The 72089-nt window shown below is 37.6% G+C and overlaps 2 protein-coding genes across 3 annotated transcripts; both read right to left on the bottom strand.

Moving 5' to 3' along the window:
* Positions 1 to 23459: 23459 nt before the first annotated feature.
* TMEM268 (transmembrane protein 268) lies at positions 23460 to 58405 on the bottom strand. Of its 2 annotated transcripts, none has more exons than XM_031954180.1 (9): positions 57648 to 58405; positions 44278 to 44488; positions 39857 to 39954; positions 34271 to 34378; positions 32117 to 32266; positions 29738 to 29848; positions 28583 to 28663; positions 26931 to 27125; positions 23460 to 25076 (listed from the first exon to the last, which is right to left on the bottom strand). In XM_031954180.1, the coding sequence occupies exons 2-9, from the start codon at positions 44384 to 44386 to the stop codon at positions 24894 to 24896; spliced, it is 1035 nt and encodes a 344-aa protein (XP_031810040.1). In that variant the 5' UTR covers positions 44387 to 44488; positions 57648 to 58405; the 3' UTR covers positions 23460 to 24893. The 2 variants fall into 2 exon arrangements, with proteins under 2 accessions (XP_031810040.1, XP_012409108.2); XM_012553654.3 differs by lacking the exon at positions 57648 to 58405 and adding an exon at positions 57386 to 57631.
* Positions 58406 to 62927: 4522 nt separating this feature from the next.
* Positions 62928 to 71853, bottom strand: ATP6V1G1 (ATPase H+ transporting V1 subunit G1). Its single transcript, XM_003757067.4, has 3 exons — positions 71662 to 71853; positions 68312 to 68412; positions 62928 to 66950 (listed from the first exon to the last, which is right to left on the bottom strand). The coding sequence occupies exons 1-3, from the start codon at positions 71741 to 71743 to the stop codon at positions 66777 to 66779; spliced, it is 357 nt and encodes a 118-aa protein (XP_003757115.1). The 5' UTR covers positions 71744 to 71853; the 3' UTR covers positions 62928 to 66776.
* Positions 71854 to 72089: the final 236 nt, after the last annotated feature.

The raw sequence follows: 72089 nt of genomic DNA, 5'->3' as shown, positions 1-72089 counted from the left end.
CCTGCATGGAGATGATTAATTGAACCCCAGGAAAAAGAGATCACTGAGAGTGTAGGTCTAGGTACAGTCCTACCACTGATTGATTGATTGGGTAATCAGCCTACTCCTGAGGCAACGATCAGACTTATTTACTAGGTTATAGATGTGTTTCAAGCCCTAGCTTAACTCAGTGAAATAATTATTACTACTAGTAGTGTTAAAAGAAATAGGGATGTTTAACCTGCAGAAGACAAGACTATAATGTGAATTAGATAACAATTAATAGGATTAATGAGAAAGAGAAAAATAGCCATAGGGTGAAAACTCCCCTCCCCCCAAATCATTATTACAAAATGATTGATGAGAGGGGGATTTGGGTGGGTGGGAGAGGAATGCAGCCAGGCATATTTCACCTTAAGATACAGAACCTTTTAACAGATTTGTCCAATAACAGATTTTGCTTTTTGAGTACTAAGTTTTCCATCATTGGAGGATCTTAAGGTCCCTCTCATCTCTTTAACATTCCATGATTCTTTCTAGTTGAACTTTGGTTTTCCTGGCTCATTAGTTGTAGTGAATAACTTATAAGGGGTCTTTTCTCCTCTTTGAATCTACTTCTATCTAGAGGCCAGAAAAAGTAGTGCAATAGAGACTACCCCTCCCAGTTCTTCCAGAACTCTTCAGAATTTCTCCTTAAAGGTTTTTCTACTTGTGATAAGGCTAAAAAGACATAAATAGATAGATAGGTAGTTAGATAGATAGATAGATAGATAGATAAATGAATGAATGAATGAATCTCAGATGAGAAATCTATCCCTTTCTGTTATTCCTGTCCATGTTTATTTTCACTATCCCTTTCTCTCCACCCATGCTATCCTTCTTTTGATTAAGGTCAGCACATTTTGCTGCTCTTAAGAGTAATGAATAAAGTCTTGGATTTGGAATGAAAATGCAACAAAATAATAATCTCAACCATTTTTTAAAAATTTGGGTGAATATGAAAGACAGGGAGTACTGAAGCTTCAAGTCATCTTCTCATAAAATATGAGGGACCATAAGAATGATAAAATGCAGCTTCCTCACTCTTAAGGAAAGTGAGGCCCCCCAAAATTCAAGAAATTTGCCCCAAGTTAATCAGTAGATTAGTAGTAGAGGTAGTACTTGCAACTAGATCTTCTGGACAAGGCTTATGCAAGATTTACCAGAAGGCAGTATTGATAATTTACAACTTTTTGAACAGTCTTTGTAGTTAAGTGCCTAAATACTCTAATTGTGTTTTGTTGTGGTTGTTATTATTTAAACCAGATCTGATATCTCGCTGATATGGAGATCTTCCAAACAGAAAACTCTCTCTATTAAGGTAAATAAGATCCTTATCTGCAACTTAGAGTATTAAAAATTGCTTGGGGCACTAAAAAGATAAAAGACAATTAAGCAGGAGCATCAAATCCATATGTACCAGAGACTCTAGGATCAGACTTCAATCCACTGTATCACCCAGCCTCTCTGGAAGCAGACCCACAAAACACAAAGCACAGTCCCACAGTCCCTGTCCTTTTTAAAACATTTACTTCTGAGGGTTACAACATGTTCAAAGTAGTTGGGGGCTACTTGATACATGCCAAGGATGTCATTGAGAGCTGCTCATCATAGGAGCAGAGATTTAAAGTTGGAAGGAACTTAGAAAACATCTGGAGTAAGCCCTTCATTTTCTAAATGGGAAAAGTGAGATATAGAAGGTTAAGCAATGGTCCAACCATCTAAAGGTCGGGAGTAGTAGAAGCAAGATTGCAACCTAACTCCCCAGACTTTTTTTTTTTTTTTGATAGTACAACTATGCAAAGATCTGTACAGGTTTTGAATATGAATTTTCAGTTTCTTAAGAAATAAAATTAAACTGAACCAATCAGCAACTAATGAAAAGTGTCAACATTGAAAAATGAGATCTATGAGACAACTCTAATTTAGTAGTTGAGTTAAAGCATTAGAATTCAGCCTCCCTGCCAAAAGAAAGAAAATGAGAGAGAGAGAGAGAGAGAGAGAGAGAGAGAGAGAGAGAGAGAGAGAGAGAGAGAGAGAGAGAGGACAAAGAAAGAGAAAGAAAGGAGTAGTGTATTTTAAAAAGTAAAAATATTTGTATTTATTTTATTTTTAATTTATGGAATAAAACAAGCATAATACATTAAAAAAGATAAAACTGCAAATCTAGTATGTACAAATTGCTATTCCTTTTAAATAGACAGCAAATTCATCATGTAAATTTCTTTTTTTCTTTCTTTTAAACCCTAACACGAGCCATCCCCCCAGCCACCATTACACACAAATGGGTGTGCAGATTTTATAAAGCATTTTATAGCAATTATCAGTTATAGGTTTGTAGAATGGCCTGTCAACTGAGGGCAAAGACAGTGTTAAAAGGGATTAGTTGCAAACATGGAATGAAGATGGGTACTGAATGCCATCAGGTGAAATCTGGTTGCCAGGCCAAGATGGTAGAGGCAAAATATTTAACCAATCAATCAAATAAGCATTAAACACCTGCCACATGATGGCATAGCTATGTGCTGGTCCTACAAAGACAAAAATGAAACAGTTCTTGTTCTCTGAATCCTGTAGATAGCAAAACTAGCAATAAAGAGAAGTTATAAAGGATCATGTTTCAGGATAACTAGGAAGGAGAAAGAAGAAGAGGAGGTGGGAAAAGGAGGAGAGAAGAAGGAGGAAGAGAAGAAGGAGAAAGAGAAGGAGAAGGAAGATGGGAGAAAGAAGAACTGAGAAGGAAGACGGGAGAAAGAAGAACAGAGAAGGAAAAAGGGAGAAAGAGAAGAAGAAAGTTGCTGCTAATGGAGTGTGCTGCCTCTTGAGGTAGTAAACTCCCATCTCTTTGTAGTTGTTCAGAGTCTGGACAAGCACCTATCATGGATATTGGAAAGAGGATTTTTGCTGTTATCCAAATAGTATCAGCTTCCAATCCATGGGTGGTTAGAGCCAAACAGAGAAAGCTAGGGACAGGAATCCAACAAAATTTAATTTCAAAGTGAAGGAAACAGCTTGCAAGCAAGAACGTGCCAGATCCCTGCCTCTAGCAAGGGGGAATTCACTTTAGTATGGCCAAATCTCAATACTTACACCAATGGCTCTGCAGTGAGCCTGACAATGAGAGGGAACAGCAATAATGTGACAAGTTTAATTCATAGCAGTGCTATGACCAGAACATGGATGCTTGTCCAAGTTCAGACAAGGCCTGGTACTGATCAAAGCAATACAGTAATTATATGATTTTGCCAAAGGGTGAGATCATCTAGAGGGCGAGTGCAAAGGATTGTTCTGCCAGACTCAAGGCACAGCTTATTTGCTGGGCTTTAACTCTGGAAAACCAGATGTCTCCTAATTCTTGACACTGCCTTGGAGTGGGTTAAATTAGATGAGATGGCTTCTAAGAATCCTTTTATCTCTTAAGAGTCTATGGTTTTATTTTTCTATGTAACTCCATCTCATACCACACACAATAAATACATATAGACACAAATTCTATTCCCAAATACTTTATTTCATAGTAAGCAAATGTGTTTTTGAAGGATGATCTATGAATTCTATGGAAAAGATCCTTAACCTAAACTGTATTTCATGAGTATATATACCGAAACATGATAACTTTCCTTTGCTTCTAGGATTATGGTCAGCTAGGAAATGAATCAGCAATCGGAAAAAAGACCTAAAACCTACCAATTCTGAAAGAACTGCCCTTCATCCTCAGACTCAGATAGTGACAAAGTTAAATCTCTGACTTCTTCTAATGGGTAAAAAAAAAAAAATGTTTGAAGTAAAACAGAATAGATTTACCTTAAGTCCAGAAAGTTAGGGTGGATAAAAAATGAGAGATAGTCTATCTTATATGTTGGAATATGCACTAGACTGGCCAGGAGAGTCCCAGATTTTCATTTTAAGACTCTTGTATAAGATGTAGGAATCTTCTAGACTTTTCCTAGGCTGTTCCTCAGGTTGTAGAAGCACTAGCTATCTAATTGAACATTGAATAGAATTTTACTTGAACATTTCTAGATGTAGGGAACTCATTTCTTCAAAAGATAACTCATTCATTTGTTAAATAACTAATCATTAGGAAATTTTTGCTTAAATTCTACCCTTGGGCTGTATCCAAAAAGAACAGATTTATTTCCTCTCCCAAATGGTCCTTCAGATGTTTGAACATGGTCCTCATATCTCCTCCAGATTAAATGGCATCATAAGATTTAGAATTTGAAGAGACCTTCAAATAAAAACTGTAATCCCTGAGAGTCACATATTGACTTTTAAAACCTCAAACTCACATTATAAATATTACATTATATTTTTATTTATTTTGTTAAACATTTCCCAGTTACATTTTAATCTGGTTGGAACAAACTCAGTAGTTGTGCAGGCCTGAAGTTTATGACAGTGAGTTTGACTCTTCTAATCTATTCCAATTCTCTCATTGTTTTTTTATTTATTTTTAAAATCATTTTGTTGTCCATATATAAATATCACCATCATTCCCTATCTACCTCTACGTCCCACTGATTGAGCTTTCTTTTGTGAAAGAGAAATATAAGCAAAAACAACTCTATAGAATTCATGTCTGACAATAATCCACATAAACAAAAGCTATTTGGAATTCTCAATAATTTTTTAAGAGTCTAAATGGGCTCCTGAGACAAAAATGTTTGAGGAACTTTTGTCCTAGCTAAATCCAAGCTACCTTCTCTCCAAACTAAGCAAAGAAACTGAACTGAAAAATTAAAATATGCAGTAGTTTTTCATAATCTTCCACCTCTCTCTTGTAAAGAGATTTGTGTCCATATAGGTCTCTCACTGCTTTTTCCATTACTTAGGGTTCAACTTCATTTTGGTGATGCTTTTTTCATTTACATTATTATTTTCATTGCATATACATTGTTCTTTGGGTTCTATTTATTTCTCTGCCTCAGTTCATACAAATCTTTCCATATTTCTCTAAATCCTTTATAGTATTCATTTTTTTACTACACAATAGTATTCCATTATGTTCATATCCCATAATTTTTTTCAACTATTTTCCCAATCCTCTCATATTAGAGATGAGGAAACTAAGGTTCAGAGAGGGAAACAATGGCTACACAGGTAATAAGTAGCCAAATAAAGATTTGAACCTAACTGCACTAATTCCAAATACAATGTTCTTTCCCTATATCCCTCACTAAAAGCTCATATTTTCATGGCATTTGCTAGTTCATAAATTATTTTCCTCATAATAACCCATGAGATAATACTACAAATATTATTAGTACCATATTATGGATAGATAAACTAAAGTTCAAAGAAGTGAAGGGATTTACTTAGGGTTTAAAAACTAGTTAGTGTTGAATCAAGATTTCACTCTGGATCCTCATGCTCCTGGTCCAATCATTAGTCTTTCTACCATACTGTGCACTAAGGAAAAGCAAGCCAAACATAGCCTCATCATGATATAGATTAGCCCAAATTGAAATAAATCAAATCAATTTGGTAGGGCTAGTCAATGCAATTATTGTTTTCCATGCACTAAAATATCATAATTCAATTAAATTCTTTTACTTACTTTTTTTTTTTTGCAAATCTAATGTCTAGTTTAATAGAAGACAACTGAATTACCATAACTGTTTTCATAATTCAATCTATTCCAATACATTGTATTGGTTCAAGCATTTGAAGAAAATCTAAGCTCTCACAAATATATAGTTGAAATAAAGAAAATGATTTTAATACAAAAATAACATCTTAGTATTTTGATGCACATAGTTTTGACCTTGCATTTCCCTGTTTAGGGACCTATAGAAACCTGAGGATTGTACTTTGAGAACTGCTGGACTAGGAAGCTCAACTCATGTGCCTTGGGCTCCCTCTAAAGCAGCAATGAGTTATCTTTTGACTTGGCGGGGGGGCAACAGATCCCACAGAGATGCTCTTTATCTACCCAATTTCCAAATTCAAACTGTGGTTCAAAATTTATCAATATCATTTCTACCTATTGAAGTTCAATGTTCAGCAGATCTTAAGAACTGGTGTGCCTTTTATTTCTTAATAAATCCAAAACAATAAATTTGTCCCTTTAAATAGAAGGCATCCTCAGTATCTTACAAATGATACCTCGAAGACATGGTTTTGAGCCTACTTCCCACTCTAGGCATTATTCTCAGGATACATTCTAGCTATTCCATGAGACTTAGTGTGATACCCAGAATTGGATACAGTATTCTCAGTGTGGTTGGACCATATATATATATTTGGGTAGAGAAGATGCATACACAGGAAATCATTATTAATGCAGGTAACAAAAAGGGGGGAGGGAGATAATTAAAACAATACAAAGATAGCTCTTCACAATCTACAGAGTTTTCCTCCCTATACAATGTGGGGTAGACAGTGTAAATGTTATTATACCCATTTTTCAGATGAGCAAACTGATGCTCAAAAATAGGCTGTCACCTACCAAGGTCACAAAGCCAAGTATTAAAGCCTGAACTCAATACCCAGATCTTTTAGTCAAGCTTTCTTTCCATTAGACTACACTATTTCTCAAGAAAACCAGAGAAGAGAGAGGTCACTGTGGGCAAAAGAAAATAACAATCGATTTTTATTTAGACCTTTTTCTAGGGAGCCAAGTATTATCCCTTCTCATTAGGAAGGAAATTACTTCCTTCCTAAGTATCAGGGCCAAGATTGCAAAGCAAATTCTTTGGAGCTTAAGCAAGACACTGAGGCTCTCTAGATCTCTATGTCCCCACATGTGAAAAGGAAAGCCTATCTCTAAGGTCCCTTCCAGCTCTATCATTCTATTTTAGAGCCTTCTCCTCCCTCTTAAGTAGGTAATGTCAGAAGTGATCTCCATCTCTCTCACTGAAGTTAGGGGCATTGCTTCTTTTACTACACTATGATGCCTCCTAGTGGATAGTAGGAGATTTGACCTGGGACTTAAAGGACAAAAGGAAGAAAGGGAGGGAGGAAGGAAGGGGAAAGAAGAAGAAGGAAGGAAGGAAGGAAGGAAGGAAGGAAGGAAGGAAGGAAGGAAGGAAGGAAGGAAGGAAGGAAGGAAGGAAGGAAGGAAGGAAGGAAGGAAGGAAGGAAAGGAAGGAAGGAAGAAGGAAGGAAGGAAGGAAGGAAGGAGGAAAGGGAAGGGAAGGGAAGGAAAGGGGAGGGAAGGAAGGAAAGGGCAGGGAAAAAGGGAGGGAAGGAAGGGAGGGAGGGAAAGAGGGAAGGGAGGGAGGGAAAGAGGGAAGGGAGGAGGGAGGGAAAGGAGGGAGGGATGGAAACAAGCAAAGGGAAGGGAGGGAGGGATACAAGAATAGTATAAGCAAATATTGAAACAGGGAATTTTTGTTGGGGGGTAATGAAAAGTCGAGATGTAGTGAAAAGGTGTCCCGAGGGAATAAAAGCAAAAAAGTTTGGAATAGTAGGCAGAGACCTTAACTATTAAACCAAGGAGTTTGGGTTTTATCCTATAGGAAGAATGAAATCATGTGTGTGTGTGTGTGTGTGTGTGTGTGTGTGTGTGTATGCACGCCTGTCTATCTCTGTCTCTGTCTTTCTATTTTACTATGTGTCTCTGGATCTATACTTACATGTCTCTCAGTATCTTTCTGTGTCTGCCTTTCTCTCTCTCCCTCCCTTTCTCTCTCTCTCCCTGTCTCTCTCCATCTCTCTCTCTCTCTCTGTCTCTCTGTCTCTCTCTTCCCCCTCCCCCAGCCATGTGAGTTTCTCTCTGTGATGTGTCTCTGTCTCCCTGTCTCTATTTCTCTCTGTCTCTCTGTCTCTCTGTCTCTCTGTCTCTCTCTCTCTCTCTCTCTCTGTCTCTTTCTCTCTTCCTCCTCCCCCAGCCATGTGAGTTTCTCTCTGTGATGTGTCTCTGTCTCCCTGTCTCTATTTCTCTCTGTCTCTCTCTGTGTCTTTTTCTTTCTTTGTCTCTATTCCTCTATCCTTTTGAACTTCTCTGTGTGTCTTTGTCTCTATGTGTATGAGTCTCTGATTATCTCTGTCTCTATTTGTCTCTGTGTCTCTTTACCTCTTTGTCTTTCCCTTTCTCTTTGTGTCTTTGTCTCTGTATTTCTCTATCTCTCTTCCTTTTTTCTCCCCTCCTTTTTTCTCCTTTCTGTCTTTGTCCCCCCACCCCCACCCCACCTTTGTTATTCCCGTCTCTATCTAACCAGCCACAATTTGGCATCCAAATTTATCTTCTTGTGCTGCAGGGATGAAGGAAGCGGAGCTGACACCAGAAACCCTCCGGGAGCAACCAAAGCATCCTCAAGGAGTAGGTGAAAAAGCAAGAAAGTATAGGCATTGCACCTCACACCCTGTGCCAGCTTGGATAAGTCCCTGATCCCCTCTGGACCACTGTTTCCCCACCTGTAAAATGAAGGGGCTCTATTGTATGATCTCTCAAGTCTCTTCTAAATCTATCATTGGATAGAGTTCTTGTCTATCTATCTTCTGGCTCTGTCTACTCCTTCCTTGACCTCGAACTTCTGTCTTCTTCCTTCCTGCTTCCCATTCTGTCTAGAACAACACAATCTGTTTTGGAAGTTTTTCTGTTCATGCTGCACTGATGAAGACCCTAAGAAGTCTGTCAGCAGTCCTCCCCCAGAAATGAAACCACCAAAATCAGGTAGGTGGAAAAAGCAAGCAGTGCTATGCTATCTTGGAACAAGCCGCTAAATCTTGCTGGATTCCTATTTCCCTACTTCTTAAAGGGCTCGAATGAATTTTTTGCTATTGTTTAATTGTTTCAGTCAAGTTTTACTCTTTGTATAGCATTTTCTTGGCAGAGATAATTGACTTCTTCAATTCTCCAATTCATTATACAGATGAGGAAACTGAGGCAAAGTGGATTGAGTGAATTGTTCAGGGTCACCCAATCTGAGTCTGAGTCTAGATTTGAACCCAGGAACATGAGTCATCCTGATTCCAAGTCTGGTGCTTTATCAACCACTCTACCTGGCTGCTCTGAACTGAATTAAGTAGTTTCTAATTAGATGATCTATAATTTAGGTGCTACTAGAGAGTGCTAGACTTGGAGTTAGGAAGATTTGGGTGCAAATACTGCATTGGATAATTTTTAGCTATGTAACCTTGAGAACTTAACACTTAAACTCTCCCTTGTCCTCAGTCTCCTTATCTGTAAAATAGAGGAAGTAATAGCATCAGTCTCACAGGGTTGTAAAGTCATGCTCAAACCATATGTAAAGTGCTTCACAAATCTTAAAATACTATATAAAACCTATCATCATGATTTTTATTATCTCTAGATGAGGGTTTATTTTAAGCGATCTCTAAATTTTCTCTAGTTTTTACAATCTATGATTTACCAACTCATTGTGTGACTTTGAGAAGGTCATTGCTTTTTTTCTGGGACTGAGCTTCCCCATCTACAAAATTAAAAGCTGAACTGAATGACCTCTAGAGGCTCTTCTAGCTTCTATGATACTTTTGGAAGTAAGTCCTTCAAATATCAAGGGGGGCCTCTTCTCTGTTTTCTGAAAGTTTTTTTCTCCTCCTATTTTTAGAGCCTCAGATAAAGCTCTGTATCAATTACATTAATAATTACTGAAAGTTTATTTCTACTTAGGTTTTAAGGTTTATAAAAATCCTTCCCTGAAAGAACCCTGTGCAGATAAGCTTATCATCATGCCCATTTTACAGATGAGAAAATTATAGTTTAAGAGAAGATAGAGATATGATGGAGAGGAGAAAGCACCAGATTCAGGAATCAGCAGATGTGTGTTCATATTCTGGTTCTGCAACAAACCACCTGTGTGACCTTGAAAGGAGAAGGGTCAAGGCCTAAGTTTCCTCTCTATAGGATCATGGATCTAGAGAGCTGGAAGAGGCCTTAGGAGTTTTCTGATTTAATTCCCCCATGAGGCGAAGGTAAATGCAAATTAGAGATGAAGAAACTCAAGCCAAAAGAGAGTTTAAGGGATCTTCTCAACATCATACTTAAAGTGGAACTCGGATCTGCATCCTTTCCACTGGATACTGCTGTTGAAATTTCTAAGATCTTTTCTGATTCCCCTATTTGATGAAACTAGAGACTAGGGGAGATTCTGTGGGATTTCTGCCATCGCACAAATATTAAGTTCTCAATCATAGACCAAAGACTGCAAAGGAGCTCAGAGAACATTCAGGCCTACTCCTCTCCTACCAATTCCATTTTGCAGATGAGGAATTTGAGAGCCCCAAAAGTTCAATTCTCACCTGGCCCAGGGTCACAAAGGCAATTAGCATCAAATGTGAGTTCTCTGACATCAGAGCCAGTGTTCTTTCAACTTTATCATACCACTCTCATGGTGTCACAATTAGATCCCAAATCCTGTTCTCTTAACTTCTAAGTCCAATAATTTTCTCAAGTTCTCTGTTTCTCAAGACCAGGTTCATGCAGAAGAATTCACTTAAATGGGATACTCCCCATTCCTTCCTGATAATTGTTTTTGGGTTTTTTATTTACTTTTTTATTTATTTGTTATTTGTTTGTTTATTTGTTTTAGACAGGACCTTTGTTTTCACTAAGGGCAGTTAGGTGATACATTGGGATAGAGTGCTAGGCTGGAGTCAGGAAGACTCATCTTCCTGAGTTCAAATATAACCTCACACTTACTAACTCGGTGACCCTAGGCAAGTCACTTAACTCTGCTTCCATTTCCTCATCTGTAAAATGAACTAGAAAGGGAATGTCAAACCACTTTATTATCTTTGCCAAGAAAACCCTAAATGGGTCACAAAGAGTCAGACATGGCTGAAATGACTGAATAACAACAATTTATTTCACTGGTACTCCCAGTATGGATACTCCTGCCTATGAAGACCAGCTCCACAACTAGCCTCAGAGATATGGCTAGGCTATTAGGAATTTCAACGATCTGACTAGGATCACACAATCAATATACTTCAGAGTATATATTGTCCTTAAACCTGGTCTTTTTAACTGTCAAAGCCAATCTATACACACTAGACCCCACTAACTCTTATTTGTTATGTCATGTATACCTTATAATCCCATTTACTTTTCTATAAGATTCAAATTCGACCCTCTCTTCTTATCCCACTCTGAATGGCAGGCAATGCAGTTTAGTAGAAAAGGGACCCTCCCTGGCCTCTGCCTATACACCTTTATTTCATTGTTAATCAAGCAGGTAAAAATCTCTTGTGCAGCATCTTCTATGTGCCAGCTTCTATGCTAAATATGGGGGATTCAAAAAAAGGCAAAAGATAGGCCATTCCCTCAAGAAGCTCACAATCTAATGGGGGAGACAAGCAAACAAATAGGTACAAACAAACTCTATAGAGGATAAAATTATGGGTAGTATAGCACAAGGATGTGATTCCAAACTGCAATCAATTGCCTTCACCCCAACCAATTCTCCCCCCATTGCCCCAGACAAGGAGTAAAGGGCCCAATTGAACTATTGCCTCTCACTTCCTAATTTCCCTGTTTCTCTTTATATGAAATATCCTATAGGGCAGGGATACTTGGATGGGGAAAAATACATTTTTATTTCAACATAATTGTTTTTTGCAATCCTATTTATTTTATATATTTAAAAACATTTTTTCTGAGAAAAAAAAATCTATAAGCTTTGTCAGGCTGCCAAAGAAGGCCATCTTACACACACACACACACACACACACACACACACACACACTGAGAAATCCTAGCCTAGAAGAGACAACTGACATGGTTTCATTTCTCTCTTTGTTAACTCTACCTATCTGGCAGGTAGCAACTTAACAGATGCTTGTCAATGGCTCAGCTGGTCTTAGACATCACCTTCCCATCAGTCACCACAGATCATAACCTCAGATTCGCACTCAAATGGTCCATCTCCCTCACCTGTGATATACAATTCTGCCAAGTCTGGTCAATTTATTTCTACCACAACTCTTACATCTTTCTCCTCCCCAATCACATAGCTACTAACCTAATTCACACCTTTCTCTTAGACTAAAGCAATAGATTATTTTTTTTAGGTAATCGAGGTTAAATGACTTGCCCAAGATCCTACAGCTGGTGTCTGAGGCCAAATTTAAACTCAGATCCTCCTGATTCCAGTATTCACTAGCTGCCTCTTAAAACAATAGCTTTCTAATTGATCTCCTTGCAGCCAATCTCTCCCCTCTTCATCTTCCACCTAGCTGTCAAGTTGATATCCTTAAAACATAAATCTGACTGTGTTATGCTCCTGTTCAAGAAGTCAAGGTTCCCCATGGCCTCTAGAATAAAATTTATAGATTCCTCAGTTTGCTATTTAAATCTCTTCACTAGCTAGCTCCAACAATTTTTTCCAAATGTATTTCAGATCTGTTCTCATCACCACACATCCAAGGTTACAACCAAACTTATCTACTTAGTGGAGATCACATACAGGACAATCCATATCCCATTTCCTCTCTCCATGCCTTTGTAAAAGCTGTCCTCCATGTTTGGAATGCTTTCAGTTCTTGCCTTCACCTCTTGCAATCCTTAATTCTAATCAAGTCTCACCTCCTAAATAAAAGTGATCCTCCTGAGTGTTAGACTTCCCCCACACCATCACTTTGTACATAGAGTCTGAAAGTGCACTAAGACTTTTGGGATGCCCGGTATTTTGTATTTTTTGTGTGTATTTTCCCTTTCATACCTATATACCACTACCAGTAGATATGTAAGTTCTTTGAGGGCAAAAACTGTTTTCGGATTCTTCTTTGTACTTTAAGCATCTAGTTTAGTATAGTACTACAGTACACATTTGGTGTTTAATAAATGCTTTTGAATCCAACTTGATGTGCCCCTTCTCTGTGGCAAGTTTAGCTTTGCTCCTTCTGGCCCCACAATGAAAAAAAAAATGTTTCCTACTTCCTGTGTCCTACTTCCCTGTGGCCCTTCTAAACTAATAAGTCTGTGAAAGTCCCCTGACAAGATATCAGTGGGAACTTGAACCAAATGATTCTGCCAGGAAAAAGTGTGTTCAATTCAGTCATCTACCCTTCAAAGTCTGTGGAGGATTGAGATGCTTCCATGGAAAATAAAGAGTTAGTGAACTGCTGCCCAGCCAGCTTGAATTATTTAGTTGCTGGAACGTGGGTGAGTATTACATGGAAACTAAAGCCAGGTCTCTCCAGGTAACTTCAGCTCCATAGCCTAGACTCAGCTCTGCTTAATTCTCAGATCATTTCTCCATTGTGTCCTTATTCACTCTTGGTCTTGGGAGCCCAGAGCCTTAATTCTAACTATAGCTGTATTTATAACACACTTTAAGATTTCCAAATTGTTTTACAAATATTACCTTATTTGATACTACCAGCAGCCCTGGGAGATAGATAGTATTATTATTATTATTCCTATTTTATAGTTGAGAAAACTAAAACTAAGGTTAAGTGACTTGCACAGCTCTTAAGTGTATGAAACTAGATTTGAACTCTGGTCTTTCTACTTGCAGCTCAAATGCTCTTAATCATCACATCACCTAATACCCTGTTTTTAGAGCAGAGGGGAATTCTAATATATAATGGTAGAAGTGCAGAATTCCCATTTAGATCCTGCTTTATGGTTCATAAGGCCTTCGTGAAACAATGACTTAGTATTATTACTTCCTTTTTACCAGTGATGAAAATGACTCCCAGAGAGATTAAACTATCTGAACTATATCATTGTTCAAGAACACAATTGCAGGAGTTTCCTGTTAGCCTCTATAATTTCCTTCCTTCCTCAGTTCATGAGCACCAGTAAGTAGGATAGGGGATAGGAACTGAATCTGTGATTTCATCTATGTTAGAAACTCTCAGATGAGGAAATTCCCTCTACCAGTTCACATCTGCACTTTCTCATCTAAGAGAGCTGTCTGGAGCTCAAAAGAATTTAAGTGATTTGCCCAGGATCACACAGCCAATAAGAGAAGCAAGGCTTGAAGTCAGTGCTTGATTTCAAAGCTAGCTCTGTAGCCATTGTTGCACCATCCTTCTGGCACTTTTAGTAGTAGAGGGTCAAAAAGCTTGATCCAACTCAAAACCCCGTGAGCAAGTATATCACCATATTAATAACATGGAACATGAATGAATATTAAGAATGAGAATCCCGAGGTGACAAGTTGAGACATCTAAGTGGTACAATGCATAGGGCACTGGGTCTGGAAGCAGGAAAACCTAAGTTCAAATCCAGCCCCAGCTACTTACTAACTTTGTAGCTTTGGACAAGTCATTTATTTCTTCCTGCCTTAGTTTACTCATTTGTAAAATGGGGATAATGACAGCACATTTCACAGAGTTGTGAGGATCAAGTGAGATGTTTGCAAGGTAGCTAGTATAACTTCTAGCATATAGTAAACATTTCCCAAATGCTTATTCCCTTCCTCATCAAAGTTTATTCAGTGTAATGTGTTTAATAGAAAAAGGATAGAGATAATATATTTCAGAAAGGTTGTTATAAAAATGGTTTCCTAATTTTTTTATGTTTAATCATCTAAAGGATTATGGTTCAGTGCAGGTAGCTGGAAAATTCATTTCTTTTAGAACTGTTTGAGATGCTCTGGAATATATATATGCGTGTGTGAATAGATTATTTATTTAAATCTTGTATATATATTTTTTTTTCCTCTGAGCCTATGATTTCACAGTAATTTCAGTTAGTTTTGACATACAAAGCATGGCAGAAACTTGTTTTATTACCCTCCTGATTCCCATTCTACATTCAACTTAAAAATGCATATAATTAGTTTCTTGTGCTCATGAGGCTTGTGGCCAAATGGCAGAGATGGGATGTGGAACCAGGGAACGAAAATAGATGGAGGAAGAGAGAAGGAAAGATATAAATGGAAAGGTGTTAATAGAGGGTAACTATGTCAATCACATCCACTATAGGAGCTAAGGTGATTTCTCTCAAACCCTCAATCCAAACTAAAATCTCTTTTCCTTGATAGTCTCCTAAATACAATGAGTTTTCCTTTGTATACAATGGAAATGATTTAATTCTAAACAGTGTTTTACATACAAAGCACTGTGAAAAATCTAAAATATTTGTGCGAGATATCACTAGTGACATTATATTAATGGTTATTACTACTATTATTTTTGAGTCATAAAGTAAAATTTATAAATAAATTAGAGGCAGTGTTATAACAGAGAGCCAGTCTCAGAGTCAGGAAGATCTGGTCAAGTTTCAATATAGCATAAATGCTTTTCAGATGACTGATTACTTACATATCCAGGACTTGGGGGCCTTAACGTTTCCATGTTCCTAAAGAAATTCTGTGACTTGAAGCTCCAGAGATATTGTCAATGTATATTAAAAACAGGGTTCCTTACCTGAAATTCCATTATCAATTAAATCACAGGTTTAGGGCAGTGTCTCAAAAGTCTTAATATAAACTCAAGAATGAACTAATATTTTTGGGACACCCTTGCATGTATATGTGTATGTAGTTATTATTGGCAGGCAATAATGATGGGTATTCCAATAATAATTTTAAAGTTTATGGCACTTTTTATTAGACAAAATACTTTGTAAACATTTTTCTCACTCAACCTTCCCAGCATTATGATATAGTGGAAAGGAATCAGATGATGTGGATTCAAATGTGGTCATTGCCACTTCCAATCAGTAAGGCCAGCAAATAAAATGAACTTTCAAGTTAGAAGATCTAGGTCCATAGTGGCCCTGTAATGTTTACTACAGGACAACTTCAGGCAAATCAATTAAGTTCCCCATCATGACCTCCAAAATCCCTTCCAACTCAAATCTATGAGCTCAGTCATTTAACCTCCTTGGGCTTCAATTTTCTCAACTATAAATAGTAAGGTGAACTAGTTGGCCTCTAAATTCCAACTCTAGATTTATGATTCTATGAATAATACTGCTAAATAAATACTGTAGATATTATCTCCTTTTTACAGAGAAGGAAACGAGGTTTGGTGAACTTAGGTAAATTATCCCTGATCACATAAGTGATCAAAACAGAATTTAAATCTTCCTAGTCCCCATTCTATATTTTGTCAACTTCATTTATATGGATTGTAACCCCAAGATTATAAATGCTAGCAAACTGTTAAGCACCACTAGGCAGTTAATTTATATATATATAAAGACAAGGGGAAAAGAACCCTAAAGGGAAAAGGGGAAGGAAAATCAACTTTCCAATAATTTTTGTTTTAATCTGTTTTGGTCCAGATGCCTAAATTCATGAGAATTGGAAACTACCAACATGGGAAATCCCTCAAACAATGCAGCTCAACAACCATTCTGTAATTTAATCTCAGAGAACTACATAGAGAAATTAAATAATTTGTCCATGCTCACAGAGCTAGTATGTGTGAACTCAAGTGTTCCTGAATCCCAAATCAGTCTTCATTTGCTAAATTATTGCTACTTCTATATAATCATCCTTCTTATATGAGTTTTCAAGATGTTGTTTGATGCTGGACTGTATTTCAAAAGTATACAATTGATCAACAAGCATTTATTAAGCATTTATGTGCAAAGCACTGGACTAAGCCCTAGGGACACAAAGAAAAGCACAAACAGCCCCAATCCTTAGTTTAAATAAAAAGATTATTTTTAATAAAAAAAAATTTATGTAAAGATATCTATATATGTATATATATGATATTTACAAAATAGGTAGAAGATAAACAATTGGAAAGGCTTTAGAAAGTTGAATCTTGAAGGAAGCCTTGGGATTCCAAGAGAGCGAAGGAAGAAGGGAATGTTTTAGACATGGCAGACAACCAATACAAAAGCAGAAATGAGAGACATCAGAAACAGAGGGAAGCAGGCCGTGTAGCTAAGTCATGACATGCATGATGGGAGAGGTAGAAAGGGACACTTTGTGTAGAGTTTAAAATATTATATGGAGAACTTTATATTATATCCCAGAAGTAAAAGGAAACCAGTGGAGTTTATTGAATAGGGAAGTAACATATGTGGTTAGATCCATACTTTAGGAAAATTATTTTAGCAACCATGTGGTGGGTGCGTGAAAGTAGGGTGAAACTAGTCAAGGACAATTATGAAGTGACTTCAATAATCCAGATGGGAAGTGATAAAGGCCTGAACTGGCATGATGATTGTGAGAGGAAAGAAGGTGAAATAAATAAGAGACGTTGTGAAAGGAGAAATGATATTTGGTAATGAGGTAGATGTGTGGGGTGAATGAAAGAAGTCAAGGATGACGCTGTCATTGCAAACCTGGCCAATACCTTCAACTGTAATAGGGAAGTTCAGAAGAGAGAAAAACTTGGGAATAAGAGAAGGAATCTGTTTTTGGAAGTGATGAGTATGACATATTTAAAAATCCTCCACTGAATTCAGGTCTGTTAACTGGATACATAAAGGTCAGGCATAGAAGTTAGGAAGCACATGCATAGAAATCAGGGACAGCACACTATGGCTTTAACTCAGAATTCTATCATTTATTTGCTATGTGACCCTAGACAGATCAATTTCTCTCTCTCTGGTGATTTCTTCCTATGCAAAAAGAATTTGGACTAGATGATCTCAAATGATTTTTTCAATGCTGACAATCTATGATTCTATGATTTATTATCACTATTTTTTTTAATCACTTTTCCTCCCTGGGACTATACTTCCATATATAAAACAAAGGGGCTGAAGTACATAGTTTCTAGGATCACTTCCAGATTAAACATTTCAATCTGGGGACCCTTTGGAGACAATCTTTCCTCCAAATGGTGACTGTCACAGGAAGAGGGGGAGGAACGATTTTAAGCACTGCAGCAGGTTGGTTGAGGTAGGAGTGGTATTTTGTGGTCTGAGGGAAGAAGGTTTAGGACACTCCTTTAATCCCATCACAAAGAAAATGACTAATTAATCACTTGGTATAGTTTCCTCATCTATAAAATGAGGAGAATGAACTAAGTGATCTCAACAAATATGCATTCCAATAAAGTCTCAACTTTTATAGGATCATCCCTAAATGTTGATAGCAGAAGCAGGCAATTCAGTTAATCTAAGAGATTAATTTTCTTTGGTGACCAATTAGAGAATTCCATGTGAAGGAGCATTTCTTTTCTCTAAGTAATCCCAGAAGTAGAGCATTGACAGCACCAGAACAGTGATAGCCACAACCTCTTCTGATGGATTACAAAGCAGAAAAACCTAAATATAATAGCACTATACAGATCTAATTTGTTTCTCATAACAACCCTAGCAGATAGGTGTTATTGTTATGCCCAATATAGAGATGAGAAAACTGAAGCTGAGAAATGTTTGGTGACTTGCCCAAGATCAAAGATAGCAAGGGTCCAAGGGACTTGAACTAAGATCTTGACTCCCAAATTCCTCTCTTGCCATCAAGAGCAAGTGCTTATTACTCTTCACTCAAATTGAGTTTAGATTATAGGTCTTAGCTTTCCTTTGAGGAGCAAAGGGCATACAAATAATAAGTCAAGAAGGATGCAGGTTTAAGAAGTTCAAGACCAAAAATAAAATCAAGGCACAAGTAAATACAGGAGAAATCTAACACTGAAGCAAAGTAATATAGCTCAAGCATGAACTTCTTAATGGTCTTTCTGTCCAAGCAGAAAGAAAATAAAAGCAAACCCCAGGTAACCCAGACTATAAGCCTGTTATGAGGAAAAAGAAGATAAAAGTGTTTATATTTTATCTGATTGGAAGAGGGAGAGGTAACTAAAGGCAGATTCTCCCACTTGCTTGACTATCTACAATCTCCACTTTAAAACTCTCAAATGCTAATGGAAAAATTATAATTCAATCTGCATTCTGAGTTTATCAGTTCTCTCTGGAAGTGGATAGCATTTTTCATCATGGGTCCTTTGGAATTTTCTTGGATCATTGTCTTGTTCAGAGTAACTAAATCTTACACAGTGGATCATCATAATTGTATTGCCATTACTGTGTGCAATGTTTTCCTGGTTCTGCTCACTATCACAACAACTTTATTTTAGAAGGGATAGAGAGGCAATCAGGATTAAGTGACTTGACCAAAGTCACATAGTCCTCATTTTGTATCAGTTCATGTAAGTATTCCCAGGATTTTTGGAAACCATCTTACTCATCATTTCTTATAGTACAATAGTGTTTCATTCCGTAGAATATTGGAGTTGGGAAAGACTATGTTTAGAATACAGGCTCTGATAAATGGAAGGTGATCATCGAGTGTCCCAACTCTGTCATTTTACAGGCGAAAACTGAAATCTAGTGAGTGATTTGACCTAGATAAGACTCAAAACTAGCATCAGATTTAGGGCTCCTGATTTATCCAGCACTTTCCCCACAGCCTTTCCACTAATCACAGCACTTGTTTTTTTGTTCTTTCAGATGTAAAGGTACAAACATCTTTGGAAGATTATTACAGCAAAAGTCTGGGCAGGTTCACTGGGTATACAAATTCCCAAGCCTGCTACACAAGGAGGCCCTGATGGTTCTAGTTAGTGCCATCATCTGAAACTACCTAAGTTCTCAGCTGATGGTGATTTAGAAAATATATCTCCTAAGGGAGAAAAAAATGTATTGTGATGTAAAGCAGGATTAATGAAGATCAAATCAGAAACTTCCCTAGGGAAGATGAAATGGTCCGATCCTTGCCTGCAGTATACACACACACACCAAAAAAAACCTTCCAAAACCTTACATCTGGGGCATCCTATCTCTGAGGAATAGCCACCAATTAAAGCTGTTACATGATAAAAACGCATCTGTGCACTCTTGGTTCTATCGCCAAATAGTGTTAATTCAGACCACTGAGATAGGCAGCTCTTTTAAAAAAAAAAAAAAAAAAAAAAGGAAAATAATTGAGGTTTGTTTTATTACTCTCAAATCTTTTCAATAATTTTGACTAGGCCATCAGAATTCTGCCCAAGTAAAAATCCTTACAGGATCTACTTAATGAACAAGCAGGTGTTTATCATTAGCTTAACCCATTAGTTGTATATATTAACTGATTTATATCTGGCCATTGGACCCACATGGCTCTGGAGGGGAAAGTGAGGCAGGTGACTTTGCCTGGCCCTTCTTCACTTAAATCCAACTCACTTGCATGTCCCAGCATCACCTCCCTGATATCATGGTCCTCTTTGAGAACAAAGGACAAACAACACAGCTTTTCCACCAATACTGTGTATTTGTTTATGTATGCTCTGAATTCATCTGTGACCATGTTGTTTTCCCCACAGCTAGTAAAATGTAAATTCTATGAGGGTAAGGACTATCCAGTTTCCATCACAGTAATTGGCATTTATTAAATGAAGAATTCAGGATCGAGAACAAAATGAATTTTGGTCTTGCTATGTTGAGTTTCACTAAATCAAACTTTCTGGAAGTACAGGAGGACAGGATTATTCTGGAGAACAGGCCCCAGTAGTTCTGTTCTTATTAGAACTTCATGACTTTCAGATAGGAAGAAAAAGAAACTATTGCTAGTCGTTAAACCAATATTCATAATTTTCACCAATGGTTTTATGGCCAAGGTTCCTGAAAATAGGATGAAAGTGGTAAAGACCTTAGAGATCATATATCATAGATTTAGAAATGGAAGGACCTTGAAAGGTCATTGAGTCCAACACCCACATTTGAGCTGATTTGCCCAAGATCATATAGGTAGAAATTATTAAAGATGGGCCCAGATTTATCAACGATTTTATTTTAGGAGGGGTGGGGAGGCAATCAGGGTTAAATGACTTGACCAGATTCACATAGTTAGTATAGTGTCTGAGCTGGCACTAGATCACCTGGCTATCTTTAACTCCTTTATTTTTTTAAAAATCCCCCAAAGATTAAATGATAAACTCACATCTTCTCACTCCAAACCCATGTGTCCAGGCATAGTTGGATATAAAATGAAGATAGAAAGTAAATTCAATATTCTTATAAAATTAGAACATCATCTCAAAGGACTTTAAGGAATTATTTAATCTCACTTCCTGTCCCTCATTAATTCTGTTCACCCTTTCTTCAAAATATTTAAACTGTCATATTTGTTGTTCCCTATATACAACACTCCATCTTCCACTACTAGTCTTAGTGCTTTGTAGAATCCTTAGCTTCCCAGCAAGAGATACAAAGAGAAATTCCATTCAGAATAATTGTCGACAGCATAAAATATTTGGGAATCTATCTACCAAAGGAAAGTCAGGAATTATATGAGCTAAATTACAAAAAACTTTCCACACAAATAAAGTCAGACTTAAACAATTGGAAAAATATCAAGTGCTCCTGGATAGGTCGAGCAAATATAATAAAGATGACAGTACTCCCTAAACTAATCTATTTATTTAGTGCTATACCAATCAGACTTCCAAGAAAATATTTTAATGATCTAGAAAAATAACAAAATTCATATGGAATAATAAAAGGTCAAGAATCTCAAAAGAATTAATGAAAAAAAATCAAATGAAGGTGGCCTAGCTGTACCTGATCTAAAACTATATTATAAAGCAGCAGTCACCAAAACCATTTGGTATTGGCTAAGAAATAGATTAGTTGATCAGTGGAACAGGTTAGGTTCACAAGACAGAATAGTCAACTATAGCAATTTAGTGTTTGACAAACCCAAAGATCCTCACTTTTGGGATAAAAACTCATTATTTGACAAAAACTGTTGGGATAACTGGAAATTAGTACAGCAGAAATTAGGCATGGACCCACACTTAACACCGTATACCAAGATAAGATCAAAATGGGTCCATGATTTAGACATAAAGAACGAGATTATAAACAAATTGGAGGAACATAGGATAGTTTATCTCTCAGACTTGTGGAAGAGGAAGAAATTCGTGACTAAAGACGAACTAGAGACCATTATTGATCACAAATAGAAAATTTTGATTACATCAAATTAAAAAGCTTCTGTACAAACAAAACTAATGTAAACAAGATTAGAAGGGAAGCAACAAACTGGGAAAACATCTTCACAGTTAAAGGTTCTGATAAAGGCCTCATTTCCAAAATATATAGAGAGCTGACTCTAATTTATAAGAAACCAAGCCATTCTCCAATTGATAAATGGTCAAAGGATATGAACATACAATTTTCAGATGATGAAATTGAAATCATTACCACTCATATGAAAGAGTGTTCCAAATTATTATTAATCAGAGAAATGCAAATTAAGACAACTCTGAGATACCACTACACACCTGTCAGATTGGCTAAGATGACAGGAAAAAATAATGATGATTGTTGGAGGGGATGCGGGAAAACTGGGACACTGATACATTGTTGGTGGAGCTGTGAACGAATCCAACCATTCTGGAGAGCAATCTGGAATTATGCCCAAAAGTTATCAAACTGTGCATACCCTTTGATCCAGCAGTGTTTCTACTGGGCTTATACCCCAAGGAGATACTAAAGAAGGGAAAGGGACCAGTATGTGCCAAAATGTTTGTGGCAGCCCTGTTTGTAGTGGCTAGAAGCTGGAAACTGAGTGGATGCCCATCAATTGGAGAATGGTTGGGTAAATTGTGGTATATGAATGTTATGGAATATTATTGTTCTGTAAGAAATGACCAGCAGGATGAATACAGAGAGGCTTGGAGAGACTTACATGAACTGATGCTAAGTGAAATGAGCAGAACCAAGAGATCATTATATACGTCAACAACAATACTGTATGAAGATGTAATCTGATGGAAGTGGATTTCTTTGACAAAGAGACCTAATTCAGTTTCAATTGATCAATGATGGACAGAAGCAGCTACACCCAAAGAAAAAACACTGGGAAATGAATGTAAACTGTTTGCATTTTTGTTTTTCTTCCCGGGTTATTTCTACCTTCTGAATCCAATTCTCCCTGTGCAACAAGAAAACTGTTTGGATCTGCACACATACATTGTATCTAGGATATACTAGGACATATTCAACATATATAGGACTGCTTGCCATCTAGGGAGGGGTGGAGGGTGGGAGGGAAAAAATCGGAACAGAAGTGAGTGCAAGGGATAATGTTGTAAAAAAAATTACCCTGGCATGGATTCTGTCAATAAAAAGTTACTATAATAAAAAATAATAATAATAATAAAGTAAAAAAAAAAGAGTAATCTAAGAAGGAATATATGAACTGAATAGAAAAGAGTAGAATCAGAATAATTTATTAAAAAAAAAAAAAAGAATCCTTAGCTTCCTTCAAAATAATTTATGGGCTACTTTCTTAGAGGTGTTTCTTGATTCCCCTAGTAGTCAGCTCTCTTTCTTTCCAGGAAATTACTTTGTACTTATTTAACTGTGCACATTCCTTTTGTCCCCATTAGAATGTAACCTCTCTAAAATCAGGAAAGATTTTATTTCTAACTTTGTAACACTTGGACAGGCACCTGGAATATAAGTACTTGATAAGTGCTTGATGAATTGAATAGGGGCAGGATCCTATCTAAACTGTGTAGAAAGTTTCACAACTTCCCAGCGTTCATCAACCTTTTTTGTTGAAAGGTGTCTCAAAGGATGTGTGGAGAAAAAAAAACAAAAACAAAAAAAAACAAATAAAAAGTCATGGTTTCACAGGAGAGTTTAATAAAAGAAATTCAACTTGGAAAAATGATCATTTGGCCATTTAACAAATCTTTTGTCCTCATTAGTAGACCTGAAACATAAATCTCTGTGGGTGACACCTGGGTCTGATCTTTTTTTCTGCCCCCTATACTCATCAGTAGTAATGCAGCTGTCTCTACCTTTATGAATAATTCTCTTTTTTGACACAAAACCTAAGATGAGGTCAGCAGAATGAGTTTTCAGTGTAGCCTACTGACTGACTGACAGGGAATATGTCCCTTCCTCTGTTGCCCTGGAAACATTTCCTTTTTTGTCCTACATATGGAAAACAAAAAATGACAAGAGGAATCCCACAAATAAAGACTCCACTGGCGCTTTACAGTGTTCAGAGAATTTTCATATCCCATTCCCTCAATCCCCACAAGAGCAGGCAAGACATTATATCCACTGCACTGAAGGGAAAACTGAATCTCCAAGAGACAAGTCAATAGAGCTGGGTCTAAAGCAAAGCTGATCTTTTGATATCACACCAGATCTCATTTTCCTGTGCCAGATCTGTCCCTATACACCTGTTCCTCCAATCTTCTCATTCCAAAGGAAGTGCCTAGAGCTCCCTCAAGTCAAACTTAAATGAAATCAGCTCATCTAAGCCAAAAGCAAAATTTCTCCATCTTGAAAGAGAGATAGAATTTTGATGGGTGTCAAAGTAGAGAGTGAAAGGGAGAAAGAAAAGGAAAGCATCCCAAATGGAGAGAAAGGCATGAACAAAAGTGCTGAGTGGAAAAAACATTCGGCTAATGTGTTTAAGGGAGCAACAGGGGGAGATAAGCGTTCTTACAGAGGATCTTGAATGCCAGGATGGAGAGATCACAAGAATCTGAGTTGGAAAGGATTTTAGAGCTCATCCAACCCAATCCTCTTATTTTACAGAGGAGAAAATGAAATGACATATCCAAGGTCCCACAGGAACTCAGGTACGGGAACCCAAATCCTTTGATCTCAAATCTAGAACTCTTTCCACTTTACCATGTTTAGAGACTATTCGATTGGCAATAGTGGGACACAGGCTGCCACCAGGTTACCCATAGGAGGCCTATGTAATTCAGAGAAAAACCCTTCAATTTAGTGCCTGGGAATAAACAAAGCAAAGATGGAATCTTGAAGCTGAGCCCGTTCACAACTACCGACAGAAACATTTGCAAGCTTGGACCACAGTGTTCAATTTCACAGTTGGAAGAGCTGTTTCAACAAACTCTGCAGATAAGCAGAGGATGCCATCTGGGCTGCCGACTTCTCCCTCCCAATGGTGCTGTGCCACATGGTGACGGGTGTCAAGGGCCCCTCCAAGGCTGCTGCTTGACTCTGGGCTTCCCTTGCCAGCAGATTCTACACCTTGGGTCCTTCAAGACCAGCACTCTGGCCTCTGCAGCCATCACCTGGCCAAGAGGGAACAGCTCCCCGCCCCTAGGATGTGAGTCTCAATGAACTGGCAGGGGCAGGGGCCCTGCAGTGAGTCTGCGTGCCCTGATGCCGCTGTAGTCTCAGGGAGCTGATTGGTTACCAGGAGCCTGATGTATAATCCACCAAAGACCACCAGCATCTGCCGGGCCATCACCTGGAATGAATCAGAAAGTACCATAAGTGTTGCTTTGGCAGACACTGGAGCAGACATCCAGGGGAGGAAGGCAAGCGCAGTTGAACAACACGGCTTCCATCTCCCCAAACCAGGGATAATTTGGAACAGCGAGATCAGCCTGTGCCAGCAGGCTACACAGAAAGGATATGCCAAGCAAATTAGCACAGTTTTGGACTTCACTTTAAGAAACCAGTCACATGAAAATCTAAGCTGGCAGAGAAGGAAAACTGGGGGGGTGTGCATGATAATTCAGGGTTCTTTGCTTTACAAAAGATATGGCAGACACTTATAAAGAGATTCAATTTATACAAATTAAATTTTCACTCAACTTTTCATGAATATGCTGTCAGAGTCAAGTATATATGCAATATAGAAAGGATTTCGGGGGAATATTCCATTTTCTTAATAGAGCAAACTATTTTTAGGAAATTTAGTAAGCCCCAAGAAGAAAATAAGTAATTGCTTCAAGAAGGATCTCTGATTAGTGACATCAGGGGATCTGGAGTTTTAATACAAAAAGGTTCAAAAATCTCAAATATTCTATGATTCGCTAACTCAAATGAATTCCTTTCCATCTAAATGCACTGGTGGATTGAACACCTATTAGTAGAGTGGGGGAGTGGGAAGTATATAATTATATATACAGCTTGCAACAACCCAATAATAAACAGTAAGAAACTAAATAAATAAAACATAAAACCAAAAATGATATATGTAGCAAGAGAGGCACCAAGTGCTGTGAGAGCAAAGAGGAAAAGAGTATTTTTGCTTGTGAGACATCCAAGAAAGTTTTTTCTTGGTGGCATCCAATCTATGTCTAGGAGGTAAGGGAAATGAGGGATGTAATATATTCCCACTATTGCAAAAATCCAAAATACACTTCTAATCTATTGTAGGTCAATGATGTTACCTAGTGGAATGAAGGAAAGTGTAGAATGCTAGCAAGTATTCTTTACATTAGTGAATTGCACATAGAATCTCAGAATTTTATAGTGAGAAGGAACCTCAGAAGCCAGATATTTTAGACACATAGACAAAAAGGAATTCCCCTCTTCATAAAAAAAAGATAAAAGATATGATGCCTTTCTTTTGTTGCAGGAGTGTAAGACCATGGGTATAGAACATTACATAAACTGTTTGATATGTTGGGTTTTTTATTTTTAATAATTCTTAGTAATAAGATGGCTTTCTGGGTAGTAGAGAGAATGGAGGATATATCTGAAACTGAAGATGATGTAAAAAAAAAAAAGGAAAACAAAAGAAAATCCTTGTATAATATACCTGAGAACTAGTCAACCAGCTTTTGCTTAACTCCCTCCAGTGAAGAGCACACTATTTATCTTCTGAGGCAGTTTACTTCATTTTGGGACATGGTAATTGGTAGGGAATTTTTCCTTACCTTGAACTGAAATGAGAAGAATGGTATAGCTCACAGGACACTGGACTTAAGAGTCAAGAAGACCAGTATTCACTTACTAGTTGAGTATGGCCCTGTGTGAGCCACTGAATCCACCTGGACCTTAGTTAACTCATCTGTAAAATGAGGGGTTGGAACTTAATAATCCTTAAGCATCTTTGAGCTCTACAAATTTACTTAAATGGAATTTCTAAACACATATAGTGCCTACTATGTGCCAGGCACTGTGCCAAGTGCTTTTTATAAATATTCTACCTTTTATACCTTCCAAGAGCCTAAATAAAACTGCTTATGACATTAAGAATACAAGTTACCTTGTGTTCTCAAGATCATGACTATCAGAGGTAAACAAAATACCCAGCTGCCCTTCAAGGAGGGTCTGACTACAAATGGCTACTCTAAGAAATTATAATTACCTCTGGTGCAGCCTCTGGAATGAGGTGGCGAAGTTCCATGCGGGTGACCACTGCCTTCTGTGGCTCCATCCCCCCAGCAGGCAACAGAGGAGCTTCCTCAGCCAACCTTTCATTCTCTTCTCCTTCTTCTTGGGCTGGGTTCACTACCATCTCCACAACCACTTGGTATTGGTTCAGGCAGTGTTTTAGTACTGACTGCACAGAAAGTCAGAGTGTGCCTGAGCCAGTTCTTGAATTAGAAAGTCTTTAAAGAACCCCCTCCCCCACCCCCATCGCTTCTTTGCCCCATATTTGAATGAGGCTGGCCTAAACCCTGCCTGTTCTTGTCTACACAACCGCCAGAAAACCTGAAAGTAGAAGGATTAGGCACATACTGACTGACTGGCTACCTGAGTTAGGAGCGGCATGGTTCAGTGGGCAGACCATAAGGGCCTGGCTGACCTGGGCCTACCCCCTGATACTATCTATTCTCACTTCCAAAGCTATACATAATTTCTACTAAATCTCTTTTCCATCACCCAGGGCATAGCTAAGTGGTACAGTACATAGAGTACCAAGCCTTCAGTTAGGAAAGCTCCTCTTTCTGAGTTCAAATCTGGCCTCAGACACTTCCTAGCTGTGTGACTCTGGGCAAGGCCCTTAACTCTGTTTGCCTCAGTTTCCTCAGTAAAAAAGCTAGAAAAGGAAATGATAAATCATTCCAATATCTTTGCCAAGAAAATCTCAAATAGAGGGGCAGCTAGGTGGCGCAGTGGATAGAGCACCAGCCCTGAAGTCAGAAGGGCGAGAGTTCAAATCTAGCCTCAGACACTTAACACTTCCTAGCTGTGTGACCCTGGGCAAGTTACTTAACCCCAATGGCCTCAGCAAAAAAAAAAAAAAAAAAAAATGAGAGAGAGAGAAGATAGTCAAAGAAGAAAACCCCAAATGGGGTCAAACAACAACATTAATGAATTAGTGAAAAGATGTGTCAGCAAAGGAAATCTAAAGTTGGAAATATGTTATTCCTAATCTGGAATGGCCCTTAGAGACTACACAATTCAATCCTTTCTTTTGAATATGAAGGAACTGATTCCTAATGTAACTGGACTTACCTAAGATAAGACATCAAGTTGGGACAGAACTGGAACTAAAACCCAGTCCATTTTTTTGGTACTGGTTGTACATGAGTCAAACATATGGCTGGACCACTCCATCTGATGTGATATTTAAGGAAGGGGCCTATATATCCAATGGGTAGATTCTCAGGCAATGCCCTGGCCTTTCAATGTGAAATAAGCACAAGGACTTGCTTTGATGAACTCAAAGGTCCCTTCCGGCCCTAAATCTACAATTCTCAATTTTAAGTCTTCAGATCAAAGATTTGGAATTGGAAGGGACTTTGATGTCATCTAGTCCAATGCCATCATTTTACAACTCAAAAAACTGAGGCCTAGAGAGGGGAAGGGAAATTACCCAGAGTCACTTGGGTACCATTTAATGGCAAAACTGGGATTAGAATGCAGGTACTCTCTCTAATTCTAGCAACCTTCCCATAACATACAGGTACTGCCTTAACAGGCAGGGATGGCCTCCAACACCAGCTTGATGTAGTTTCTTCTCCCCCAGTCCCAAAGTAGTCAGTCATTCAGACCATTCTATAGGTCATTTACCTCTTGGTTGGTCTTCAGTTCTCGGATACAATCTGATAAGGATTGGAGGCAACTCTCTAAGTGGAAGTAAACAAACCAGAGCTGGAGAAGACAGAAGAAAAGAGAAGAAAGTGTGAATTTGGCTCCCAGCCACCACACCCCACTCACCATCTTCTCTTTCCTGCTGTTCTCCCCTTACATTGCCTTCATTTCAATATTGAAAGCAGACCTTCTACATGAAGTCTTTCTGTTTCACTCTGCTCTGTGTGGAAGGAACATACCATTCTGTTCCGTCTCCATGCAATGCTCTATAATTAACTCTAATTTTTCTGGCAAATAGAAAACTTGCTTTTCATAAAACTGAAAAATGTCCAAACTGTTGGCACAGGGTTTTTATCTCCTGCCATTAAATCAGTAGGTATTCTACTAATTAAAGAAGGATGAGGAACATCAATTGATGCAAAAAAAAATTATTATAATTATAAGTTTAAATAAGAATTTTCATCCTATCTCGATTTTGCCTTATGGATTAAAAAAACATATATTGCATCAATGGGGCATAACTTGGTCCCTCAAAATAGTCTTAAATTTGGATTTTTCTAATGTTAAAAGATTTGAGACAACTTATCTGCTCTTAAGATAATGTATTATCAAGCAGTACAATGGAAAGGATCTTGGCACAGTGAACAGACCACTACACTTGGAGCTGCGAAGTCCTAGATTCAGAGCCTGTAGTTGACACTTACCAACCATGTAACCATGGCCTGATTTCAGTTACTCTCTCTGAGCCTCAGTCTCCTCATCTCTAAAATGATGAGGATAAATTTGATGACCCATGAAGTCCCTTCTAGTTCTAGATCCTTGATCCTATGAATTAAACTGAACCATTTCATTTTACAGATGAAGAAACCAAGTTCTCTAGCCAACAAACAATTCACCCAAATAGCAAAAGTATTAAACATCAGGACCAGCAGTCAAATCCAAACCCTATAATTGCAAATCCAGGAATCTTTTCTTATCTCCAAACCTCATCTTTAGATGCACTTTAGAGAAAAGAAGCAGTCCCATATCCCTTCCCCATTCTCCAGGGTGCTCATCCTTTGGATGAGAAGCCCTTTCTCATCTTCTTGGACAGAGACCTGATCTTCTGGGATGATTCATTCAGAGAAGTGATACCTGCAGTACAGCCTGGCAGCCCTCCACTTCACTAGTCACTCCCAGAAGCATGTGGTATGGCATCAAAATTTCATTTGCAGCCGCCAGACGGAGGTCTATGTTCGTGTTTGCCTGTAAATCCAACATCCAAATGATATAGCAAGCCATTTTTGTTCCAGGGCAGCTCTCAAATAACTCAAGTATCCCCATTTAAACACTGGCTGTTTTTATGCATATTCAAAGAGATACACCATGAACCAAAAAGCAACATCCAGATAAAAGAACCAAAACAACCTAAAACAACATAGAGAGATCAACAGGAAAAAGAATGCCTCCCTACCATTTTCTTTCTTACCTTTATCCTATGCTGCCCATTCCCAGGCTGTCACCTTCTCACCCCAATCTATGGTCACAATAATCATTCTTATAAATAGGTCTATTTGTGTGATTCCTTATTGCCACTGCAGAAGCATATTTAAAATCCTCTTTTTTAATTTCCCTAGGAATGTTAAAAAATAATACTTCTCAGGGAAGCTAGAGGATGCAATGAACAGAGCACCAGCCTTGAAGTCAGAAGAACCTGAGTTCAAACTTGACCTCAGACACTTAACACTTCTTAGCTGTGTGACCCTGGCAAGTCACTTAACCTCAATTGCCTCAGGAAAAAAGGAAAGAAAGAAAGAAAGAAAGAAAGGAAGGAAGGAAGGAAGGAAGGAAGGAAGGAAGGAAGGAAGGAAGGAAGGAAGAAAGAAAGAAAGAAAGAAAGAAAGAAAGAAAGAAAGAAAGAAAGAAAGAAAGAAAGAAAGAAAGAAAGAAAGAAAGAAAGAAAGAAAGAAAGAAAGAAAGAAAGAAAATTTCTTTCTAAAACCCCTACCAGACTTCTGGGAAAAGTCTCTAGGAAAAGTAGGTTAGAGGTCAAGAACAAAATTAGGCTTTTCTTAGAGAAATAGAGAAAGGATGATATTAAACTTTTTAACAAAGGATGAGCTTAGTCTTAACCTTATTAATCCATTACTGCCCCATCTACTAAAAATCATAGGAAGGAGAAGCAACCCCTTTCTACTAAGAAAAGATTAAGATATATGGAAGGAGGAGAGGTCCTGTGATTTAGCTCCAGGAGTGAAGAGAATGATTCATAGGATCATAGAATAATAGGATTTTGTTAATCAAAAATTTTTGATTCTTAATACAAACTGTATATTTAAAATTTTTTATGATCTTTTCTCCCCTTAAGATTCCTATAATGTTATCTGAAATCTTCTTGGGGCAAAGAGGGAATGGAAAACTAGGTGGTTCAGTGAATAATGTCTTCTGAAATCCCTTTCTGTTTTGAGATGTTGCACCTCATTCTCTTGGTTCCCTTATAGTACCAAGTACTCTGGACCCTGTGTGGGGAGTAGGATAGGTGGGAATTGAACCTATATAAATAGATTCACTAGTCACTACCAGGAGCATAAAATAATTTATATAAATTTATATTATATTTATATAAATATAGATTATAATAAATTCTCAAATGATCAAGCTTTCTACTCATGTAGGTAAATACCTACTCTCCAATATATACTCATAAAAAGTTGCTTAGACACTGAGACATCACGGGACTTGATTTGAAATATTGATTCATATTCTTGTGTTGTTGTACACTTGTGTCCAACTTTCCAACTCTTTATGACTCCTTGGGCCAACTGTCCATTGGCTTTTCTTGGCAAAGATACTGGAGTGATTTGCCATGTCCTTTTTTTGCAGGCAAGAGCTAAGTGATTTCTCAGAATCATATAGTTGCTAAGTGTGTGAGATTGGATTTGATCAGGTCTTCCTAATTCCAGGCCCAATGTGTCTGTCCACTGAACCACTGACCTACCCTAAAACTTAGTTTCCTCACACACAAATGAGAGAATTGAGGCTAGATGATCTCTGAAAGTTCTTCCCAGGTCTAAATTTACAATTTCATAATTCCAAGTAGGCTGTAAACTTCCCGACAGCAGGAATCAGCGCTTACCTAAACTTGGCATCTCTACAGCTTTTAACTGGATATTTAATTAATATTTTTGACTGTTAAATAACTATCCATTGTTAAACTGTTTCCCTCTACCCAGCAGAGTCATAAAAGGATTTTATTTTACTCCAAGAATATAATAAACCAAGAAAAGAAACTAAAGAATAGGTGTTAAAGAGATAACTACTAAATAAATAAATTTAAAAGAGACAAAGTTTCAAATTCAGCCTGACAGATTCAATTCAATGTTACAAAATAACTATCTACTGTGCTAGGCTCTGACAGGGAGATGGAAAAGGAGAATAAAGATCCAACTAAAAAGACCTAGAGTTGTGTTTTCCATGCTCTTCAGAGAGGAAAAGCTATAAATCAAATTCATTTTACAGCAGTGTTTCTCTTACCTTCCTTTGGTGCCTGTCAAAGATGAGAATGAGAATGACAGTAGCTAATACAGTGCCTAGGGTCACAAGAACCACAGCTGCCCAGTGTCTTCCCAAAGAAAACATCTGGCTGGTAGAATACAGATTAGCCCACATTGCTATGTAGAAAACCTAGAGAAACACAAAACACCATGTACTCAAATAAATACAGTACAGAAAATAAATAAAGCAGAAAAAACACCATCATCTTCTTCATCACGGTTCCTCTTCACTTTAAAGCAATAGTTCTCTAAGGACTTGCCCCAGCACACTTGTGTGCTATGAGTTGTATAGAGCTCACATTTACAATTATACCTCCCTAAGCAGGCCTGCTGGCTTTCCTGGAGTACATCTCAATTCAAAGCAAAGAATAATACTATTTAGTGAGCAAAGAAATAAATGAAATTGAGAACCCGATAGTAAAGTTTGCAAAGTGCTTTCCATATTTAATCTTATGTTCATAAACTAATGACAATCCTAAAAAATAGGTAATCTGAGTATTATTATTCTCATTGCACAAGTAAGGAGACTGAAGCAGGTATAGGTCAAAGATGGGGGCCCTTCAATCAAAGTGCTACATCTTCATCCTCTATCCACCGTATCACACTGTCCCTTTTCCAGAAAAAATTAATCCTTAGAAGAAAACCAGTCACTATTTTTACTGGCACTGTTCTACTCTCCAAGAAAGAATAAAAAGTATAAAAAATAATCATAAAATGAAATTTACATCCAACGATACACAAGGGGGGAGGGAGTCTACAAGCACATAAGCAGAGGGGGTAGTACAGTCCCTGTTGATCTCAGCTCAGTGTCTCACACACCAAAAAGCAAGTCAACTGGGACACACCCAGAGGATTACTTTGGTACCATAAGAATGATGTAATAGGAAAAGTGATAGATTTGGAATCACAGGAAACCTGGGTTCAAATCTCACTCCATCTTGGAAACTCATTTCTCTGTGATTTGGGGCAAAATCATTGGCTTCTCAAGATTATACAAAATGAAGAGATAAGATATGGTCCCCAGTGCCACTAAATTTATGAATCTATTGGCTTAAAATCTCATTACAACTGGTGCCATTTACAATAAAGTAGACCTCAACTCTTCTATCATTTAATGTGTAATCTTGGAGAATTTTTCTGGCCAAGAATGCATCCCTCATGGGCAACCTGGTGATTAGTCTGCAAATTTGGCTAGGCTACTCCTCAATTGACAGTATGGCAGAGTGGAGAGAGCACAACAATTAAAATCAATAATAGTCCAGTGGTTCAAATTATGCCGGGAGAATCACCAAATTATCTGAATCTCATTTCCCTAATACTAAAAAGATAAGATTAGATTCAAAGACCTCTTAAATCACTTTCAGCTTTAAATCTGTGAGCTAAAATTGCCCAAAATTTGCACTTTTCCATCTAGGTAGGATTGGCTTGAGTTTAGACTCCATTAACATAGCATTCTAGAACCCAGGATCACCTCCTTGCAGTGACAAGGCACAAAAACTAAAACTTAGATCGGAGGCTCGAATACCAGTGATTCAAGTCTACAAAATCTTGAAGCTGCAGGGCTGGGTGGATAGATTAGTTCAATGGAATAAAAAAGTACCTTTAGAACAACTAAAAGAACATCCTGCTTTCTATTGCGGGGTGTAGAAGGTAAAATAATTTATTATTACATACAAACTATATAAAATAAACATATATATGGAAGATTTTTAAAAACTGTATAAATGTAGAGTCTATAATAAAAAGAACATGTAAAAAACACAGAAAGAACAGAATTTGGAGTCAGGATCACATGAGCAGCTTCCCTATCTTCTTTCAACTACTCTTCCCACTCCAACTCCAAGGCCATTTTGCCTCAAGGTTTGCCTGCTTCAAGCTCTGAAGGCTGGATTTCTCCTATGTTAGAAAGCCCCCAGCTGAGGGCAAGCATCCCCCCATTAGGAAAGAGTAGGTATCTTCCAAAGGATCTTATTTACTTATAGCTTCCAACACCTACTTCAACAGATATTATGGAAGTCCTATTGAATTCAATGATGTCTACTATAAATATGCCTACTTTTAGCATGCGGTGATGGTCTTTTCACACAGGAAGAATAAGTCTAGAGGCATTCATGGAATAAACAGAAATCCTTACCACAGCAATGGCCAACTGAAAAGGCCTGGAGTTATAGAAGATGAATCTTCTCACTTGGGGATCTAAAATGGCATTCTCAATCAAATTCTTGTACTCTTCTGTTGGCACCTGCTCAACAACCCAAAACAGAAACCATGTTTTAATTCAGCCTCAGAGATAGCTCCTTCATCTCCTCTCTGGGAAATAGAGGACAGTGTTTCCATTTATTTATCTAACTACTTAAAACCAAAGGGAACAGTGAACATTGGAAAGAATAAGGGTGGGCCAGGACCCTAAGGCTTATTTAAAATGTCAAGTAGATATAAAATGCTCAATGGAACTATATCACTACTGAATTTGACTTCAAAAAGAGGAGGGACAAAATAAGAATTTAGAGAAAACCTATTATATATTCAGTCTTTTATATATCATCAAACCAAGTTCGGGATTATTAAAATTTTGGGGTTCAGTGTCTCAGGAACACTAGCACCTACCTTCTCCATCACTGATCCTGGGAGAGTGAAGCAACAATTCCCACCCTTCTCCTCACTCTAGTACCAAGGAACGTTGAAGGACCTCTGTCCTTGGTTTACTCTGATATTGCATGACTTTTTTAGTTAACCGATCAATAAACAATTTATTAAGTCCCTACCATATGCTGGCCATCATGCTAGATTTCTTACCAACAAAGTCCCAGGGACTGGATTTTGAAATCTGTACCTACTGGTATAAATGAAGGATAGATCTCTGCCCTGCTTTGCCAAAAGAGACCCCAAACTCACCATAACCAGGTACACTTAACCTTCTTTCTCTCTTTACCTAGGAACAGTCTCATACACCAGCACCTCCTCTAGGAGTTAAGACCTCATACCACAGATCCAATCAGCAGCCCCAAACACAATCCAGAAGTGTGCTACCTTCTCATTGTATTCTCTCCTGTGATCTTAAGAAGAGGCAAAGATAGTCGCACTGAATGTACTCTCTGGAACCCCCATTTTATTACTAAAAAAACTTACTTCATCACAGATGTGTTCTTCTCACACTCCTCATCATTCCTTGCTTTCACAGGACTCTGGCTTAACCCAGACACACAGCATCAATATTTGGATACATTTTTTTCATCTCTATGTGCTAGTGAGGCATAATGGTATGGGAGGCAAACATGCTGGACTTGGAAAAAATTGGGGTTCAAATTCCACCTCAGATACTTAGTTGCTGTGTGACCAAATGCAAGTCACTTAATCTCTCCAGCCTCAGCTAACTCATTTGTAAAAGACAAATGAAGGAAAGGGACTCCGTAACCTCTAAGGTTATCCAACATTAAACCTGTGATGGCCATGACCCAGCACAATGAGCCAAAGGAAGAGTTTGTATATTCCTTTCCTCCTTGACACTTCAGACTTTTCCTCTGAAGTTGATTCCAAATGTCTGCATCACCCTCTCTAATTCCATCTTGCAATCTATTTATCCCTTTTCTCAAACTCAGCATAGCTAGCTTATATTACAGTCTTTCTCTCTACCCTAACCCCTGACTTCCTATGTGGAACTTCACTGTACAGGTCACATCTCTTTGACCAATTTGACCTCCTGATTCATTAACTTACTCAATGTCTCATGACCAGAACCTTTATTCCAACTAAAACTTTGGACACCAAGATGGCCAAACTCTTTATATGTATATGTATATATATATATATATATATATATATATATATATATATTTATATAATAGTTTATTTATGTGTGTATATATATATAACTTATTTTATTAAAGCTTTTTATTTTCAAAACATATGTATGAATACTTTTCAACATTCACCCTTGCAAAATCTTGTGTTCCATATTTTTCCCCTCCCTTCCCCCCACCTCCTCCCTTAGATGGCAAGTAATGCAATATATGTTAAACATATGCAATTCTTCTATACATATTTCCACAGTTATCATGCTATACAAGACAAAAATCAGATCAAAAAAGGAAAAAAATGAGAAAGAAAACAAAATGCAAGCAAACAATAACAAAAACAATGAAAATGTTATGTTGTGATTCACACTCAGGTCCCACAGTGCTCTCTTTGGGTGCAGCTCTCTTTATCACAAGACCCACTGGACAGGATGATTTCAGAAAGGCCTGGAGAGACATGAACTGATGCGGAGGGAAACGAGCAGGGCCAGGAGATCATTATATACTTCAACAACAATATTATATGATAATCAATTCTTATGGACATGGCCCTCTTCAGCAATGAGATGAACCAAATCAGTTCCAATAGAGCAGTAATGAATTGAACCAGCCACACCCAGCGAAAGAACTCTGGGAGATGACTATGAACCATTACATAGAATTCCCAATCCCTATATTTTTGTCCGCCTGCATTTTTGATTTCCTTTTACAGGCTAACAGTCCACCATTTCAAAGTCCGATTCTTTTTGTACAGCAAAATAACTGTTTGGACATGTATACTTCTATTGTATTTAATTTATACTTTAACATATTTAACATGTATTGGTCAACCTGCCATCTGGGGGAGAGGATGGGGGGAAGGAGGGGAAAAATTGGAACAAAAAGTTTGGCAATTATCAATGCTGTAAAATTACCCATGCATATAACTTGTAAATAAAAAGCTATAATTAAAAAAAAAAAACAGTAATAGGGAAGTTTGGAGGTGGAATATTTTTAGAGAAAAAAACTGTTCTACTTCAATTGATCTTAAGATAGGAGTGTATAGAAAAAAGATATTAATGAAAATGCACCTCTAAAAAAAAAACAAGACCCACTGGAACTGGCTGAATCAAGATAATCATATTCTTGCTCTCACTATCACTTAACAGTTATTTTATCTTGATTCAGAAAGACCTAAGTTTAAATCCTACCTTACTACTGCATGATCTTAGGCAAGTCATTTAATCTGCCTCAGTTTCCTCAACTGTAAAATGGGAAAATAACAGCATCTACTTTCCAGAGTTGTGAGGAACAGATGATATAATATTTCTAAGTATTTTGTTTGTTCTATTCTCTCCTCCTTCCCTTTTGTCTACCTCCTCTAAAATATGAGCAACTATACTCATTCAGGTTCTCATGACCGCTTACCTGGACCTTCCTAATTAAGCTCTTTGTGTCTCCTTCTGTCCCCTTTCCAACTCATCTTCCATGCAACTAAACTTCCTAAGACAAAGTTCTGACCATATCAAGTTAAAATGCTTCAGCCTATAAAATAACAATAACTAACATTTATATAGGATTTATTACATATAAGCCACTGTGCTAAGTTCTTTACAATTATTGTCTTATTTGATTCCCATAACAATCCCAGGAGGTAGGTAAGGCAAACAAAAAGTTAAGTGATTTACCTGTCTGAGGCCAGATTTGAGTTCCTGACTCCAGACTTAGCATTCTATTCACTAAGCCAACTAGCTGTCACTCTGTCTGGCATTTAAGACCCTTTACAATCTGGTCCCAGCTTATGTTCTAATTCTTACTCCAAATTACTTTCCTTCACTCTAGGTTTCAACCAAACCAGCCTAATGCATATCCCCATATTCAGTCTTCCATTTCCCACCTCAGTGCCTTTGCCCATGTCCCATCCTCTACCTCTCATGACTGGAATCCCTCCCTCTCTTTATTCCAACTCTCAGAATCATTATCATCCTTCAGCACTGGTACACCTTCTCTGGGAAGCCTTTCTTTCTTCTTCTTTTTTTTATTATTATAGCTTTTTATTGACAAAATATATGAATGGGTAATTTTTGAACACTGATCCTTGCAAAACCTTCTGTTCCAAATTTTTCCCTCCTTCCCCCTATTCCTTTCCCTAGATGGCAGGCAGTCCATTACATGTTAAATGTTAAAATATATGTTAAATCCAATTATGTACATATATTTATATAGTTATCTTGCTGCACAAGAAAAAATGGATCTAGAAAGGAAAAAAAAAAAAAAAAACCTGAGAAGGAAAACAAATGCAAGCAAACATCAACAGAAAGAGTGAAAATGCTATGTTGTGGTCCACACTCAGTTCCGACAGTCCTCTCTCTGGGTGTACATGGCTCTCTTCATCATTGAACAACTGGAACGGGTTTGAATCATCTCATTGTTGAAGAGAGTCACATCCATCAAAATTGATCATCGTATAGTCTTGTTGTTGCCATGTATGATGATCTCCAGGTTCTACTCATTTCACTTAGCAACAGTTCTTGTAAATCTCTCCAAGCCTCTCTGAAATTATCCTGTTGGTCATTTCTTACAGAACAATAATATTCCATAACATTCATATAACATAACTTGTTCAGCCATTCTCCAATTGATGGCCAATCAGTTTCCAGTTTCTTGCCACTACAAAAAGGGCTGCCACAAACATTTTGGCACATGTGGGTCCCTTTCCCTCCTTTAAGATCTCTTTGTGATATAGGTAGAAACACTGCTAGGTCAAAGGGTATGCACAGTTTGATAACTTTTTGAGCATAGTTCCAAACTGTTCTCTAGAATGGTTGGATCTGTTCACAACTACACCAACAATGTATCAGTGTCCTAGTTTTCCCACATCCCTTTCAACATTCGTCATTACCTTTTCCTGTCATCTTAGCCAATCTGACAGGTGTGTAGTGGTATCTCAGAGTTGTCTTAATTTGCATTTCTTCGATCAATAATAATTTGGAACACTCTTTCACATGAGTGGTAATAGTTTCAATTTCATCTGAAAATTGTCTGTTCATATCTAGGAAGTCTTTCTTGATTTGCTGGTGCTCTCCTCCCCATTAAATAATATTTTATTGACATCTATTTCCATGTGGCATCCTATCATATATAGTATGGAATGTATACTCCTTGAAGGCAGGGATCTTGTTACATTGTATACTGCACCTAATAGGTGTTTAAGAAATGCTCAGAGAGGTGATTTAAGCCAATTTCAATAAACTTGTGATGGAGAGAGCTATTTGCATCCAGATAGAGGACTGTCGGAGATGATCATGGATCACAATATAAATTTTCATTTTCTTTTGTTGTAGTTTGCTTGATTTTTGTCTTTTTCCCCCTTTTTGATCTGTTTTTTCTAATGCAGAATGACAAAAGTGGAAAGATGTAAAGAAGAATTATCCATGCTTAACCTATATTGGATTACTTGCTGTCTTGGAGAGGGATGAGGGAAGAGAGGGAGAAAAATTTGGAACACAAGGTTTTGCAAGGGTGAATGTTGAAAACTATCTTTGCATATATTTTGAAAATAAAAGGCTATTATTTAATTTTTTAAAAAAAGAAATGCTCATTGAATTGAACTGAATTCAATTAAATGCAATTCAGAACTTCAGGTGTGGGGGTTAGAAAAAGAACAAAGAACATAACAATAATCAGGCCAACTGAAAAAAAATTCTGTTCCCTAAAAAGGTTCATCCATTCTAGCTGAGGATAGAGATGCAACAATTATTTACTAGTCATTTACATACTATTTAATCATTCATTCCACAAATATTTATTGAGTATCCACTAAAACAGCTGTGATCATATAAGGAAGTGACCTCTCTCCAGGCCCCAGTTTTCTCATTTGTAAAAAAGAAATGTTCTCAGATGACATCTAAGATCTGGGGTCTATCCAAAAGAACATTTGGACTTACCTGGATCCCCCAGGTCTTCAGTTTCTCCTGGGACACTTCTAAGTTAAAGGAGGCTGCTTCAGTACTTAGGACCATAAGGAGCTGGCCATTGGTGGGTCCTGAAATCAGAAGAGAAAGGAGAATGTGAGTCAGTGATAAGGGCACATTATGCATGATTTGCTCACCCATGACTCATGGAATCTTTGTGGAAAGCAAACAACAGTTGATATATGGAGAAAACTAAGAATTCTTCAAATAGGTTTAAATATCATAAGATTTAGAGCTAGAAAGGACCGGGAAGGCTATCTTGTGTAACTCCTTCATTGTACAAGTGAAGAAACTGAGACTCAAGGATGTTAAGTGACTTACTGAACATCACCCAGAAAATTCACTTCAGGGGCAGCTAGGTGATGCAGTGGATAGAGCACCAGCCCTGAAGCCAGGAGCACCTGAGTTCAAATGTGGTCTCAGACACTTAACACTTCCTTGCTGTGTAACTCTGGGTAAGTCACTTAACCCCAATTGCCAAGAAAGGAAGGAAAGAAGAAAGGAAGGAAGGAAGGAAGGAAGGAAGGAAGGAAGGAAGGAAGGAAGGAAGGAAGGAAGGAAGGAAGGAAAGAAGGAAGGAAGGAAGGAAGGAAGGAAGGAAGGAAGGAAGGAAGGAAGGAAGGAAGGAAGGAAGGAAGGAAGGAAGGAAGGAAGGAAGGAAAGAAGGAAGGAAGGAAGGAAGGAAGGAAGGAAGGAAGGAAGGAAGGAAGGAAGGAAGGAAGAAAGGAAGGAAGAAAAGAAGAAAATACTCTTCAGAGTCACAATCAAGGCTCATTTGGCTTCAAATCCAGAGCTTTTTCTGCATTACAGACCATTTACATCTACATTTTTTATATACTATAATTCAATTTGTTACTACAAAGTCCTGAAGGAAAGGGGAAAGAGAACAAACATTTACTATATATGTGCCAAGCATTATCTTATTTGATCCTTTCAATAATTTTGAGAGGTAGGTGCTGTTATTATCTCCATTTTACAGTTGAGGAAATTGAGACAGAAAGAAGTTAAAATATTTCGCTGAGGTGACACATAACTGGTGTCTGAGGTTGGATTTGAATTCAGGTATTTCTGACTCCAGATTCAATTCTTGTCTACTCTGCCATCCTAGGCACCCTGAAATGCCTTTTGACACATCAAATAAAAATGAAATTATATTTAATAGAGTTGTATGGCCCAAGTTCATTTTAAACTTTTCTGGATGAAGAGAAGTTTATTATTTGTTGGCAAAAAGATTCAAGAAATCTAGATAGAAGAGTGAGCTTGGAGAAAGAGGAAAGAACCTTACCACAAAGAGAATATTCTCATTTCCATTTTATTTACTTCTTTCCTGAGAAGTTTCAGGTTAGAGGGAAGGACTACTGGAGATCCAGATAAAAGGAAGGACATAGGGAAAACTAGGCCTTGGGCTTCAAAGTAGAACTACTTTTTACAAAGTTTACACAGTCAATGATTTATAAATGAAAGCTGACCAACAAGTCATCAGGTTTCAAATAGTCCATTGTGAAGAACAAGAAGAGCCTGAATGTCTTTTTTATAGTTAAGAAACACAAACACAGCAGCACATTTTACACTGTGAACATTCTAACCAGAAATTCGAAAAAAGGAGCTATATTGGAAGCAATATGTTACAATGGAAAGAGCAATTTAGAGCGAAAGGACCTGTATTCAAATCCTGATTCTACCTGAATAACTTTAAGCAAATTACTTAACTTTTCTAAGCCTTATTTTTCTCATCTATAAGATAAAAGGGATGGAGTGGATGACCTCCAATGTTCCTTTCTAGATGATTCTAGATGATGTTATGATTTCATGAAGTCTTACCTCATCACTCTGCCACATCCAGTGGAAGCTCTAAGGGAGACTGAAATGGCCAAAAGATGCCAAGAAAAAAAGGGGAAATGAAGCAATCTTTAGTTTTGTTGTCCCTGTAATCACAAAAACTAGACTTTTTCTTTTAGTCCCTGAATAGAATTTAATGTGTAAAGTTCCCTCCGTGATCTGGATCCAATCTATCCTTCCAGCTTTATTTCTCATTGCTCCCAAACATGTCCAAAGATGCTCCAGTCAAAGTGGATTATTCTCCAGCCTTGGGCAGAATTCAAGCTTAGAAACAAATTTACTTCTCCCTCAGCATATAAACGTCACTAAGTCTTAACAATTTGACCTTCATAATTTTCTCACATGCATCCTCTTCTCTCATCTTACACGACCCCCACCTCAGCTTGGGCCCTCATCACTTCTCCATATCTGACTCAAGTCAGAAAGACAATTTCTTAAGCTCAAATGTAGCCTCAAACTCTTACTAGCTGGGTGACCCTGGGCAAGTCACTTACCCCTGCTCACCTCAGTTTCCTTATCTGTAAAATGACCTGGAGAAGGAAAAATCAAACCACTACTGTATTTGCCATGAAAACCTCAAATAGACCACGAAGAGTTAGAGATGATTGAAATGATTGAACAACCTCCTCTCTGAGCTACTGACATAACCTCCTAGTTGGTTTCCATGCTTTGAGTCTCTTCATACATCCTCCCTACAACTGCCAGATTGATATCTCTAAAATACAAGTCTGATGGTGTCAATGCCCTCCTCAAAAAAACTACAATAGCTCCCTTTTGCCCATGGACTAAAATGCATATTCTTCAATTTGGTAATTAAAAACCTTTACAATCTGGCTCCAGCCTAACTTTCTGAACATATTATTCCTATACATACATTCTATGTTCCAGCCAACATGGCTACGCTGTTTCTCATACTCAGAGTTCCATCTCACCTTCATACCTTTTCATTTCTCAGGCCTGGAATGTACTTCTCCCTCATATTCATTTTCCAGAATCCCTACCTTCTTACTAAGTCTAGTCCAAGTGCTGCTTCTGACATGAAGCTTTTCCTGATCATTCTCCATCTACCAGTCTCAGACATACCACCCCACTAAACAAAATTGGCATTATTTACTTATATGAGTACATGGATGTTTATCTTCCTTGAAAGCAGAAGCTGTTTTGGTTTTGATTTGGTATTTGTACTCCCAGCACCTAGCACAGAACACAATATATAGCAAATAATTAGTAAACTTTTGTTGATTCACTGATTGCATTTTCCAATTTCTTTTGTACAGCAAAATAATGTTTTGGTCATGTATACTTATTGTGTATCTAAGTTATATTTTAATATATTTAACATCTACTGGTCATCCTGCCATTTAGGGAGGGTGGGGGGTAAGAGGTGAAAAATTGGAACAAGAGGTTTGGCAATTGTTAATGCTGTAGTTACCCATGCATATAACCTGTAAATAAAAGGCTATTAAATAAAAAAAAAAAAAAAAAAAAAAAAAAAGAAATGACCAGCAGGATGAATACAGAGAGGCATGGAGAGACTTACATGAAGTAATGCTAAGTGAAATGAGCAGAAGCAGGAGATCATTATATACCTCAAAAACGATACTGTATGAGGATGTATTCTAATGGAAGTGGATTTCTTCGACAAAGAGAAGATATAACTCAGTTTCAGTTGATCAACAAGGGCCAGAAGCAGCTACACCCAAAGAAAGAACACTGGGAAATGAATATAAATTGTTTGCATTTTGGTTCTTCTTCCCAGGTTATTTTTACTTTCTGAATCCAATTCTTCCTGTGCAACAAGAGAACTGTTTGGTTCTGCACTGATATATTGTATCTAGGATATACTGTGACCTATTTAACATGTATAGGACTGCTTGCCATCTGGGGGGGGGGTGGAGGGAGGGAGGGGAAATGAGTGCAAGGGATGATGTTGTAAAAAATTACCCAGGCATGGGTTCTGTCAATAAAAAGTTATAATTATTTAAAAAAAGAAAGAAAGAAAAAGAAAACAAAACAAAAGCTTTCAACATATTAAGTTTTTCCATGTAAACATATATGTACTGTTGATCACTCATTAAAGCAGTTCTTTTTTGGCCAGGCATCCAAATTAGTCCTCAACTGGCTATGCATTAAATCAGGTTCACGACTTCTACTTAGAAATACTTTTTGAGTTCTACTTCAGAGTCCTGGGCTTTGCCACGTTAGTCTCTTTCCAGGAATGAGAATGACCTACAAAAAGACCTACTTGCAAAAACAGAACTTAGAAACTTACCACAAGTCACTTCCTACAAGGACTGCTCTCTCCATCCCATGAAATTTGCTAAACCCCCAATACTAAAGACATACTTGGGAGCTATGTCTACAATCCATAATTCAGCTTAGACCTCTCTGCAGCTTCCATTCACCCAGCTGAGTGGTAATACTTATCAAGGAGGAACTGAACTCTAAAAAGCTTTTTTTATTACATTGTGTTCTTGGAGACCTTATGAATGGTCAGTAAATAAAGATAGTTCCTGGATGACATCAAAGTGCTGACAGAAGAGAGGGAGTCTTACCTCTTCTCTCCAAGCAGGCAGTATCCTCCTGTACAGTGTTCCAGTCAGAAAAGGAAGTAAGGAAGGGTCCAGGTGCCCCAGCTGAGTCTCGTGGAAGGTCATAAGCCATGATGAAGGGAAATCTCGGACTAACCTTCTTCAAACTTTACACCATCTTCAGGAGAATGTGCCTCTCCTTTGCCAACTCAGCTCATGTTACCTTTGGTCAAGGCTGGAGACAAAAGCACGAAAAAAAAAATTAAACTTCAGTAAGTATGTTGTTTTTCTGTTCCAGGAATTTTTGTTTACTGAGCTTTATAAGAATGCTAATTTCCAAAAGTATTTAAAAACATGAAGAGATACATTTTAGAGGTCTGAGGTCTGAGTTAGACCTTCAGCAGCCACTGGCAGGTGGCTCCCATATCACAACATAAATATTTGTCTTTATGCAAAAATGTAGCACACTAAAGGTGGCATCAGCAATGCAATCTATTTGCATAATTTGTTCTGCTATATAGAAACTCCTATAGTATTGAAAATTGTGTTGTTTTTCTTTAAGGCAGCTTTACTTTTTTTTGTTTTTGGCTTAATGACATTTTCTCCCTTGTGTCAAAGACTATCATTAGTGACTTGATATAAGAGAAAGTGTTTTGAAGATATTTCAATTAGATATTATTACAAGTAAATTTATTTGTATTTTAATCAACAACAACAACAAAAATAACTTCAGCATGTGGAAAGACCAGGGACACTGTTTATTCTTCCAAGATTGAGGTCAACCTATGGTCTGGAAATAAATCATCCACAATAATATATTTTATTTTGGGTAGTTGCCATTGAGTTTAGTCATTCTGATAACTCTGACAGAAATACTGTTTTAATCTGGAGTTGAAGGGAATTTAGGGAACAGAGAATTCAAAATTCTGGAAGGACACTGAATGATTGTTATTGATTGTTACTCTTCAGTGATAACTGACTTCTCCCCATCAGATAGCAAGCATTACACACACACACACACACACACACACACACACACACACACACTCATTTTTTAAAATAATTATAGCTTTTTATTGACAAAACCCATGCCTGAATAATTTTTTACAACATTATCCCTTGCACTCCCTTTTGTTCCGACTTTTCCCCTCCCTCCCTCCACCCCCTCCCCCAGATGGCAAGCAGTCCTATACATGCTAAATACAGTATATCCTAGATACAATATATGATACATATTCATTAAAAAAAATTTTTTTTAAGCTTTTCAGGTTCCAATTCTCTTCCTTACTCCAGCCCCTCTCTCATCCATTGAAAAGGCAAGAAACATGACATCAATTATACATATGAAGGAAGGAAGGAAAGAAAGAAAGAAAGAAAAGAAAGAAAGAAAGAAAGAAAGAAAAAAGAAAGAAAGAAAGAGAAAAAGAGAGAGAGAGAAAGAGAGAGAGAAAGAAAAAGGAAAGAGTTAAGAAAGATGGAAAGGAGGGAAAGAAAGAGGAAGAAAGGAAGAAGGCAAGAAGAAAGAAGCAAGCAAGAAAGGAAAGAATAAATTAGAATAAAATAAGTGAAAAAATATACTTCAATATGTAATTAGAATTCATCAATTATCTCATTTTTTAATGAGATGACAGGAAAAAATAATGATGATTGTTGGAGGGGATGTGGGAAAACTGGGACATTGATTCATTGTTGGTGGAGTTGTGAACGAATCCAACCATTTTGGAGAGTAGTTTGGAACTATGCTCAAAAAGTTATCAAACTGTGCATACCCTTTGATCCAGCAGTGTTACTACTGGGATTATATCCCAAAGAGATTATAAAGAAGGGAAAGGGACCTGTATGTGCACGAATGTTTGTGGCAGCCCTTTTGTAGTGGCTAGAAACTGGAAACTGAATGGATGTCCATCAGTTGGAGAATGGCTGAATAAATTGTGGTATATGAAAATTATGGAATATTACTGTTCTGTAAGAAATGACCAACAGGATGATTTCAGAAAGGCCTGGAGAGACTTACACGAACTGATGCTGAGTGAAATGAGCAGGACCAGGAGATCATTATATACTGCAACAACAATACTAGATGATGACTAGTCCTGATGGATCAGGCCATCCTCAGCAACAAGATCAACCAAATCATTTCTAATGGAGCAGTAATGAACTGAACTAACTATACCCAGAAAAAGAACTCTGGGAGATGACTAAAAACCATTACATTGAATTCCCAGTCCCTATATTTATGCACACCTGCATCTTTGATTTCCTTCACAAGCTAATTGTACAATAATTCAGAGTCTGATTCTTTTGTACAGCAAAATAATGTTTTGGTCATGTATACTTATTGTGTATCTAAGTTATATTTTAATATATTTAACATCTACTGGTCATCCTGCCATTTAGGGAGGGTGGGGGTAAGAGGTGAAAAATTGGAACAAGAGGTTTGGCAATTGTTAATGCTGTAAAGTTACCCATGTATATATCCTGTAAATTAAAGGCTATTAAATTAAAAAAAAAAAAAAAAAAGAATTATCTTGAATAGTTATATTGAAGGGGATAGCTAAGTGTTTCACAGTTGATCATCATTACAATATTGCTGTTACTTTTACACTGTTCTCCTGGTTCTGTTTATTCCATCATTTCATATACATCTCACCAGATTTTTCTAAAACCATCCCTGCTCATCATTTCTTATAGCACAATAGTATTCTATCACAATCACATATCGGAACTTATTCAGGCATCTCCCAATTATTGAGCATTTCCTCAATTTCCAATTTTTTGCCACCACAAAAAGAACTGTTATGAATATTTTTGTATATAAATATTCTTTTCCTTTTTCTTTGATCTCTTAGGGGGTACAGACCTAATAGTAGTTTTGCTAGACATTGTTTTATAGTCCTTTGGACATTGTTCAAATTACTCTCCAGAATGGCTGGACTAATTCATAACTCCATCAACCAAAGCACTTTCTTATTTTCCTTTGGACTTGCTTCTCTGTTAGGAAAAGTACATTCTGAGAACAAGGTTCTCTTATCCTGCAAATCAAACTTTGACCTGAAATTCCAGTTCTTTCCTCCAAAGAGTCTCTACATTGGGAAGAAAATCTAGCTGCCAGTCATGGTGAATTTGTTTTTTCCCAAAATGCTTCAGCTCATCCATCCAATGCTTTCTCCCTTAGTAAAGAGGTTTGAGAATAAATTATAAGCAAAGCAAACAGTAGCTTAAACCCAGGTGATTGCATTGTTTAGCCCATCTGTTAGCAGAGGCTCTGCCATTGTGAAATATCAAGGAAACAAGTCATTTCCTTTCACATTTAGAGATTATGATTAACAAAACAAGTAATTAAAGTGTTTCTAAAACACCCAGTGGACCATGATCATGCCCTACTCAAAAATCTTCAATGGCTCATTATTGACTTCAGGGTAAAATGCAAAGTAATGAGTCTAACATTTAAAGATCTCCACAATATGCATCCCATCTTTCTAGTACTACTTCTAATGTGAGGCTGGTCATCTCATTATCTTTCATAAATTCTCTGTCCCAGCCAAATGAATGCTCTGACTGATCTCCAAATACATCTAACTTTCCTCTATGCTTTTGTACAGACGTTTCCCCCATGTTGAAAGGAACACCCTCCCTCCTCAATTCTGCTTCATAGGACCCCTAGCTTCATTAAAAAGAAGCTCAGGTACTACCCCCTAAAGAAGATATTTCCGACCTCTCAGTTATTAGCATCCTTTCCCTCTTGAAATTATTTTTGTTTATGTTTTCCATTTCCCTAGATCTGCACGTTTTATTCTTTCAGTCTAATGGAAGCTCTCTGAAGGCAAGAATTATTCATTCTATTCTTTGTAACCTAGCTTGACATAAATGTTTAATAAATGTTGGTTGCTTGAATAAAACACACATTTCCAAATTTTTCAGAAAACTCATAAAGAAAGTTGACTAAAGCATGCTGGAGGGTGCAGCAGTTTGCAATACTGAAGGTTGTATCCATAGGAGGAAAAAGGCATAGATCCTTAATACTGAAGGTGACATTCTGTGAATTATAGACTAGACATTAGTTATGTGGCACCGTCCCCTACTAACTCTTGGTAGGAAGGGGAGAAAAAGGGGAGAAGGGAGCAAGCATTTATTAAACACATAATGTATGCCAGGCCCTGTGCTAAACTCTTTATAAATATTATCTCCTTTGAGTTTCACAATAACCTTGGGCAATAGGTATTACTATTACCTCCACTTAGAGCTAGGGAAACTGAGGCAGATAGCGATTAAGTCACTTCTCCAGTCACACAGCTAGTTATGTCTGAGGCTAACTATGAGCTCAGCTTTTCCTGACTCTAGCTCTATTGCTCTATGCACTGTGCCACTTAGCTGCTTAATACAGGGAAAAAATGGTTGGATAACACATCTATGGGCCTTTGATTCCAATTCCATACACATCGCCCTAAACTCATTACTTTGAGAGTGTCTCAGAGAGTTATTCCTCTTAATAAGTAAAGGGTACTATGCAAAGGGTACTAAACTGGGAGACAGGAACTAATTCATACCATCCCAACTTTGCCACTTACTAGGTGACTGGGCAATTGACTTAGTTTTTCTGAGCCTCAGTTTCTTCCCTATAAAATTAAATGATCTTCCAGCTAAGATCCCTTCCAGCTCTCAATGTAGGACTTCATAATCCTCAACTTATGATTCTGTCCTGGACAGAAAGAGTTCATCATACCACAGATACTTACTCTACAGATTCAAAAATTGCAAGGTAAAAGGACAAACAAAATATAAACCCATCCTACTCACCCATCCCCCCAAAATCACAGAATCTTAGAATTTTAGAGCTGGAAGGAACCTCAGAAATCATTTTATTCCAAACTCCTCTTAAAGTGATTGCTTAATTGCCAAACTGGCTTCCCTTTTCTCAATGCTCATTCTTTTTGACCTCTCTACGGAATTGGATGCTTTCCTCCTGTATACTGCTTCTTCTTTGCGTTTTCATGACCCTGCTCTCTTGTTAACCTCCCACTTGTCTGCTCCTCAGTCTCCTTTGCTAACTCATTCATGTCATGCCTTCTGTGCTAATAAAATGTTTAACAACTGATTCTTCAGGGGGAAAATGTACTCATGACACTTTTAAGTTTAATCTGTATGATTAACATTTTATTCATGACTCTTTTAGGTCCAGATGAGCAACAAAACAATAAATCAAGCCCTGATTTGTAGTGGTTGTTGATTTTGCTCACAATAAGCAAATGGGCTTAGAGCCAATTATGAGCTGGCTCCAGAAAACCTCTGATCCCAAGGTTTTGTGTCCTGAGGCTTTTCTTCTTTCTCTTCACACTCTCACATGATGACCTGATCAGCATCCATGAATTTAATTATTATCTCTTCAAAGATAACTCCCAGATCGAAATGTCATGCCCTAGATTCTGTTCTGAATTCTGTTCTGCATCATTCTGGTATAAGCCCACATCACCCCACATTTGGAGTACTGCAATAACCTACATTCATGAATGCTAACTGGTCTCTCTGCCTCAAATCCCTGCAATTCATCCTTCACACAATCGCCAAAGTGATTTTTCTAGGTCTAATCATGCCCCCCCTCTACTTCACAAATACTATTGGCTCCCTATTATTCTTCTAGTTGGCTTCTAAAGTCCTTCACAGTATGGTTTTACTATGCTCAAAAAATTATCAAATTATGCATACTCTTTGACCCAGCATATATTGGCTTATATCCCAAAGAGATCTTAAAGAAGGGAAAGGGACCCATATGTGCAAAAATGTTTGTGGCAGCCCTTTTTGTAATGGCAAGAAATTGGAAACTGAGTGGATGCCCATCAGTTGGGGAATGGCTGAATATGTTACGGCATATGAATGTTATGGAATATTATTGTTCTGTAAGAAATGACCAGCAGGAAGAACCAGTTACACCCAGCAAAAGAACTCTGGAAAATGAGTGTCAACCACTATATAGCATTTCCAATCCCTCTCTTTTTGTCCACTTGCATTTTTTATTCCCTTCTCAGGTTAATTTTACATTATTTCAAAGTCCGATTCTTCTTGTGCAGAAAAATAACTGTATGGATATGTATACATATATTGTATTTGACATATACTTTAACATATTTAACACCTGCCACCTGGGGGAGAGGGTGGGGGGAAGGAGAGGAAAAGTTGGAACAGAAAGTTTTGCAAAGGTCAATGCTGAAAAATTACCCATGCATATATCTTGTAAATAAAAAGCTATTAATAATAAAATAAAATAAAATATAGTGTCCAGACTAGCTCTCTGGAGGATGTCGGGACCAGCCTGAGTCCTTGATCTTTTAGTGAAGAAATGATGAAAACAGGAGAACCACCATGAGGCTGGTCAAGTCTTCTCTTTCTCTATATACTGTTACAATTACATCATTACAGTATACATGTACTGTTTTAGCTTTCTGGAGGTCTTTGGACCAGCCTTGATTTCAGCAGAGTAATCACCATGAGAATAGCCTAGTGATAAAGTCCAAAAGTCTTTATTGTCTCCTTCACAGTCTGTCTCCTTGACTGGGGCTCAGCTAGCTTTCTGGAGGCCCTTAAGACAGCCCTTGGTCTCAGTGGGGGAAGCAGGACAGGCCAGTCAGCTCCAGCTTCTATCTAGTCCTATTCTCTTCTGTCTTCTCCGTGTCTATCTCCAAGTCTGTTTGATCCCTGTTCTAGGTCTGACTCTGACCTCTTAAATACTCTATTACAATTAAATCCATTCATTATATTGAGTATAAGACAATCATTATATCACTAGGGAACCACTATTTGTTATGATTAATTCAATCATAATGAACTAGAGAACTATTAATCACCATGCTAAACTAGATAACCATTGTCTTATCAATTCCCCTGAGTTAACACCCTGTTATAGGCTAAATCAATCATACCGAGTTCCTGCCCTTACTGGATAAACTGGCTTCCCCTTTGTTCCTCCTTATTAGAGGACTCTGACTCCTTCTTTATGATTTTGTATTGGCCGTTTCTCATGCTCTGTCTCTTTACCTCAACCTCACAAAATCCTTTAAATTCCCCAAGACTCAAGCTTCTACACGAAGCTTTTCCTGATCTCAATTACTAAAGGCCCCCCAAAATGATCTAATATATATATTTTGTAATTTATTCTGCATGTTCTTATATATGAATATATGTATACACATATACACATTATCTCCCTTTATGAAGTGTAAGGTATTTGAGAGCAAAGACTGCTTCATTCTTTGTATTTGTATTTCTCACTCTAAGGTACATAGTGGGCATTTAATAAGTATTAGCCAGGTGAAGAGGGGTAGGAGAGGGGAAATTAATGAATCTTACTTTCATCAGAATTGGCTCAAAGAGAAAATAACATACAAACTCAATATGGGTACAAATGTCATATTCTGAAGAAAAGTGGGAGGGAAAGGGCATATGGCAAGAGAGCAGATGATAGAAGAGAGGACATACCGGGGAAAGAGTGGTCAGAAGCAAAACACTTTTGAGGAAGGACAGGGTGAAAGGAGAGAAAACAAAATAAATGGGAGGAACAATTAACAATAGTAATTGTGAAAAGAATTTCAAAGTAATTTCTCTGATGAAAGTCTCATTTCTCAAATGTATGGAGAATTGAATCAAATTTATAAAAAATAAGAGCCCTTCCCTAGTTGATAAATGATCAAAAGATATATTTTATGCCCAAAGGGCTATAAAATCCTGTATACCCTTTGACCTAACAATACTACTACTAGACATGTATTCCAAAATAGATTTTTTAAAAAGGAAAAGGATCTATATGTACAAAAATATTTATAACAGCTCTTTTCTCAGGGCAAAGAAATGGAAATTGAGGAAATGCCCATCTAATGGAGAATGGCTGAATAAATTGTGGTATATGATTGTGACAGAATACTTTTGTGCTATAAGAAATGATGAGCACGATGCTCTCAGAAAAACCTGGAAACTCTTCCATGAGTTCATGAAAAGTGAAATGTACTTTGTACAAAGTAATAACAATGTTGTAGGATGATCAGCTGGAAATGACTTTGCTAATCTCTGCAATACGATGATCTAAGATTACTCTAAAGGATCTAGGATGAAAAAAACTATCCTAACAACTGGAAAAATATTGATTTCTCATGGATAGACTGAGCTAATATAATAAAAATGATAATTCTTCCTAAATCGGTCTACTTATTCAATGATGTATCAATTAAGCTGCCAAAAAAATTATTTTATGGAACTAGAAAAAATAATAATAAAGTTCATCTGGAAGAATAAAAGGTCAAGAATTTCAAGGGAATTAATGAAAAAATATAAACGATGGTGGTTTAGCAGTACCAAATCTAAACTATATTATAAAACAGCAATCATCAAAACCATTTGGTAATGGCTAAGAAATAAAGAGGTAGATCAGTGGAATAGCCTAGATACACATGATACAATAATTAAAGCCTATAGTAATCTAGTGTCTGATAAACCCCCCAAATTCAGCTTCTAGAATAAGAACTCACTATTTGACAAACATTTCTGGGAAAACTGGAAATTAATGTCAGAAACTTATCAAAGACTTACATCTCATACCTTAGTAAAATAGGGTATGAGATATAAGTCTATGATAAGTTTCTTACTAAAATAAGGTCAAAATGGGACATAATTTGGGCATAAAGGATGATACCATAAGCAAATTAGGAGAGCAAGGGATAATTTACTTATCAGATCTTTGGAGAAGGAAGGAATTTATGACCAAAGAAGAACTAGAAAACATTATGAAAAGCAAAATGGACAACTTTGATTACATTAAAATAAAAAGATTTTGCAGAAACAAAACCAACACAAGATTAAAAGAGAAGTATAAAGCTGGGGGGAAAAATCTTTACACCTATTGTTTCTGATAAAGGTTTCATTTCTAAATATATAAAGAACTGTGTCAAATTTATAAGAATGCAAGTCATTCCCCAATTGATAAATGGTCAAAGGATATGAAGAGACAATTTTCAGATGACAAAATTAAAGCCATCTATAGACATACAAAAAATGCTCTAAATCACTATTAGAGAAATGCAAATTAAAATAACTCTCAGGTACCACCTCACACCTCTCAGATTGGCTGATGACAGGAAAATATAATGATAAATGTTGGAGAGGATATTGAAAAACTGGGACACTAATGCATTGTTGTAAAATGATCCAGCCATTCTGGAGAGCAATCTAGAATTATGTCCAAAGGACTATAAAACTGTGCAAACCCTTTGACCCAATAGTGCCATTACTGGGTCTGTATTCCAATCATAAAAGAGGGAAAAGGATCCACATGTGCAAAAATGCTTGTAGCAGTTCTTTTTGTGGTAACAAAGAATTGGAAAATGGATACGCAACAATTAAGCTTTGGTATATGAAAGTAATGTTAACATTGTCGTTTTATAAAAAAAAAAAAAAAAATGATGAACAAGCTTATTTTAGAAAGGTCTGGAAAGATTTACATGAACTGATACTGAGCAAAACAAGCAAAACCAGGAATACATTGTACACACTATCAGCAAGAGTGTAGGATGATCAACTATGAAAGACTTGGTTTTTCTCAGTGATTCAGTGATCCAAAGCAATCCCAATAGACTTTGAACAGAAAATGTCATCTGCATCCAGAGAAAAAACTACGGAGATTGAAGTAAATCAACACATGCTATGTTCATTTCTTTTTTCTGTTGGTTTTTTTTTTCCCTCTCCCATGGTTTTTCTTTTATTCTGATTTTTCTCTCCCAACATGATTCCTAAAGCAATATATATTAAAAATAAATTAATCATTAAAAAAACTTTATCCATACTCAGAAAAAGAAGTGATTGTGTCTGAATATGGATTGAAGCATAATTTTTTAAACTTTATTTTTCTTATAAGTTTTTTTGGGAGAGAGGGAAAAATCTATGCTTTCTTTAGCAAAATGACTTTTATGAAATGAAATATGAAATTTTATGAAATGAAAAACTTTATATGTGACTTCTCAATGGGGAAGAAGGAGGGAGGAAGGGAGAGAGTCTGGAACTCAAAGTTTTAAAAAATAAATATAAACATTATTTTACATGTAACTGAGGGAAAATAAAATATTAAATTTTTTTAAAAAGTGCTAGTCAATTAACAAAACTTATGCCAAAAGAAGGGAAATAACAGAAAAAGGGTCACTGGGACTCTAAAATATATCAATTAACACTGAATACTATACTGCATTGCTTTATACAGTGAATTTATACAAGGGGTAGTAGTAGTAGTAGTAGTAGTAGCAGTAATAGTAGTAGTAGTAGTAGTAGCAGCAGCAGTTGTAGTAGTAGTAAGAGCATCAGTAATAGTAATAGCAGTAGCTGTAGTAGTGTAGTACTAATAATAGTAGTAATAGCATTAGTAGCAATGGTAGTAATCATAATATTAGCAGTAGTGGCAATAGTAATAGTAGAAGCTTCTAACATTTACATAGCACCTACTCTGTACCAAGCACTGTGCTAAACATTTAATAAATATTATCTTATTCTACCCTCATAACAACCTTGAGAGGTAGGTATTATTATGAAATCCATTTTATGTCTGAGGAAATAGTCAAAAACTTGCCAAGTATCCAAGGCCAAATTTGAATGCAAAACCTGCATTCTATCCACTGTACCATCTAGCTGACCCTAAATTACATATATAAATCTGGCTAGCCTTTGGCAAGTGTCCTTTGACATCATAACATGTCATTGTAGGGATCATCTAGTTCCAACTTACTTGTGAAGCCCTGAAAGGTAAGCATTTTGCCCACAAGCACATGGTAAAGCTAAGATCTGAAGCTAGCTCCTTCCACTCTAAACCTACCACTGTACCATGTTGTCTTTTGGTTCATCTCGTTACAGGGAAGTGACAGTGCTGGAATTGAAACGCAAGACTTTTTTACACTTGGATTCAAGGGAGAAGGATTAGGAATGACATTTTCACTTGTATCTCTCAGGCCCATTTTGTGCATCTCCAATACACTTTGATCATGGTATAACGGAAAGAGAAAAAACCTGGATCTAAATCCTAGCTCCTATGTTTAATAATTGTGTGACCCTGAATAAATGACTCTTCTTCCCCAAGTTTCTTCCTGTGTAAAACAAGGATAATCATGCCTACAGCTCTCTACTTACAGGGCTGTTAGAAGCTAGTACTTCATTAACTTTGTTGCATTATAGAAATGAATTATCATCATTATATACTGTTGGACATTACAGTTATCTGTGTGCTAATATTCTGTCCTGCTACAGGACTAGATTTCAGGAAGGCAGGGGCTGTATTACCCGAATTTTGTTGCATCTCTCACTCCCACCCTCACTCACTTTGAACCAAGTTCTGCACAATTTTATGTTTAATAAACCTCTGTTAAATGAATGAGCTAGGTGATATCAATAGATAGAGCACTGGGCCTAGAGTCAGGAAGACTCATTTTAATGTGGCCTTACTAGTTATGTGATCCTGGGCAAGTCACTTCACCCTGTTTGCCTCAGTTTTCTCAGCTGTAAAATGAGCTGCCGAAGGAAAGAGCAAACCGCTCCAGTATCTTTGCCAAGATAATCCCAAACGGTGTCACAAAGAGTAGGATTTGACTGAACAACCACAAAATGAATGAATACTTTTATAAAATATATGAAAGCCACCCTACTGGAAAGGATTGCAAGTGAGTGAGAAGTCAAGCTGGGCTAAGCCCACCTCTTTACCCACACATCTCACCAGTTACTCCAAAAGAAGTTTAAAAAAAAAAAAAAAAAAAAGGCCTGGTTGACAAAGATAAAATGTAAAAGGAGACTGGAACTAACAATGTCCAACAACAGACTTTCTATCTGAAACATGGAAGGAAAAAAAAAAACCAATACAGAAATCATCTAAACCAAACCCCCTCATTTAAACACTAAAATTAGGGCTAAAGAATGTAACTCCTCTGGGTTGGAATCCCAGACCAGGTACTTGATACCTGGTTTAACATTGGCAAAACAGTTCAACTATTTCCTCACCTGTAAAAATGAGAGGTTTGTTAGATGATTTTAAAGATCACTTTCAGTTCTAAATTCTTATTTCTCAGATACAGACCATTCTGCCCAGAGAGGGGTGTAACTTCAATACACGGTTTCTATACATGTTTCACACAATTAGAAATCCTGAAGATTATGGGCTCCATCACTGCCCCCAAAGCCCTACTGGGATTATGCATAACATTCACTCTCAGTCTCCTTCCACAGAGATGGCAACTGAATTCCCCTGGCTTATCACCTACAGCAGCAGAAAATTGCAAGAAAGATTCAAACCTTATATTCCAAAGTCATATCATAAAAAGCACATTTTATATTCTCACAGCACTGAGGGGAGACTTAGAGATCATCTTGTCCCAACGTTTTCATTTTAAAGAGAAGGAAACTGAGGTCCCTGGGAGGAAGGGGTACCTCACCTAAGGTTAGACTGTAGCAGAGTCAGCTCAGATTATGTGTGTGTGCCCACATCAAACCACATGGAAACCCAACTAAAGCAGGAGATAATGAATGGGGAAGCTTATACAATGTCTTTAATCACAGAAACTGAGTTTGAATACTGACTACTGCTTGTGACATTGGAGAAACTGCTCCCTCTTTTTGAAACTCCGCATTCATTCTCTCTCCCTATGAAGGGCCAAGCTGAATACCATGGCTGGGATTCTGTGTTGTTCTGCTTATTCCAAAGCCCTGCCTTTGGTTCACTGATCCTGGGAAACCTACAGAGGCAGTAACTAGTAGACTCAAGTCGTAACTGGATCTCGGCCCCTTGGGGGTAGGAGGATGTCACAAGGCTGCCTTAAGTAGTTATCCCAAGGTAGGTCAGAACAAGACCTTCCTCCCCGAACTTCCTACATCTGCTGCCTTGTCTCCTCCCAAACAGATGTGCTTTGGAAACCACAGCCCTCAGCAACCCACGGCCAAAAAGCTGAGCCTCTTGCCTGTTCAAGAACATCCCATTTCCTGGCACCAGGGCACAGGCCCTTAGGACCCTGCAACCGGGAGAGGAGGTGCTCTAAGGAATCTGGGACACCGGGAGGCTCTGCTCGGCGCAGGCCTCAGTGCCGGGAGCTGTCCCGGCGCTCCTGGCGCGCGGGCCCACACTCACCCTAGAATCTGCCGCTGCAGTAACCCTCGGCGGCGCTGGGCAGAGGGCTTCCTCGGGGGCGGGAGGAGAAAGAGGAGGAGGACGAGGAAGAGGAGGAGGAGAGGGGAAGAGGAGGAAGAGGGAGGAAAGGCCACCGCAGGGAAGCCGAAGGCCGGTCCTGCTGAAGGTACAAACTCGTGTGCGCGCCCCGGCCCGACCTCGCCAACACAGCAGGAAAAGCTGACTTCCTATCAGCGCAGCGCTGGTCTCTAGTTACTGTTACCTTGCGAGTCATCCGGCATGTGACTCCCCTGCGTACTCCCCAAAGCATTGCTAGCACTGTCTCTTGCTTTTGCGATCTCAGAGGCCGGATTCACGGCCAGGTCATCTTGTTGCAACACAGGCACTCGCTTGTGCAATCTCGTGGGTATTCACCACGCGGGTCCCATCCCTGACAAGGACACTATACAAAACACCTAAGTAGGATACTAGAAATCATAGGAGTTCAAGAGTCCTTCAAGGTCATGGAATCAAACCCCATTTACCCCTTCATTTCTCGAAATTGGACATTGAGGCACCAAGAATGACAGTGGCTTAATTCAAACAAATATTTAATGAAGCACTTATTAGGTACTGAGTCCACTGTGCAAAAGCACTATGTATACAAAGACAAATAAAAATAATAACAGGCATTCATAAGATGTTTTACAAACACTATGCCATTTTATCTTCAAAACACCCCTGGGAAATAAGTGCTATCAATATTTCCATTTTACAGATGAGGAAATTGAGGTTAGATAACTTGCCTACTTCCCAATTATGACAAGAGTGCTACACAGGAAGTCTATAGACTTGTGTCTTCACTTGACTCTTCCTCACTGCATAATCTTAGATAACCATTTCCACCTTCACTATAGATAGGTTTTTTTCTTCATAATTATGAAACTCTCCAGCTCAACATTTCTGTATTCTTAACCTTCTTCCAGAAGAAAGAAAGAAAGAAAGAAAGAAAGAAAGAAAGAAAGAAAGAGAGAGAGAGAGAGAGAGAGAGAGAGAGAGAGAGAGAGAGAAAGAAAGAAAGAAAGAAAGAAAGAAAGAAAGAAAGAAAGAAAGAAAGAAAGAAAGAAAAGAAAGAAAGAAAGAAAGAAAGAAGAAGAAAGAAGAAAGAAAGAAAAGAAAAAGAAAATAATAATTCTGATATTAGAGGAATAGTTCCTAGTGACTAAATTTCAGACATCAACTCCATTCAATTCAATAAATGTTTACTGGGATCATTCATTAAATGATGACTGGAGCATGAAGAGGGGGATAGAGGCATGGACTCCTGGGGTACAGACCTCTATAGTTCTCACATCATACTTTTATCCAAGAGTATACTGATAAATGTACAAATGAAATGTTTTTAAGTCTAATTTACATTATTAATATTTTCCCTATCACTTTATTAAATTCAGACAATCAACAAATAATGAATCAAGTCCTGATTTGTAGAGATTGATAATTTCTAAGAAGTAAAAGAAAATTTTACAATTGGCACTCCTGAACTAGTTGTGGTTGGCTCCAGCAGTCCTATCCTCAAAAGGTTTCCACCCATTCTGTTTACATGACATATAGCTTTACTTTTCAGTTGCAGAGGTGAATAGCAATCTTCAAGAAGATTAAGTAACTGTTAGGGATTGGAAATTGAGTAGTGATTCAAGAGATTTCACATATGGTGCAAAAACATTTAGCCAGGCTGAACAAAATAGAAAAAAAATAGAATGGGGGAAAGGGAAGGAGCTACAATGTTAACATTTTTTATTTAACATTTATGCAGCTATTTTTTTTAAAGACATATTTTGACATAATTATCCCTTCAAATCCCTTCATTCCAAATAATCTTACTCATCTCAATCCTGTTTTCTTCATAAAAACTTATCTGATAACCTTCATTAATCTTCCTGTCCTCCAAACTTTTGCAAGGCATATTCTGCACCAATACTGAGTTTATGACAATAGACCAATCTTCTCCCTAATCAGAACATCCTTAAGAGCCAGGGCAGACTATGAAAAAGGCACGCAATATGTATTTATTAGGTAATTATATTACTTCCCATTGAGTGAAGGAAGGGTGGGGAAAGGCATGGAGGAGCAGAGAAGTGGTAGCATTTGACTAAATCTGATGAATGATTAATTCCCTTATCAATGGACTTGGTGAAGATCATTTTAGTTGAAAAATTTTCTCATTCTAACCTGGTCCAAAACTCAGTCAGTTTTGGGGCTTTCCTATTGCAGTCTCCTATAAAGTGGGTATTCTGCAAAGATCTAAAATTCGGCTTCAGAGTGTAACTGGCCTCTATTACCAATAAACTAGTTAATGACTTTAACAGAGAGGCCTAAGGAACGTGAGCTGGACAAACTTTGGGAAATAGTGAACGATAGAAGGGTATATGGTATGTCATGATCCATATGGTCATAATTGAACAAAAACAATAAAAGATATACCTAAGGCCTACATGAACTTTATTATTACTTATTTTATTTTTTTTTTTCTTTTGCTGAGGCAATTGGCTACATGAACTTTATTCTGAAATAGTCAGGGCCCAGAGGACAGTAGGAGATGCAGTCTGAGAGGTGATTATACAGAGTGGATTCTCATGTTTTTGGCAGAATGAAAAAAAATCTTATTAAGATTCCAGACCTATCAATTTTGCACTCATTAAAAAAAAAAAAGTTGAATATTCTATAACTGATCTTATTACTGATCAAATAATCTTTTAACTAAGCATATATATTTTTTTCTTTCTACTTTAAAATCCCCAGAAAACAATAATAAATGATGAGGCACCCTTCCAAAGAATGTCCTCAAATCAGGGTCAATTCATACTGACCTTCCTTAGGTTTGTCCCCAGCAATCATTCTTCCCACTCCCCAAAACAAAACAAAGAGAGCCCAGGAGCCCTGGTTCTGACTTCTAACAACCTAGAATTGGAAACATGGTTGTTGACATTTTTTTTAAGTTAAAGTAGCAGTTAACAACAGTAACCATGCTAGTGTCTTACAGGTCTCCCCTCCACACAACCAGCTTTGTCAAATCCTTCTAACCAGTTGCCTTCCAGGATTTCAAAGGCTAAGTGAGGTCAGCTCACTGGAAAAAGAAAAAAATAATACTCTTGAATATGCCAATTTCTATTAAACAGAAAGGTTTAAAATAATAGCATAAGAAATTTATCAAACAGTACTTTTATCAGCTATAATGGACTGTTTCCAATGTAATCATGGTTAATGCAATAATAACTAATACAAGGTCATATATGAGTAATGGCTAATACAAAAGTATGTGTAGTTTTCAGTTTTTATTAAATTCAGAAGCATAAATGCTAAAAGAAATTACAAAATTATTTAAATGATCATTTACAATTTTTAAAATATTGGTGTTAAGATTAAATAAATATAATTAGACATGCTAACCATTGTCATAATCGATTTGCAGATTTTGTCAGTTTTCATTAGATGCTGCTCAGTTTCTAAAAAGTTTGAAGTTGTAATTCTAGCCTTAAGATCATCCAAAGATAGATTATGAGGGTTTAATGCATGTATAATAGTTTTGACAAGACCTCAGAAGAAAAAGCTTAATAGAGATAGATTAGGTAACCAAAGTGGTCAAGCAATATTCATGAAACTATCACACATTCAATGTGTGATGGCAAGTTGCCCCATCATCATAGATATAAAATTAAATATTTATAATGCAAAATTCATAAAATCAAATAAGTAAAAAAAAATTAAAATAATGTATTTTGTAAGTCTGTAGCATTTACACTCCTGAAGGTACTAAAATTTAAATCTGCATCACGATTCTGGGTGTATAATAGGAACTTGAATATTAACTTTTTTTATAAATTGTGGACTTTTTAGGGGCAGCTAGATGCCACAGTGGATAGAGCACCAGCCCTGAAGTCAGGAGGACCCTAGTTCAAATCTGACCTCACTTAACACTTCCTAGATGTGTGGCCCTGGGCAAGTCACTTAACCCCAATTGCCTCAGCAAAAAAAAGAAAAGAAAAAATTGGACTTCTGGTATGCGAAGGTAGTAAGATCCTTAATTTCTTCCTTCAGAGATCCTATGAACAACTGCAGGATATCATCATTTGGATTTGTGTAGGTCCTTCTCCTGTATCTGGAATGGACTGCTTTCCTATCTCCAATTACTAAAAATTTTCCCTTTCTTCTTCCCTGAGCCCAGCTTAGGCATCATCATTCCCTAATATCCCCAACTAGTATTTGTTCTTTCTCTTTTCAAACACTGTGTGGAATTTCAAGGCACTTATTACACTGATGTGGTGCAGCTTTTAGGAATCATATAATAGAAATGCTAATAGGAGTAGAGACCTTAGTACTTTTCAGGAAACTCAAAGGCCTTGAGAATGATGTAGCCACCTTAGGAATACAGTTATTGAGAGTGATATGGCAGAACCTTGGAGAATGTGTGTGAAATAAAGGGAGTTGGGCCTGGTAAATTTACTCCACTATCTTTTAAGGATGGCTGGTTTGTCATCCAAAAGTCTGGGCTACTATCTTGCACCTGGAGTCGATGAGCACTTGTGAGTTTCATGAAAAAAACAAAGGGGGTTGTTGTTAGTCCCCATTACCAAACTTCCCATCAATCATTGAACTCCAATCTCGTGTTACTGTACCCACTCTATTCCTTATTCCACATTACCAAGTTCCTCTAAATTTACCTGCTTGCTCCTTGTTCTTTACTATAAATTGGCATTACAATTATAATAGTCTGCTCTTGACTTAAGACATCTCAACCTCCAAATCCTTTTGGGACACCTGTATTACCAGCCCAGAATACCATTATCTTGGGACTCCCTTGAACACCAACATTCTTTCTTGAATATCATTTGTGTGTTTTATCTTCAGTCTATAAGCTACTTGAGAGCATGGACCATTATTGATTTCTCAAGTGCCCATTTGCTATAAATATTTCATGACTTGTGTGATAAAATCTTTTGCTTTCACTGAAAGAGTTACCAGGCTTGAGAAGCAGGGGTTTCCAAGTTTATAGAAGCAATTGTTATAAATTTTATCATTCTTAACAACAAAAATATTATTTTAAATCCAGGTTCTCCAACTTCAAGTTAAAAGAAATAGTATCTTAGGTAGAATTCCTGTAATGCATTGAATTTGGCATGCAAAAAAAAAAAAAAAGATTGTTACATAGTGGGTATATTACAAAGGAATCATGATGAAACATATTATTCACTTTCTGATATAGTCTTAAAACATAAAATTACAAATGGAGACAAAATTTTTGGACATGGTTTTGACTAGAAATGTTTCAAGGTTTTTCTCCCAGATTATTTTTGTTGGGGGGAGGGAGGGAAGTTACATTTTAAAAAAAAAAAAAGTGTATATATTATGCAGTCACTGTTTACATGTCTATGTGTATATAATATACACATTTGTGTATACATGTACATATATGTATGTCTTGCAATTGCCTAAATTTCTACCAGAATGACCCATTAGTACTTCAATTTTAAAATTTACAAATCTGAGCTTATCTTTTTCCCAAAACCTTTCCTCACCAAATGCCAATAGCATCACCATTTATCCAATTTTCTATACTTATAACCTGGGAGTTTAATTCCCCCTCCTTCTTTTCTCATTATCTGTTAATTCCACCAAAAAACCTCCATCATGTCTTCTATTCCCAAAGTTGCAATCCTTATTCTGTACTTCTTCCCATTTCTACTCTATCATTACTCCCAATTTGTCTTTCAGGCCTCCTTTAATCCTAGATCTCTGCTCAAGTACTACTTTAATTCTTAATTTTTGCTGGCATGTAATCTTGAAGCATTTCATGTTTGTCAAGTTCTGGCAAATTCTACCAATTTGGAAAGACTGATTTAGATTGATTGACAATATAGGTTGCCCACCACATAGCCTACTTATGTCTGGATAAATTCATCATCTGGTAGTCAACCACCAAATAAATTATTATTTTGCCCACAACCCATAACTCATTAAATAAAAAGGAAACCTACCACTTACCTCCAAATGAACTTAACAATGCAGAGACATGCACTTTTAGAAATAGCCAATGTGGAATTTTCTTTTTTGCCAGATTATATATATTGGGGAATTTTCTTTAATTTGCACAATTGGGAGAGGCCAAATCAAAAATTTTAAAAAGCTTCCTTGAAAAATGTTTAACATTGGTGACATAAAAATGGCAAAAATAAATTGAGGCACAAACTGTTATCAGCTGGTTTAAAATGCTTGCTACAAGTTTAAAACTTTAACCTTCCAATTCATTTTCTCCCATTGAACTCTCTCCTAGAGCTCTCTTCCAGCTTTCACCCAAATTATTTTACACTTCCCAGAAAATTCAATGAACTTTTTATTTAGCATGGCAATAGTCTTCCTACCTCCATATTCCTTGACTGATTTGTTTAAAGCTTCCTTCAGCTCTAGAATGCTATCTTGAGTTACTACTAGGCTGATTTTTATTTCCCATGGATCCACTTAGGGATTTAAGCTCCTCTGATTTTTTTCTTTTCTCTACTAGGCCAAAACAACTGTTACTTCCCAAACTACTCAAGAATATTATAGTATCTTAAATAAGAGGGCCTTTAAGGACCATTCAGCTTTTTATGATGAAATGACTATCCCAAGTTCACATAACTAGGTCCTTGATCATCCTTGGCATCCTGCCTGAACTAGAGAACAAAGCTTCTCCTTGGATAAAGGTGCACTGAAGACATGTCTATTCTTGTCAATGGGATAAAATATATAAGAAACACCCTGGAGTATACTTTCCCTTTACCCGACACAGAAACTTATTTAAAAAAAACTTTTCCCCCTATAATTGAAGAATATACCTTGATATACCTCCTCCCTCTCCAAAAGACAAAAACTAGGCATAGATTCAGAAAGCCTTTATTAATCAATTACTGTTTTTGTAGATGTCAGGCATCTTACAAAAAGAAAGGTTAGCCAAAAGCATGGTAACCACTATTCAAATTAGATTGTTGAAAAGGATTAACCACTCCTTCCCCCATTTACCTTCTCTGAGCCTTTGTTCCCTCAACCAGGAATATTCATAATTCCATTACCTACACAAGATTTCAAAGAGCTATATAAAAGTGAATGCTATTATATATAGTTAACTCATCCATGTCAATGTACAATATTGATGTGCATATATATAAAAATGGAGAATAATCTACCCAGAAGGGCATCATGACTCTACCCACTAAGAAGCAAGGTTGGGCTTATTTTTAAGCAGAGAATTAAAGCACAAACCCCAGTGCAGTACCTCTACTCAGCTACATTTGAGAAAAAAGTTTATGATAGACAAGTTTTCCTGTTCTATCCACAACAGCAGTTTCCCTGCAGTACAGCTGTATTGGAGTTTAGGACACTGGAAATTAGGCAACCATAAACTTAGAAGAGGATTTAGACCCTAAGCTGAATGGCACCCAAGGTGATCAGATGATTAATCTGTTTCCTGAATATTTGGGCTTAGGATCACAGGTTTTTTCAATTATGTTTGAGGCATTTGACAAGTGAAATATAAATTAATTAGGATGGCCAAGATTTGGAAGCAAATGAATAAATTTTGTGTCATTATTTATTTGAATTGATATAAAGACAGAATTATGGCATTTAGCAGATGTGAAAGAAATTGAATGATGCCTTTCCTTTATATTTTTTGGGGAGAGGGGTGAATTAAGAATAAGTGGTCTTTAAGGGGGATAAGAAATAAAAGTTATTGAATGTCAATAGGTAGATATCTGAGATGGACCAATGCAAATTCCACAGGTCAAACAATTCTCACAGGGTTATTTGGGGGGAAAGGAAGGGGGGAGGGGAACTATTAGCAAATAGATTTCAGACAAATGCTGACTTGCATCTGTAAGAGTTTCTTCATCAGAAATTCCTTACATTAATTAAGAAGAAGAGGTCTAGCCTCTATCCCTATCCTACTGGCCAAACTATAGCACAACTACCTTCAAATGATTCATGGGCCTATCTATACAACACTCATTTAAGACAGTGTGATCCTTTTTAGAGAATCATAAAGCTAGAAGGGGTTATCTAGTGAGTTCTCTCCAGAGGAATTAGAAAATTAAAGCTATGGAGAGATCCAAAGCTATCAAGTATTAAAAACTTCTGAGATCCCAAGTTCAAAGTTACACCAGTGACAGTTCTAAAACTCCTGAGATTTGTGAAGATGTTATTAATATAACAGAAGATTCTTCTAATGTAATAGCCTTCTCCTAGCAGGGTGGGTCAGCACAAAATGAGATTTTCTTTAAGAAACCCCAAAGAATTCCAGTGTGTTCTCCATCAATGAAAAAATTGAACAATTGCAAAATAATTCCTTGAGGACTGGCCAGTACCTATAAACTTTTGTACCTATAACTTTAGTGCCTGCCTCACAGCACCCAACACAATGCTGAGAGAATGGAAGCTCAATACTTGATTAACTCCAGTGACCTATACATAATACACTTACATGCCTATAGATGGCATGAGGCTACCACAGGAATTAAACATTTAGAACACTAGAAACCACTTTGCAAATTAAACAAGACATCAAAAGTCAGTAATATGGAGGATCCATGAGAATATGTCAATAGATTAACATGTACTAGAAAAATTACTTCCCCTCCCGCAAACAATGCCTACAATGCACATTTTCTAAAGGTTTTGGGGACTATTAATTTTCCAAACAACATATTATATAGGGCAACTGGCTTCTTTGAATTATTTCTTTAAAAACACATGAGCCAAAGGAAAAGATGCAAGGTAAGGAATGTTAAATAGTCTTTACTTTCAAGTGACCATCCCCATTCTAAATGTAACAAGTTATTCATAAGCACCCAAGTTCCATCAGCTGGTACTCTTTCATCAAGGGTAACTGAAAGGATTCTAAATGACTATATCAGCAACATTATTATGCTAAACCCATCTTGATAGGGCTATTTGAAGAATGCCCATTGCTTCCCAATGTTTCATTGATGTTTAATATAATGAAGCTCTAGAGAATGCTACATAAAATTGTATAAAATTTTTAACTCCTTTCTTTAAGGAATTTTCTTCATCACTAAAACCATCCAGGGAGGTAGCATTCTCCAGCTTACCAACTAAAAAGCACAAAAAAAGCTGTACTCACAAAATGAGTTTGTATGAAATAAAAGATAAGAATATTCACTCTTTGGACGAGCTTCCAGTCTGTATGAAGTCAGATTCTTCAGACTCCAAAAAGATTAAAGTACCATACCAAATACTATACAGAAATAATTTAAAATCTTTATACAAGAATGGAATTGCAGCACGACTAAAGCTTCACATTCTACAGTAGGACAACTGAACCGCCAACCTATCTATCGAATATGAGCTTATTTCTTTTATCCTATCCATTTATACGGTAGTTTTCATGGATTTCTGGATGGATGTCACACACAAAAGCCAACAGGTTTTCCAGGACTTCCTCCCTATTCTTCTGGAAGTGGTTCTGGAGGACAGACATCTTCTCCAAGGTTTCTTTCTCTACTTCAGAGCTGCAACTGCCATGGCTACCAAGAGCCTGTTGGAGAGGAACAGAAAACAACTGTCAAGCTTATAAGAAATAAATCTAAAAAGTGCCTTGCTTAATCTAAAGAAAAACTCAATTTTACCAATAATATAAATAATTCAGCAATAAGCACTTTTAACAAACACTTTCCTTCTACTTTCTAGTTAATATCTTAGTATCAAATGCTGGAGGACTTGAGACAGCTAAAATACCAAATACACATTGCAATATAAATTTGTACTGAAGGGGATTTCAGTTTCTACAGTTAAGTCTTTTTATACTAAGTGAAAATACTCAAGAAATAATAAAAAGATGTGACTATTTTTTTAGGTACACATCTCAATCCATCCAATCACAAAAATATCCCTCTCATCATCTGCCAATTTCAAAACATCATTCCAAGTAAGGTCCTTAAACCATAATCCCAGCAAATATCAATTATATGAATTTAATTATCAATTTTGGGGAGACAAAAATAATTCTTGGATATAGACAATGTTAAATAAAAGACTAAAAACATCCATGAACTTAGGCTACCACCATCAATGAGAACACTAATTAGGCTAGTAGCTTACAATACTATTAAGGGTTTATATTTTCTACTCAAGAAAAAATCCTAAATTCAACAGCTCTCAACCATACCAATAACCCCAACAGTCTCAAAATATATCTTAGTCACAAGGCCAAGCACAGTAGGGGATAGGGGCTGCCTGATGATGAACCATAAACTTATTACATGTCCTACAGAAATGGTATCAACAATAAAGCCTTCATGTAATTAAGGAAAATGTTCTAGAATCCAATATTATAATATCTTGAGTTTGAAATTTTTAAGTCATGCTCTCAAATTTTAATACCAACATTTTTGTTTGTATTGTTTGTTTAATACCAACATTATTTGTTTGTATTGCCCCCCCCACACCCCGAGGCAATTGGAGTTAAGTGACTTGTCTAGGGTCACACAGCTAGGAAGTACTAAGTGTCTTGAGGTCAGATTCGACCTCAGGTCTTCCTGACTTCAGAGGTGGCGCTCTATTCACTGTGCCACCTAGGCGCTCCCAATACCAACATTTTTAAAAGAAGACAATTCTGTCAATTTTATGAGTAGTATAATCTTACTACATCTTTTTAACCTATTCAGTTCCAGTGATGGTCTCACCCTCAGAACTAAATTTAAAAAAAAATAAATAAAAATAAATAAATAAATAAATAAATTTTCTTGTGATTGTGGCTTAAAACAAATAACTCTGACACTGACAAAGCTCATCTGATTTTCATTAGCAGGTTGGGCAAGCATCCTTCTAAATAGAAGGACAATGGTATGGTTTCCACATCAGAAGACTAAGGGAGGCAACAACAAAATGGGAACCAACCGCAGCTTCTTTGGCTTTAAACTCTCTCTCCCTCTGGAGTCGATACTGCTCAATCTCAGCCTGTGCTTCTTCTTTTGCTTGCTTCAGTCTCCGGTTCTTTCCTGTTTTCAAAGGAAAGAGTTGCAAAAGAAAGACATTACAAGATAGAAAGATTTTTAAATATTTTGGTGATTTTTAACAGGAAGCAAAAAAGTACTAGAATAAGACCATAAGACATGCAAAGACCAAAGGGAAGGCTCATAAATTTAGTAGCAAGGACCCTGAGATACCTTCAAATTTAATTCCCTCATTTCCTGAATAGGGAAATTGAGGCAAATAGAGGCTTGGTGACTTGTCCGAAAACAATGCTAATGTCTGAGGCAATACCCAAACCGAGATCTTCCTGTCTCTAAGTCTAGTCTTTTATCCAACATATCATGCTGCCTCTCGAGGAGACAGGACTCATACAATTAAAGCCCTGGCCTGGCTGGGGCCTTATTTTCATGGGGATAAACATTAGGCTTCATGCATAGTTAAGATTATGTACCAAACCCTTTTGGGAAGGTCACTACATTTTCTCTAATCCTACTGTCCAACTGCTCTTTCTATTATTAAAGATGGCTTGTGGGTTTCTTCCCAGAGTGCTCCTCTCCAACCCTAGTCAGTGCAAATTTCATAATTCAGGCAATTTGTCTTCCAAAGTTCTTTTCAAGGCACATTGAAGACGAAGTAATAAACATCCCTATCTGTACTAATTCTATTCAGTTTCTCAATGGACAATTCTATATTCAATCATTCCCAAATGCTTGTATGGCATATCATTATTGCTTTACAGCAACACTCCCTCAAATTAATCTCCAGATATTTTTAAAAAAACAAATAATTAGAAAGAAAATGAAAACAGAAAGTTTTCTTAGGCCTGACTTTCTATCATGTCAAACTTACATGGAATAATACTTATTTTCAACCCTGAAATAAACTGTCTGGTAGTACTGGACATGAAAGTAAAAAGAAGAGAGAAATTCTTGGCCCATAATAATTTTCCAAAGGCAATAAAAGGGCCTTGGAGCCACTCATTTTATTGAGTGGCTTTTGTTTGTTCTTTTAACTTAGGTCTGTATATTGTTTCATTCGATGACACTAAGTTGTCAGCTGGGAACCAGGAAATCAAGCTCTAAAGGGGAACTAGGGCTATAATTTGGCAACTCATCATAGACCTCCTCCTTTCTCTGAAAGCTATAGTTGTCCTTTCCCTTGGGAGTCCTGGAATCTCCTCCAATCTTTGTCATCTTGTCTCTCCCTTATTTCTGGGGTCCCTATATGTTTCAGAGACTAACACACTTACTGTTTCTCTCTCATCCTTGTGTGTTTCTTTTTCCATTGTTTCTCTCTGGCACAATCCTTTTGTCTCCAGGTTTTTCACTTCTTTGATTCCTGGCTTGCTTTTTTCCTTGTGGTAGGCCCTCCTCAACTGCCTGAGTTTTTCTGTCCTTAGTCCCTTCCAGCTTATCTATGAAATTCTCAAGTCTTCTCTCTTTGCTTGTCTCTAGGTATCACAAAACAAAAACCTTTGCCCCTCCCCCTCAGTTGATTTCCCCATTTCTATTACTGGCACCATCATCCTCTTCTTAGTCATTCTATCTCAAAACCATAAGTCATTATAGCCTTTCTTCCCTTAACATGCCACAATCACCTGCTCACTCACCAAGTTCCATCTACTCCACTTCAGCAATACCTCTTCCCACTATCCCTTCCTTTCCATTCCCACCAGGTTCAGGCCCTCTTTATCAATCATATCAGAAATATCTTTTTAAATGGTTCTCTCCTTCTCAATCCATCCTAACGTTGCTACTAGAATAATCTGTCTAAAGTATATACCTCACTCCCCAACTCAAAAAGTCTGAATGACTTCCATTTTTCAAGGGGACATAAATACAAACCCCTTTAGCCCAATATTCGATGTTTCCCACAATCTACATTTCTTCTTATGTCTTATCCTCTTCATTTGAGCCAAATGCACTATATATTCTGATCTCTGAAATATGCCTGTGGCAATTCCTTAATGTCCTTACTTCCTAACCGCAAATCCTCCACAGATCTCTCTTATCTCCTGTTCTGGAATAGCAAATCCCTCTATACCTTTCCAGTGGGCAGCTAGGTGTCAAAGTGGATAGACATCTTCCTGACTTCAAACCTAGCCTCAGACACTCACTAGCTGTGTGATCCTGGGCAAATCACTTGACCCCCTTGGCTTCAGCTTCCTCATCTGTAAAACGATCTGGAGAAGGAAATGGTAAACCACTCCCAGAATCCAAATGGAGTCATAAAGTCTGACACGACTGAATAATAACAACACCTTTCTGATACACTAATGAATGTATCAATTCATCTTTATTAATTAATTAACATAATTCCTAATTATTAATTAATTTATTAATTGAGTTCCTTACCTCTTCCATAAAAAATTCTCAAGATCTAAGGGAGAAAAAATATTTTGTACATCAGAAAGTCTCTGCAGACCCCGAGGAACTAAGATTAGGGTGCAAAGAAATCTCAGTGACCAAGTCCTAGTGAAACGGACAACCATCAGCAGTTGTTTCGTTTTCAACCCACAGTAATTTTAGGGCTGTATGTGAATTGTGACTAAAGGTCTGAAAAATGAGCCGAGAGGCGAATTAGCCCTCTGCAGTACTCAATCATTGCACTCACCATTCGGAACTACAAGCAGGTAGGGACTGGAAACCAGAATTCTACCCTTCAACAAGGGCGTAGAACAGTGGCAATTGTTTCTGCTTAAAGTCATGTACAAAGACTCCAAAATCCTTTATTTATGCTAACTGACTAACTGAGACTCGTGGATTCTCTCTCTCCCAGAACGACAGAAAGGAGAATCCTGGGAAAAACGCCGATACGGGGCTTTAAAGCTCGGAAGGCGCTTTCCCCGTTTCTGAGCCTCCAAAGCTCCGCGGATGGCGGACATCGTTCTCACTTTGCTGCTCAGACAGGCTCAGAAAGGTTAAGTAACTTGGACACGATCACACAGAACAAGAAGCTGCACCTGACTTCCGGGAAGGCGCCCAGCTTCCCAGCAGAGAAGGTCGCTCCCTAGCCACAGTTTCGGTGCTCTTCCCCCGTCCCTCCCGCCGCCCTCGGTGCCGGCCCCGCCCTGCCCTTTCCCCCGGAGGCCGGGCGGAGGGGGGTCAGCCGCGACCTCCCGGATCTCAGCCGCCCTCCCGACTCGCCCTCCGATGCTCACGCCCTAGTCCCCTCCCCGCGCACCGACCCTTGCCACAGCCAGCCCCATGGAGCAGCCCTGACTCCCCCTCCGCCCTCCAGGCCCCCCGCTCCCCGGCGCCGCCGCGGCCGCTCACGTTTGCGGGCCTCAGAAACCTTCTCCGCGGCGCGCTTCTCCGCCTGCAACAGCTGCTGGATGCCCTGCGACTGACTGGCCATGGCGACGCCGACCCCGCTAGGCCTCAACAGCTCCCGGCGCTGCTTCCTGCACTTCTGCCCCGCCGCTGGTCAGCTGACCCGTCCCACCCACAGCGCGGCCACGTGAGGGCCGGCAATGACGCGCCGTGCGTTCAGAGGCGACGCCCCGCCCACTCGCGCTCTGGGATAAATGATTGGCTGTTGAAGGAGGGGCGGAGAAAAAGCTTCCTTCCCTCTCGCCTCTAGCTTGGGCTTTTCTGGACCTGCGCGAGCACTTCTCTTCCTCTCCGGCACATCCCACCCTTGGCCGCTGCAGAGACGGGCGGTGTTCCCTAGTGCAGTCGCGCGGGACCTTGAGAGCATCTAA

This window comes from Sarcophilus harrisii, chromosome 2, assembly GCF_902635505.1.
Source record: "Sarcophilus harrisii chromosome 2, mSarHar1.11, whole genome shotgun sequence".
Lineage (NCBI taxonomy): Eukaryota > Metazoa > Chordata > Mammalia > Dasyuromorphia > Dasyuridae > Sarcophilus > Sarcophilus harrisii.
Note: the sequence above shows the minus strand (reverse complement) of the source record. Positions and strands in the feature narration are given on the sequence as shown.

Excerpts from the sequence above, each read along its gene's own strand:
- TMEM268 (XM_031954180.1), bottom strand. The coding sequence starts at position 44,386 with ATGGCTTATGACCTTCCACGAGACTCAGCTGGGGCACCTGGACCCTTC. Across the intron at positions 34,379-39,856 it reads TGAAGACCTGGGGGATCCAG|GTGCCAACAGAAGAGTACAA; the intron begins GTAAGTCCAAAT and ends GTTGTTGAGCAG. Across the intron at positions 32,267-34,270 it reads TTCAGTTGGCCATTGCTGTG|GTTTTCTACATAGCAATGTG; the intron begins GTAAGGATTTCT and ends GTGTTTCTCTAG.
- ATP6V1G1 (XM_003757067.4), bottom strand. The coding sequence starts at position 71,743 with ATGGCCAGTCAGTCGCAGGGCATCCAGCAGCTGTTGCAGGCGGAGAAG. Across the intron at positions 68,413-71,661 it reads GGTTTCTGAGGCCCGCAAAC|GAAAGAACCGGAGACTGAAG; the intron begins GTGAGCGGCCGC and ends CTTTGAAAACAG. Across the intron at positions 66,951-68,311 it reads TTAAAGCCAAAGAAGCTGCG|GCTCTTGGTAGCCATGGCAG; the intron begins GTTGGTTCCCAT and ends CCTCTCCAACAG.